General features: G+C 37.0%; 2 protein-coding genes and 2 non-coding genes across 4 annotated transcripts in view; all 4 read left to right on the top strand.

Moving 5' to 3' along the window:
- The window catches only part of LOC127132434 (kinesin-like protein KIN-14F), a 6,138-nt gene extending 2,626 nt beyond the window's left edge, over positions 1-3,512 (top strand). The window contains exons 9-18 of the mRNA XM_051061383.1: positions 1-169; positions 274-456; positions 544-650; positions 777-957; positions 1,042-1,201; positions 1,299-1,552; positions 1,649-1,812; positions 1,917-2,102; positions 2,452-2,909; positions 3,066-3,512. The exon at positions 1-169 is cut by the window's left edge and continues 9 nt beyond it. Of these exons, the coding sequence (XP_050917340.1) occupies positions 1-169; positions 274-456; positions 544-650; positions 777-957; positions 1,042-1,201; positions 1,299-1,552; positions 1,649-1,812; positions 1,917-2,102; positions 2,452-2,909; positions 3,066-3,183 (1,980 nt within the window). The 3' untranslated portion in view covers positions 3,184-3,512. The remainder of the gene's footprint in view (positions 170-273; positions 457-543; positions 651-776; positions 958-1,041; positions 1,202-1,298; positions 1,553-1,648; positions 1,813-1,916; positions 2,103-2,451; positions 2,910-3,065) is intronic.
- A 15,904-nt stretch (positions 3,513-19,416) lies between these two features.
- Positions 19,417-19,523, top strand: LOC127133003 (small nucleolar RNA R71). The gene has a single exon (XR_007807004.1). It is a non-coding gene; the product is annotated as a small nucleolar RNA R71 (small nucleolar RNA).
- Positions 19,524-36,880: 17,357 nt separating this feature from the next.
- On the top strand, positions 36,881-36,987 carry LOC127133501 (small nucleolar RNA R71). The gene has a single exon (XR_007807471.1). It is a non-coding gene; the product is annotated as a small nucleolar RNA R71 (small nucleolar RNA).
- A 15,844-nt stretch (positions 36,988-52,831) lies between these two features.
- LOC127132433 (probable protein phosphatase 2C 5) lies at positions 52,832-56,235 on the top strand. The gene is made up of 8 exons (XM_051061382.1): positions 52,832-53,024; positions 53,300-53,583; positions 54,127-54,298; positions 54,376-54,593; positions 54,677-54,784; positions 54,894-55,019; positions 55,123-55,355; positions 55,517-56,235. Exons 2-8 carry the CDS (start codon positions 53,374-53,376, stop codon positions 55,737-55,739), a joined length of 1,290 nt encoding a protein of 429 aa, XP_050917339.1. The 5' UTR covers positions 52,832-53,024; positions 53,300-53,373; the 3' UTR covers positions 55,740-56,235.
- Positions 56,236-72,089: the final 15,854 nt, after the last annotated feature.

Genomic DNA, 72,089 nt, shown 5'->3' with positions numbered 1-72,089 from the left:
AACATTGTCCTTCAAACGAAATCGGGAATGCAGTTTCTGCAAAGGGAATACCAGAAGGATATGATCAATCTAAGTAAGCACCTGCGGAGCCTAGCTGCTGCTGCTTCAGGATATCATAAAGTTCTCGAAGAAAACCGCAAGTTATACAATCAAGTGCAGGATCTGAAAGGTAAACTCTAATGGCGAAGACTCAATAGTCTATGTATAGTTATGCTCCTAGGCCGTCCATGTTTTAAACGAGTGTGAATGGACAATATTTTTGCATGTTGGTAGGAAATATTAGGGTGTACTGTCGAGTTCGACCGTTCTTGGGAGGGCAAGCGAGTCAAAATAGTGTTGTCTGCGGCGTGGAGGAAGGATGTATGTCACTCATGATACCTCCCAATTCCAAACTTGGTAAAGAGGGAAAAAAGATATTTAACTTCAATAAAGTGTTTGGTTCTTCTTCAACACAAGGTTGGTCTTAGTTTGTATATTCTCACTAAAACTGTTGCCGATAAGTATGTTTTTTCATCATCACTTATGTTTGTCGTTTTCTTGCAGGGGAAGTTTTCGCGGATACGCAGCCTCTGATTCGTTCTGTTCTCGATGGTTATAATGTTTGTATATTTGCATATGGCCAGACAGGATCAGGAAAAACATACACTATGGTAAGAGACTTTAACAGCCTCTGATATTTTCAAGTCTCGGCAATTTCATCTCATAAAAAAATCCCGACCCGAAGAAATACATATTTAGCCCTAGATTAACTGAGTATTCAAAACATCTTGATGCAGGCAGGACCAGACAATCTTGACGAGGACACCATAGGTGTGAACTACCGTGCATTGAGAGATCTTTTCTTTCTCTCGGACCAGAGGAAAGACACCATTATCTATGAAATATCGGTTCAGATGCTTGAGATTTACAACGAGCAAGTCAGAGACCTACTAGCTCCAGAGGGTTCCAACAAAAGATATCCTTTTCTAATCTATCTATACTATAATACTATGATTGTTGATTATTTTGTTCCTTGATGCAATCCTTAACAAATACACACATTAGACATCCGCAATAGTTCCAGTAATGGCATCAACGTGCCAGACGCGAACCTCGTTCCAGTTTCAACCACTTCCGAAGTCATAAATTTGATGAACTTAGGACATAAAAATCGCGCAGTTGGTTCTACTGCCATGAATGATCGTAGCAGTCGTTCTCACAGGTAATAGCAATGACATTGTTAGGTTTGTTGCTAATGAATGATAAGGAGAAAAAGTTATCGACAAACTAATTATCTGATGATCGGTATATAATCGCAGCTGCTTGACAGTTCACGTTCACGGAAAGAACTTGGTATCGGGAAGCATTATTCGAGGTTGTATGCATCTTGTCGATCTTGCAGGAAGTGAAAGGGCTGATAAAACCGAGGCCACAGGAGATAGACTTAAAGAGGCTCAACATATCAACAAGTCACTTTCCGCCTTAGGAGATGTGATTGCTTCCCTTGCTCAGAAGAATGCCCATGTTCCATACAGGAACAGCAAACTCACTCAGCTACTTCAGGACGCACTCGGTATGATTTTCCTACAACAATATATCGTCAACCGCATTATGATCTGTCTCCTTTCTTAGCTTTTAAGGAACTTCTTTCTTTACATGTATGTATCAGGAGGGCAGGCCAAGACCCTGATGTTTGTTCATATGAGTCCGGAACCTGATGCTCTTGGAGAAACACTTAGTACACTCAAGTTCGCCGAACGTGTCTCCTCCGTTGAACTTGGAGCTGCGCGAGTGAACAAAGATAACACAGAAGTGAAAGATCTTAAAGAACAGGTTCTTACTAAGTGAAATTACAATAGTGTTATTGGAACTCTTTGCATTTTCAAGTTACGCAATTTTTGTGCTGCGTTGTTTTAATGTCATCTTTGCGTTGTCAGATTGCTATGCTGAAGGCAGCATTGGCAAGGAAAGACGGAGAAGCGGAACACGTTCAGCAACCTACTAATAGTGGCCAGGCAGTACCAAGGTTGAAATCCTATGGATCGTCACCTCCCATGCAGCAGCGTAACGTGACATCTTCCGGAGGCCGTAAGCTGCCCAAAGATGATTCTAGTAGCATAATGGTAACATTTCATTCTTTATAGTCACATTTCAAAAGCATGATATTATGTTATCACTCTATTTGGTCCTGAAGTTTCAAACGCTATACACTTTGGTCTTTTTATGTCTGTTTTCTGTTAAAAGTCTGTCAAATTGCCTACTTGTCATTACGTCTGACTCGGCAACAAGATGAAGGAAACATTTGATGGACTCAAACGAGAAAACGGACAAAAAAGAACAAAGCATGTAACCTTTGTAACTTAATGAACCAAAATAGAACGAAAAAAATTTAAGGGACCAAAAGAGTAATTTAGCCTAAAATTCATACATGGTCACTGATTTATGCAAGTGTTGTAAATAATTTGCATGTAGGGCCAGAATAAGAGTGCATCAAAGCTGAAAAGAAGAAGCCTAGATCCTCAAGACGTGTATAGAAACTCGCTACCGTGGCCACATGTTAACAATCAAGCCGTAAATGGAAAAGAGGACGATAAAGATTCAGTTTCAGTTTCGGGTGAATGGGTTGATAAGATTAGGATGAACCGGACCGACAGCTTAACCAGCGATGATAGCTTAGTGGAACAATGGGAAACAGATAGTCCAAGTTCATTTTCAGAAAATTCCAAGTTATGTTTGGAACCCGCCTTCGACATTGCCACAATGACAACAGAAGAATCTGATGAACTTGAAATCGCAACCAGCGATTCTTCAGAATCAGACATGAATTGGCTAATACAAGCACCTAAACCAACCGCGGTTTCAAATGGATTAGCCTCTAATAAAGCAAAGAAATCCATTAATCCAAGACCATCAAAGATCCCCGAAGTCAGGTAATTATTTCATTTTAATCGCACAAGAGTTTAATAATTATACACCGATATATAATATTTTTTTGACACATCCATCAAATGATACCACACAATGACTGTCTGTCTTCTATTTCTGTATAATCTTTATTAACATTGTTTCTGTATGGATGAAAATAGGAGTATGATTCCATCGTTAATTCCTACTCCGTCGAAGAAACTACCAACTCCAACTATTCAAGCAAGAAAGAATCAAGGATCTATTGATGCAAAGAGGAGGAATGGGAATGCAAAGTAAGATAAGAGCATTGATCATTGTTCAAAGTGTTGAAAAGCTTTGTTACATTTTTCTATGGAGTTTTTAATACTTTTTTTTTCTTTAATGATTTTAATACTACAGTTACACAATACATTTGTTTGGTGGAAGATTATGACATTAAATTTTAACAATCAATTTGAAATGAGATTTAAATAATTCAAATTGATAAATAGGAGAAGTTATTTTAATGTCATGAAATTTTCAAAAGGACAAATGGATGTAAGTTGTAACGCCGGAAGGAGAAAAGCTAGAGTTGGATTGTAGTAGTTTTCTCTTTTTTTGTATCTATAATATGATTTTGTGGACAAGTGATTTTTGTGCAATTTGGCATCTAGATAGCTTACTACTATCAATCAAGTTATATTTAAAATAATTTTTTTTAAAGTGATTTATAATTTAAGAGAGAAATGATAAATAACTTTTTTTTAACCAAATGCATCAAACAATTTTAACAAAAAACACACACTTTAAAGTAGGTAAAACTTTAAAACATTGTTGTGAGAAGTGCCACATTTAATATTAACAATGGTTGGGAGGATGAACATGTTTAATTTAACGAGTTTAATTAATATGCATTTTTAATGTGTAGAAAATTAATTTTATATTTTTATCATATCATAATAATAAAAGTAATGGTTTAATAGTTGTCATGAAAAAACTCAAATATTTTATATATTTTTAAAAATATTTATGATAATAATTAAATATTTTTAATAATGTTATCATTGATTAAAAATGTGATTTAGAGAATTTTTTACTTAAATAATCCATTTCTAAAAAAAAATCTAAATAACTCACACATCATTTCTAAAATAACTCACTTTGAAGAACTGGTGTCAGATGTATTGATGTTTGCTCTCTAAGTTAAAGAGATGGTGTTAATTAGATTGACTTATGCACCTAGTGCTGCCAATCCAATTGGCGCCTATGTGTTAGGTTTAAGAGGAGGCGCCAATTAATCAGGTACCTATGTGTGTTGTGTATTTTTTTTTAAAATAATGTACATTTTATATAAAAGTCAAAATCGGATCAATTGATATTAATATTAATATGTGTTTACATATGAATACCAAAAAGACTAATGTCGTTGACCGGGATGACCTAACCGACCTCCGGTACCATATCCCCTAACTACCCGAACACGTGGCCCTAACCCACGTTGATGATTCACCCCAGATGTTTGAGGATTTGAGGGGCCAAGAACATCACCACCACCTGCAGGAGATTCCCTAAGATATTCAGACAAATTCGCGCAGTCTTGTGTATGCAATGAAGCGTTACCGCCATAGCTGACTTCATGACTCATGCCAGAGTAGTTGGGTTGTGTTTGAGTTATTGGAGGGCGACCAGGACGATTGAAGGACGACATTGGTATGAATGATGCGTCGAGAAATGATTGAAATGATTGTTGTGGTGTTTGGTAGCCATATGGTTGTTGCATGTTTTGGTTTTGTGATGTTTGAGCTTCTTGACTATAGTATGAGGAGGGACAGCTGGTGTTAAATGATCGTTGAGTGTTTTGGTGAAGGAGGTTATGGTAGGGTAATGTGTTGGGTGCATAGCGGTGTTGGGTATCCTGATGATGATCTACTTGTTATTGGTGGTACGAGGTATGCTCTTGGTATTATGGTTGGTGTTTGGCATGTTAAGATCGTAGGTTTGTCTATTTGTGGGCCGATAATTTTGATGGATGGGGGATTGTGAGTAATCAGTCTGACAATGTTGTTGGGGGTTATTTTTTGAACCTTCTTGTGTGTAAGTTATCTGGCATGGGTCGTATAGGTACATATCCTCGGCGAGGAACTCAAATCCAACCGATATGTACCAAGCCATATAATTACGAGTTTGTTTTTCTTCGGTTGACATCGCAACGTCGTTAAGACATGCATGATGATGACACTGAAGGAGAAGAGCGATCCAAAACGCAGCGGAATTTAAAATTTCTCCTTTAGTGATCCTTACGAATGGGCATGATCAGTGATAGAATCATTACCTCTTGTGGCGATTGTAACCTTTGATGCAGATCTACGGAGCGATCACAAACGTTGAACGATGACAACGCTTCTACTCAGTCCACACGAACGGATTTCTTCAATCTCAGTGCTAGCTGCTATGAATGAAGGCTTTGAGTGTGTGTGTGTGTGTGTGTGTGTGTGTGTGTGTGAGAGAGAGAGAGAGAGAGAGAGAGAAATGAAATTGCAACTGCACAAATGCTTCTACACAAGGGTTCTATTTATAGAACCACTTGTGTGGGGTGCAAGCTAAAAAGCTCACTCAAGTGTATGTGGCCCATATCTTATAATATGCCAAAATCACTTAAGCACGTGGTACCTTACCATATTTCGTATTCTACTTAAGTACACCGTACCTTACGATGTTCTACAATTCACTTAAGTGCACCGTACATTACGGTATTTCTTAGTTACTCTATCTCTCATCAATCCGTCCTTTTGTGTGTGACCTTGTAGGTTTTCACGGCATTGGCAATTTTATATAAATCACGTATTTAACATAATAAACAGTGAGTGGTATCTAGCAACATATCACTGCTACCCAAGACACGAAAATGTCATGTGATCTGACAAATCCTTTTGTGATAATACTTATGTGTACAATTACCCTTTTGCCCTTATGTCTATATTGAACACAAGGCATAGACTGTGTCATTCTTGTCCAGTTCAATATTAAGCCCATAGACATTTATCATGTTATGCAGGATGGGAAAATTCCATCTAGGTCACTCATGTCCCTTAGCATGCTTTGTGGAGTATCCATCAACTGTCTTTATGGTCATCCAGCTACGGACAATGCTTGATCAACAATAAGACATTCAACTCTACATCTAGGGTCCATAGTGGTTTCAGGTCGAAGGGTGGTATACACCATTATCACCATGAGAATAACTTATGACACTTTACATAACATTCTATATAGTATTCTCATAACGGGTCAATCCAGTATAAATGTTACTCTTAATATTCATACCTATGTTTAAGACTTGATAACTCCTTATCCATGATCCATGAGATGTGATCATCAGTCTATATACATAATAGTCTTAATACTTTAATGTTATCCCACTTCACAATAAAGCTCGACTACGGATACTTTAAGAATAGTGTCTTTATGTTTAATGTGATCTCATGATTAAGTCACACTTGATACATTAAACGGACTAGCTATTCTAGGGACTTTATTAAACAAACATAATAAAGAAAAATCCTTTTATTAATAATAAATAATTCGATACAAGTACCAAAAGTATTGGCCTCTAGGCCTTACACCAACAATCTCCCACTAGCACTAGAGCCAATCAGGCATACCTCTAATGCCCATAGATCTAGTATGGCCATCATGCTTCTGTTGCGCAAGAGGCTTTGTCAGTGGGTCAGCAATATTGTCAAGTGTAGGTACTCTGCATATTTTCACATCTCCTCTATCTATTATCTCTCGAATGAGGTGATAACGCCTAAGTATGTGTTTGGATCGTTGGTGAGATAGCACCATTGTTATCACAATAGAGACCAATGGGATCCACAATGCTAAGAACCATGCCAAGTTCACTAATGAACTTTTTGATCCAAACAGATTCCTTTGCTGCACTTGAGGCAGCAATATACTCGACCTCGGTTGTAGAATCAGCAACTGTATCTTGCTTTGAACTTTTCCAGCTCACAACGCCACCGTTTAAGAAAAACACATAACCAGATTGCGATCTAAAGTCATCCTTATCTGTCGTGAAGCTAGCATCGGTGTATCTAATTACAGCCAGCTTTTCCTGACCTCCATATATCAAGAATGAGTCCTTAGTCCTTCTCAAATACTTAAGGATATTCTTGACAGCTACCCAACGAGCATCACCAGGATGAGATTGGTACCTACTCGTTGCACTTAAAGCATACGAGACATCTGGTCGAGTACATAACATGGCATACATGATATATCCTACTGCAGATGCATATGGAATCTTATGCATGTGATCCCTTTCTTCCTTAGTTGAAGGGGATTATGTTTTTGATAGACACAGGCCATGTTGCATAGGTATGAATCCTTTCTTGGAATCATGCATATTAAAGCGTCTCAGCACTTTGTCTATGTACGTACTCTGACTTAGGCCAAGCAGTTTTTGTGATCTATCTCTATAGATTCTGATTCCTAATATATAGGCTGCTTCACCTAGGTCCTTCATAGAAAAGCATTTCCCCAACCAAGACTTTACTTGTTGCAGGGCAGGGACATCGTTTCAAATGAGTAATATGTCATCTACATATAATACTAGGAAAACGATCATGCTCCCACTAACCTTCTTGTAGACACAAGGCTCATCTTCGTTCTTGATGAATCCATATTATTTTACTGTTTCATCAAAATGAAGATTCCAGCTTCTGGAAGCTTGCTTCAATCCATAGATTGATCTTTGTAACTTACATATCTTTTGGGCTTCTTCTGGTATGTCAAATCCTTCAGGTTGTGTCATGTACACATCCTCAAGAAGATTCCCATTAAGGAAAGCAGTTTTGACATCCATCTGCCATATTTCATAATCATGATATGCAATGATAGCAAGTAAAATCCGAACAAATTTAAGCATTGCAACTGGTGAAAAGGTTTCATCATAGTCAACCCCATGAATTTGTTTATATCCTTTTGCAACCAGTCTTGCCTTATAGGTATGCACCTTACCATCCATGCCAGTCTTCTTTTTGAAGACCCACTTGCATCCTATAGGGTTAACTCCTACAGAAGGCTCTACCAAGGTCCAAACTTGGTTTGTGTACATGGAATCCATTTCAGATTTCATGGCTTCTAGCCACTTCTCAGACTGGGGACCAGTTATGGCCTCTTGGTAGGTCACAGGCTCATCTTGATCCATGAGTAATACATCACCTTGATCAGTTATGAGATATCCATATCTCTCAGGTAGGTGACATATCCTTCTTGACCTACGCTGGTCTTGTTCTACTTGAGCAAGTTGCTCTTCCACAACTACATGTGTTTCCTGCTCTAATTCCTCCATAGGTGTATCAATGCTTTGTGATTCTTGAATTTCTTCAAGCTCTACTTTCCTCCTGATGCGGTGTTTCGCAAGTATACGAACGCGTCAGAGTAATATAAAAGATTGTCGAATCCACAGAGACTAAGTGTCAATCTATCGTTATCTATTGTTATGGTGTTTATCAAAGGCAATCAAAACAAGTGTTTTTGGAGTGTGCAGTGAAAAGTAAAGTATTGAAATAAATTTAATTAATAAAGACAGGGTTGAATGTAATTCACGTAATCAATTAATAATCCAAGTACTTGCTGATAGAGCTACTTATGGGCAATGTTTCCTACTTTGAAAAGAACTAATTTAACAGGAACTGTCGCTTTCGCGTATTCAGAACCGAGTTGTACTCCCTAATCAAACCCTCTTATTGTCACTTATAAAAAGGCGCGCATTGCGTTAGAGTAGTAAACCTATTTTTAAGAAATATAGTATCTTGACTAAGTTGAAAAGTATTATAACCTGGATTTCTTAACCAAAAGAGGTTCTAACGAACCAGACTCTAAACTTATAAACGCGTCCGAAAATAGTTTTAAAATCTCTTTTCTTCTTAAGTTAAAAACTCCTAATGAACTAAACAAAGCGCTTTCGCTGTTTTTGAAATAGTTAAAAACAATTAAGTTTAGATAGACGTTGGACGACTTTCGATCTTACCCAACGGAATTGAAGTGCGGGAAAACTTAAGTTGAAAGTTAAAATAGCCCTTAAGTGTTTCTACGAAAAATTGTACGGATTATCGGTTCAATTACGATCCTTACATTCTAACCTTATAGATTTAGTTAGACATGGTAAAGTAAAAGTGCATTAATTTAAATAAAAGTAGTGCGAGTGCGAGAAGTAAATAAAGTAGTGCGAGTGCAAGGAAATAAATAATTTAAAGTGAGTGCGAGGAAATAAATAATTTAAAGCGAGTGCGAGGAAATAAATAAAGTAAAGCGAGTGCGAGAAATAAATAAAAGTAGTGCGAGTGCGAGAAATAAATAAAGTAAAGCGAGTGCGGGAAAATAAATAAGATAAAGACAAGTAATAAAAACCTGCTCCAATCGGAGGGTTGAGTAAATTGCAAAGCGGAAATGAAAATGGCGGCAGAATTAACTTTCTTCCAAAGTGCTCCAAACTCGATTACAGACTCTATCACAGACTCGATTACACAATTGTGGTAGCACTCCAATACGAAGCGATTACCACTTTAAAATACTGAATATATGCCTAAGTGAAACAAAGTTGCTCTGAGTTTGCCTCTGTTCTAAGTTTGGATGATTGTAAAAGTGATTTCGAGTTTCTATTTATAAGCAAGTAAAAAGATGGAAATGACAAGGATGCCCTTCAACTTGAAAATGGGAGGGAAAACTTTTCCTCTTGTGGCGCCCACCACAAGGCCATGGCGCCCGCCACAAGGCCAATTTGAGGCGCCTTAGTGGAAGTAGTGGGGAACGTGGAAGTTGAGGGAAGTTGAGCTTGGACACGTCATAACAGGGTCTATGGCGCCAGCCATGGGGTATGCCACAAGTACAAAATGCTGAATTTTAGGGTTTTTGGCTCTTTTTCGCTCCTTTTCTCGATCGGGGCTCCGATTAAAGTAAAAACCTGAAAACAAAGGAAAACATAGCAATAACACAACAAAATAACAATAAAACAACTAGAATGCATGTGAAATCGGAGTCGAAAATACGGTAAATTTCAGTGTTATCAAACTCTCCCACACTTAAACCTTTGCTTGTCCTCAAGCAAAACATTAAAAAGCTCATAAAAGAAAAACTGGTGCAAACGAGTGTTTCAGGTAAAAATTCTAAGTTCAAGTCGGGATGCAGTGATAGGTACTAACTGAGTGAACTAAGGGTATCATGATGACACTAATCCGCAAATACAGACATAAACTTCATTCCTATATTAACCAACCCATATTATCCCACAATACCTAGGCCTGCCTCTTCATCTCTTTTTGTGTCCTTTTCATTCAGGCGCAATCACATTAAGCCCGTTATCCGTACATGCTTCATAGTAGAGTGGTCTGTTAGTGATTATGATCTGAGCATGGGGTTTCTGGCACATAAATATGTGTAACCCCTTTTATTGGATCCAACTGTAGTTGTGGGGGATCGGATCGTAATCCGCCCTACCGAGTTCAGTGCCAGATACCTCTGAACCAACTAACAGTGGGTAAGTTTTTCTTTTTCTTTTTCTTTTTTTTCTTTTTGTAGCAAATTTTTACAATTCTTTGGTTTAAATGACTTTGTGAGGGTCACCTATACCGGAGTTGCCTTTTTGCTTTCTTTTATTTTTTTGTTTTTCTGGATCATTCACTTATTTGCATCGGTCCCCTACGTAGAGGATGCGTAGGCCGGAGCTGACTGCTGAGATAAACTACTGAGGACTTATACGGAAATGATGATTAAGACCATGGTATATGGGGTTTCGGGAGTGGTTCCTATATTTACGAAGTCTATGGTGCTAAAATAATACTGATGTTTCGCAAAGTTCTCCCAAGTCACCGTATCCTTACTCAAAACATGTCTTTAAAACCTGAAAACTTTCGGAATAACACTATTTTCTTTTGCAAAAAAATTTTGGTGGGGCTAAAGGTATGGGGAGGTAGGATTGTACTAAAGATATACTATATTTGGTGACTCGTCAGACTCATGCATTATACTAAAAGCAAAATAAACAACTAAAAGGAAATAAAAATAAATAAACTATCTAAAAACAGCAAAGAAAAAGCGATAAAGGAAAAAACGAGAAAGGTAATAAAGGAAAGACGATAGAGTCTCCTCCCACACTTAGATCGAACATTGTCCCTAATGTTTCGAAATAAGATAAGGGAAGAGTTACCTGACAACCTATTACTGACCACTAGTGCCCTCGCCATCCTGAGGTGGACGACGGGATCGGGTACGACGACGGTCTCTCTGATCCATCCTCGCCTGTAGGGCATCCTGAGCGGTCCTCACCTCTTGAAGGTTACCCATAATGGAACCTTGAGTGGCTTCAATGAGTGCCATGTGTCTTTGGTGGTAGTGTTGCTGACGGGCTTGTGTATCTGTGATCGTTTGCAGGGACTGTAGAACAGTGTCGTAGGACTTGTCTGTCCTCCGCTGCGACTCTTGCATGAAGCTCATGTTATTCGCCAGCTGTTGTTGGATGGTAGAGAGTAGGTCGTCATGCCTCTGCTCTCTAGCCATGTGGTCACGCCACATCTCCTCTGTAATATAGAAGTCATGAGTGGTACCTGCAGAAGAAGAAGATGGTGCGGTGTGTGGTAGTGAAGGATGATGGGGGGATACATGGGGTACGGGAGATCTCTCTCTCCGATCATATTCATCATCAGTGTCATGTCCCGCCTCATCAGGCATGTTAGGAGGAAGAGGGCCCAAAACAGGTGGAGCATCTAAAGCGTAGGTCCAATTCCTTTCATCTCGTACATTTGTACGTCTAGTGCACGGTAAAACAACAGATGGGATGGCTACACCATGAACCATAATCATATAGCCTCCTTCTCTCCTCGAACGACACAGTTTCATGTCTCTCAAAAATTTTAGGTTAATTGTGCGAGGAGGTAAGGGGTCTAGGGTAGCCATCTCATTGTTCAGGTTAAGCGTCTGAGCAATAGATGTAATCAATCCACCAAAAGAAATCGGTCCCGCTTTATTCAAAGTTAAAGTCATATGAGCAAGCATGAACGGGACCGAATTAATTCGTCTATTTGTGAGGCTTCCTTGTAAAACTAGAAGCTCTCTAGCATTAACCTTATTTGGATTCTCCCGGCCAAAAATAGTACATGCCAATAGATATCTAAAAACTCTGATGGTCGGGTTGTGGATAGTTGAGGCAAGAACTCCTTCAAAAGAGTTTATGGAAGTGTTTGATAATCGCTCCCAGAAGGAAAATACCTCAACTGACCACTCCGAATCCAAAGGGGCCTCACAAATAGCACCTTCCCCGTGAGGGATTCCTAACAAGCTGGCTAGTTCGTCGGTACTGAATTCGTATTCAACAGCAATCATTCTAAATCTGACAGTACCAACTGTGCTAGCAGTGTTAGGGTTGACAATATAGATTAAGGAACTCAAGAATTCAATTGTCAATCGCTCATAGGTGGGTTCTTTGTTGGAAAAGAAATTATGCAAACCTAAGTTATCTAATAAATGAAATATGCTATGATAGATACCTAAAATGTAGAGACAGTTTTCGTCAACATACCTTGTCGGGAGGATTTCCCGATTTTGCAACCGTTCGATAATTTTTCTTTGTCTATCCACCGGTTTCCCTCCTCGAAGAATGAATTCGTTAAACTCCATTTGAAAGCTCTTGAAAAGTGATGAATAAGATGAAGTGGTTTGTGAAAAGGTTGGATTTTTAAGAAATCCGACGAATGAAAATGGAAATGGAAATCGGAAAAATGATTTGTACGGTGTGGTGGTTAGAAAAGTATGAGCTTTTTGTGGGTTCAAGGATGTTTTTCCAAGGTGAAAAAATGGGTTTGGAAGGTTGTAAGGTGTAAAAATGGTGAAGAAAGGGGGTTCTGCCCCGACCTTTTACAGACGCTGAGGCGGGCGCCACAGGGTCTATGGCGGGCGCCACAAGGCAAAATCTGGCTGGGCCGGATTTTGGTCTTTTGGCTTGGGCTTCTCTTGTCTTTTGGCTTTGAGGGGTCCGGATAGCATTTGTTTTGTGATTTTCCTAGCATCATTGATTTGCATAATTTTATAAAGGTAAAAACAAAAATAAAAATGAAACTGAAACAAAAATTAAATATTAGACTAATAAATAAAATAAATAACTGAAAAATTAAAATGCAAATAAAACAAACATAAGACATATATAGATAAAAATAGAAATACCGATGTATAGATGTAGTTTATATAATATTCCGAATGCGATAATATAAGATGAGTTATGTAAATACGAGAAAAATAAAATAAAAGAAAGATAAAATAAGATGGAATGGTGAGATCATATAGTAGGGATGTCATCTTCCTGAGTGGATCCACGGAGCGTGGCTACTTCCTGCCTGAGCTCTGCGATCTCCTGATATAGACAGTCGGCTTCAGTAACATGGGTGAGATCAGACACTCCCATCTGTAAAGTGAGGTCAGCCACCTCCTGTCTAAGCTCTGCGATCTCTCTACGACACTCAGCAATCTGAGTGCGGATGTCGGGGGGCTGCAATGAAAGATTATTAGAGAAAACAGTGATCCTAGGAAATGGTGGTGTAGGTGTGTATTCAGCAATGGGTGGTGATCTTGGCTCCTCGGCGGTCTCTCCCTGGCCCTCCAGAGCATAACTCAAATTCGTTGGATCATGTACGCTGGTCATCATAGGGTCTGGCAGTGTGAAATAATGAATAGCCTCGCTGTCGACTAGCAATCGGAACTGGCATGGGTGGAAAGAGGCTCTCCTCATCAACCCTCTGGTTAAACAGAAGTCGATGTCCATGGTAGTGTACCCACAGTAGGTCCGAAGATGTAACAGCTTGCGAGACAGACCTAAAGCGACAGCAATCTGCGTGATGATTCCGCCAACATGGATGACTCCTTCGGTAGATCTGGAGATACCGCTGAGACTGTTATAATAAAATTTCCCACATGCTATTGGGCAAGACTGGGATGCACAAAATAATAGGAAGTCTCCTCTTCACTCAGTAGTGTCTCTGCATCCGATCTTCCCAGAAAGGAATGTGCTAATATCATCTGAAAGTATCTGAAGGCGGGGTTGTGTATAACATGAGACAACTGCGTAGATGGATCTTGGCTTCCGCCACCCGATATATCACTCCAAAACTTCTCCACCTCCTTACCCAGAAAATATCCCATAGGTGTCTCAGGGATAGCATCAGGAGTGGTCTGGAAACCCAATAAGTCGCCAAACTCTTTCTGGCTGAAAGAGTACTCAACTCCAAAGAGCCTGAAAGCAGCATACCCATCTGGTCCAGAGTATGGGTCATAGTCGAATGAACTCATGAACTCCAATGTCAGGTTCCTGTAGGTGTTACTCAAGTCATCAGCAAACTCGTCCCAGTGAAGCTGGTGGCTAAGGAATCGGATACTCGGCTCAATGCCTAGTGCCTCCATACAGTGCTGATCAGGATAACGTGTGGGTGTCATAGGGCGCTGATACATAGCGATGTAGCGCTCTCTCTGATCATTATCTCTATAGGCCACGTGCATGTCATCGAAATCCTGCATCCTGTAAAAGTTAAGAAAGTGATCCTGAAAATACAAACCATTCAAATTTTAGTCTCAATGCAAAATATGATAAAATAAAATAAAAATAAAAATAAATAAATGCGAAAAAGTAAAATGAAAGAAAAACCATGGGTTGCCTCCCACGCAGCGCTTATTTAACGTCATTAGCTTGACGATTAGAATTTATACACCTGTAGTAGTAGGGATTGGTGGATCAATCAGGGTGTGGCTTGAGTAGTATGTTGGACTGTCTCTTCCTTCGTAGAGCTTCAGGCTTTGTCCATTTACAACGAATGGACTACAGGTTTCGTTCTTGATTTCTACGGCTCTGGATCTCAGAATCTTGGATACTTCGAAAGGACCAGTCCATCTTGAACGTAGCTTTCCAGGGAAGAGTCGTAACCTAGAGTTGAAAAGGAGAACAAGATCGCCTATATTGAAGTTTTTCTTTACTATTCTTTTGTCGTGATAGGATTTTGTTCTCTCTTTATATATTTTTGCATTCTCGTAGGCGGATTGCCTAAGTTCTTCTAGTTTATGAATGTCTAGGGTACGCTTTTCTCCAGCGGCTAGGTAGTCTAAATTCAAAGTTTTAATGGCCCAATAGGCCTTATGCTCTAATTCGAAAGGTAAGTGACAGGATTTTCCATAGACTAATTGGTAAGGAGTAGTTCCTATAGGGGTTTTGAAAGCGGTTCTATAGGCACATAATGCTTCTTGAAGCTTCTGAGACCAGTCTCTCCTAGAAATAGAAACAATTTTCTCTAGGATTTGTTTTATCTCCCTATTAGATACTTCTACTTGGCCACTAGTTTGTGGATGGTATGGTGTTGCTACTCTATGCCTAAGTCCATATTTTCTTAAAATTTTGTCAAATATTCTTGATATAAAGTGTGATCCTCCATCGCTTATGACTAAACGTGGTGTTCCAAATCTAGGGAATATATGGTTTTTAAATAGTTTAATTACTACCCTAGTGTCGTTTGTGGGTGCAGCTATAGCTTCGATCCACTTAGACACGTAGTCTACAGCTACTAAGATATACCTGTTTCCTAAGGATGGTGGAAAAGGTCCCATGAAATCTATACCCCATACGTCAAAGAGTTCTACTTCCTGAATGTTTCTTAGAGGCATTTCATCACGCCTTGAAATGTTTCCAGTGCGTTGGCATCTATCATATTTGACAATGCAAGCATAGACATCACGCCACATGGTAGGCCAGAATAGGCTAGCTTGAAGAATCTTGGCGTGTGTCTTAGAGGTGCTCGCATGTCCACCATAGGGTGCAGAATGACAATGCTCGATAATATTATTTACCTCTTCTTCTGGAACGCAACGGCGAAAAATGCCATCTTTACCCCTTTTGAAAAGGAGTGGTTCGTCCCAATAGAAGTTTCTCACATCGTGGAAGAATTTCTTCTTGCGGTGGTAGTCAAGATCAGGGGGTACTATATCAGAAGCTAGGTAATTAACGAAGTCCGCATACCAGGGTACGTTACTTATTGCTAAGGAAATTTGGGGGTGCTCATTAGGATCTAGGTTATTATCTTCAATGGTTTCTACTCTAGCTATCAGTCTATCATAGGCGAAATCATCATTTATGGGTACTAGTTCTGGTTTTAGATGTTCTAGCCTAGAAAGGTGATCGGCTACTACATTTTCAGTGCCTTTTTTATCTCTTATGTCTAAATCGAACTCTTGTAGTAATAGAATCCATCGGAGTAACCTGGGCTTGGCATCTTTTTTACTTAATAGGTAACAAATGGCAGCATGATCGGTGTAAACTATAATTTTTGCTCCTACTAGATAAGATCTAAATTTGTCTATAGCGAAAACTACAGCGAGTAATTCTTTTTCAGTTGTTGCGTAGTTAAGTTGGGCAGCATCTAGGGTTCTACTGGCATAATAAATGGCATGTAATTTTTTATCTTTCCTTTGTCCTAGAAAGGCTCCAACTGCATAATCACTAGCATCGCACATTATCTCAAAAGGTTATGACCAATCAGGTGGTTTCATAATGGGTGCCGATACTAACGCTTGCTTTAAAAGATTAAATGCTTCATTACATTTTTCATCGAAAATGAATTCAGCATCTTTCATTAAAAGTCCAGTTAAAGGTTTGGTTATTTTGGAGAAGTCCTTAATAAAACGCCGGTAGAATCCAGCGTGTCCAAGAAAGCTTCGGACTTCTCTGATGGTTTTTGGGGGTTTTAGGTTTTCTATAACTTCTATTTTAGCTTTATCTACCTCTATACCTTTTTCAGAAACTATATGTCCTAAAACTATTCCTTCGGTCACCATGAAATGACATTTTTCCCAATTTAGCATGAGGTTCACCTCCACACATCTCTCCAGGATTTTCTCAAGGTTAGCGAGACAATTGTGTCAAATCCGCAAACCGAGAAATCGTCCATAAATACCTCCATGATACCATCTAGGTAATCTGCAAAGATCGACATCATGCAGCGTTGGAAAGTAGCTAGGGCATTACAGAGGCCGAATGGCATTCGTCTATAGGCAAAAGTTCCATAAGGGCATGTAAAGGTAGTTTTTTCTTGATCTTCGGGGTGGATAGGTATTTGGAAGAATCTAGAGTATCCATCTAGATAACAGAAGTAAGAGTGTCTAGCTAGACGCTCCAACATTTAGTCTATAAATGGTAAAGGGAAATGATCCTTCCTAGTTGCTTTATTTAATTTTCTATAATCTATACACATCCGCCATCCTCCTTCTAAACGTTTTGCTACATGTTTGCCTTTATCGTTTTGCACGACTGTGATGCCTCCCTTTTTAGGTACTACATGCACAAGGCTCACCCACTTACTATCCGAGATCTGATAGATGATACCTGCCTCAAGTAACTTAAGAACTTCCTTTTTAACGACATCACTCATTATAGGGTTTATTCTTCTCTGATGTTCCCTAGAGGGTTTTGAATCTTCTTCGAGCGAAATCCGATGCATGCATACGGATGGGCTTATACCTTTCAGGTCAGAGATATTATATCCTAAGGCTGAGGGATATCTTCGTAAAACATCTAAAAGTTGGTTCGTTTCCTCTTGGCTCAAGGTAGCACTGACTATAACTGGACGGTTCATCTTTTCATCGAGGAATTCATATCTCAGGTTCTTAGGCAGTTCCTTAAGTTCTAAGGTTGGTTTCTTAGGGCATGGCATAGGATCTGGGGTAAGGGATAAACATTCGTAAAGGTTATCATCGATGTAGGGTTTCTTAAAGTCATCATCTTCCCTTATGAGAGTTGATGGTAACTTAATTGTTTTTATAATTTCTTTTTGTTCTAATTCTCTAACACATTCATCAATGATATCTAAGGCATAACACGAGTCTCCCATCACAGGTGCCATAAGAAACTTCGAAAGTATAAATTCTATTTTCTCGTCACCCACCTCAAATGTCAACTTTCCTTTCTTGACATCTATTATGGCTCCTGCAGTCGATAAGAATGGTCTACCTAGAAGGATTGGTATATCATTGTCCTCTTTGATGTCCATGACAACAAAATCAGTAGGGATAAATAACTGACCTGTCCTAACAGGAACATCTTCTAAAATGCCTATCGAATATTTAACAGATCTATCGGCTAACTGAAGTGACATCTTAGTGGGTTGTAATTCTCCTAAGTCTAACCTCTCACAAACTGCTAAAGGCATTAGGCTCACACTAGCTCCTAAGTCTAGAAAAGCTTTTTCTATGACATGATTACCCAGAAGGCAAGGAATGGAGAAATTTCCAGGGTCTTTATCTTTCTTTGCTAATTTGTCTTCGGAAATAGCATTACATTCCAAAGGCTTCAGATCGTCAAGTCTACGTTTGTTGGTAAGGATGTCTTTGAGAAACTTTGCATAAGAAGGTATTTGGGTGATGGCTTCTGTGAAAGGGATTTCTACATGAAGTTTTTCTATAACTTTAATAAATTTTGATACTGTTTATTGATCTGGGTTTGTTTGAGTCTTTGCGAATATGGTATAGGTGGTTTATATGGCGGGGGGTGGTACGTAAGTTTTATCTTTAGGTTCTTCTCCTTTTTCTCGACCTTCTTGGTTTTCAGATTCCCCTGGTTCCTTTACTTCGTTCGGGGGCTTGGTACATTCCTTAGAAGTTTCGGGTTCACTCAATCTAGGGTTTGGTGGCTCATCATAAGCGTTCCCACTTCGTAGGGTAATGGCATTGGCTTGTCCTCTTGGATTTTGTTGAGGTTGTCCAGGGAATTGTCCTCCAGGTGTAGTCTGAGGGACTTGGTTTAAAGCTACCTGAGAGATCTGGGTTTCAAGTATCTTAGTATGAGTAACTATTTGGTCAACCTTGGTTCCTAACTGGGTAATCAATTCGTTAACATGAATGTTTTGATTCATGAACTCCTTGTTTTGTTGGGTTTGAGCGGTGATAAAATTTTCCATAATTTTCTCAAGGCTCGGCTTTGGTGGCACAGGTTGCATAGGTTGATTTGATATAGGGGCTTGATAACTAGGTCTCGGAGGTGCATTATTTTGGAAAGGGTTATTGTTTTTATAGGAGAAGTTCGGGTGATTCCTCCATCCAGGGTTATAGGTATTCGAATATGGGTTTCCTTGGGTGTAGTTCACTTGCTCATAGTGGGTTTCGTTTAATAGACTGCATTCTGCGGATTGGTGTCCTTTGGTTCCACATATCTCACAATCCGACGAAACTGCGGCTACAGTATTCGGGTTTATGCACATATGCTCGACCTTAAGGGCTAATGCGTCCATTTTAGCTTGCATCATGTCTATAGAGCTTAGTTCATGCACTCCTCCTTGGGCTTCCTTCTTCTCAACTGTCGCTCGTTCGACTCCCCATGATTGATGGTTTTGATCCATATCTTCAATGAGGGCACTAGCTTCAGGATAAGGTTTGTTCATCAGAGCACCGCCTACGGTAGCATCGATGGTCATCTTTGTGTTGTAATGAAGTCCATTATAGAAGGTTTGAATGATTAACCAATTTTCTAAACCATGATGTGGGCATGCTCGTAACAACCCCTTATATCTCTCCCAAGCTTCGAACAACGATTCTCCTTGGTTTTGGGTAAATCTAGTTATATGGTTTCGAAGAACGGCGGTCTTACTCGGGGGAAAGTATCTAGCAAGAAAAACTCTTCTAAGGTTATCCCAAGTCGTAAAGGAATTGGGTGGAAGAGAATCTAACCATGATAAGGCTTTACCTCTGAGGGAAAAAGGGAATAATCTTAAATGTATTGCCTCAGGAGAAGCTCCATTGGTTTTAAAAGTGTCTGCTAATTGAAGAAATATTTTTAAATGTTGGTTTGGGTTCTCAGTAGCGAGACCTACGAATTGTCTTTGTTGCACTAGTTGCAACAGGGATGGTTTAAGTTCAAAATTATTAGCTGGGATGGTTGGGTTTACTATACTAGAACTAGGTTCTTCATTAGATGGTTGAGCGAAATCTTTAAGAGGTCTTTGGTTTTGATCTTCGGCCATAGCTCTCTTAATTCTATGACAGAATAAACGTGCGCGAGCGTAACGTTCAGATTCCGCCAGAGGGTATACTAAGCTTAAACTTCCGGTGCTGCGAGTTCTTCGCATTGACCGGCGGGAAATAGCCTAACTCTAAACAACAAGAAAGTGAAATTTGACGAAATTGGTCCCCGGCAACGGCGCCAAAAACTTGATGCGGTGTTTCGCAAGTATACGAACGCGTCAGAGTAATATAAAAGATTGTCGAATCCACAGAGACCAAGTGTCAATCTATCGTTATCTATTGTTATGGTGTTTATCAAAGGCAATCAAAACAAGTGTTTTTGGAGTGTGCAGTGAAAAGTAAAGTATTGAAATAAATTTAATTAATAAAGACAAGGTCGAATGTAATTCACGTAATCAATTAATAATCCAAGTACTTGCTGATAGAGCTACTTATGGGCAATGATTCCTACTTTGAAAAGAACTAATTTAACAGGAATTGTCGCTTTCGCGTATTCAGAACCGAGTTGTACTCCCTAATCAAACCCTTTTATTGTCACTTATAAAAAGGTGCGCATTGCGTTAGAGTAGTAAACCTATTTTTAAGAAATATAGTATCTTGACTAAGTTGAAAAGTATTATAACCTGGATTTCTTAACCAAAAGAGGTTCTCACGAACCAGACTCTAAACTTATAAACGCGTCCGAAAATAGTTTTAAAATCTCTTTTCTTCTTAAGTTAAAAACTCCTAATGAACTAAACAAAGCGCTTTCGCTGTTTTTGAAATAGTTAAAAACAATTAAGTTTAGATAGACGTTAGACGGCTTTCGATCTTACCCAACGGAATTGAAGTGCAGGAAAACTTAAGTTGAAAGTTAAAATAGCCTTTAAGTGTTTCTACGAACAATTGTACGGATTATCGGTTCAATTACGATCCTTACATTCTAACCTTATAGATTTAGTTAGACATGGTAAAGTAAAAGTGCATTAATTTAAATAAAAGTAGTGCGAGTGCGAGAAGTAAATAAAGTAGTGCGAGTGCAAGGAAATAAATAATTTAAAGCGAGTGCGAGGAAATAAATAATTTAAAGCGAGTGCGAGGAAATAAATAAAGTAAAGCGAGTGCGAGAAATAAATAAAAGTAGTGCGAGTGCAAGAAATAAATAAAGTAAAGCGAGTGCGGGAAAATAAATAAGATAAAGACAAGTAATAAAAACCTGCTCCAATCGGAGGGTTGAGTAAATTGCAAAGCGGAAATGAAAATGGCGGCAGGATTAACTTCCTTCCAAAGTGCTCCAAACTCGATTACAGACTCTATCACAGACTCGATTACACAATTGTGGTAGCACTCCAATGTGAAGCGATTACCACTTTAAAATACTGAATATATGTCTAAGTGAAACAAAGTTGCTCTGAGTTTGCCTCTGTTCTAAGTTTGGATGATTGTAAAAGTGATTTCGAGTTTCTATTTATAAGCAAGTAAAAAGATGGAAATGACAAGGATGCCCTTCAACTTGAAAATGGGAGGGAAAACTTTTCCTCTTGTGGCGCCCGCCACAAGTCCATGGCGCCCGCCACAAGGCCAATTTGAGGCGCCTTAGTGGAAGTAGTGGGGAACGTGGAAGTTGAGGGAAGTTGAGCTTGGACACGTCATGGCAGGGTCTATGGCGCCAGCCATGGGGTAGGCCATAAGTACAAAATGCTAAATTTTAGGGTTTTTGGCTCTTTTTCGCTCCTTTTCTCGATCGGGGCTCCGATTAAAGTAAAAACCTAAAAACAAAGGAAAACATAGCAATAACACAACAAAATAACAATAAAACAACTAGAATGCATGTGAAATCGGAGTCGAAAATACGGTAAATTTCAGCGTTATCACCTCCCACTGATTCCTTTGGAAATAAAATCCTTTTCTAGGAAAACTCTAGTTCGAGCGACAAACACTTTGCGCTCAGAAGGATTGTAGAAGTAATACCCTCTTGTTTCTTTAGGATACCCCACAAATAAGCATTTGTCAGATTTGGGCTCAAGCTTAGTTGAAATTTGTCGTTTCACATAAACTTCGCAACCCCAAATCTTCATGTAAGACATATGTGGTTTCTTACCACTCCATATCTCATATGGTGTCTTCTCAACCTTTTTGGATGGAACACGGTTAAGTGTGTAAGCTGTTGTCAATAGTGCATGTCCCTAAAAGGAGTTTGGAAGATCGGCGTGACTCATCATGGATCGGACCATGTCTAACAAGGTTCGATTTCTTCTCTCAGATACATCATTCCATTGGGGGTGTTCCAGGAGGAGTAAGTTGGGATAAGATCCCACACTCTTTCAGATGGTCATCAAACTCTAGGCTTAAATACTCACCACCTCGATCTGATCGAAGAGTTTTAATATTCTTACCTAGTTGGTTTTGTACTTCATTCTTGAATTCCTTGAACTTTTCAAAGGACTCTGATTTGTGTTTCATTAAATACACATAACCATATCTACTGAAATCATCAGTAAATGTGATGAAGTACTGAAAACCTCCTCTGGCTGGTATGTTTAGTGGTCCACATACATCAGTATGTATGAGGGCCAAAAGATCATTAGCTCTTTCACCTTTTCCTGTGAATGGAGACTTTGTCATCTTTCCAATTAGACAAGACCTACATGTCTCATGTGATTCATAATCAAAAGAGTCCAAGAGTTCATCTTTATGGAGTTTGGAAATGCGTTTCTCATTTATGTGGCCTAATCGACAATGCCAAAGGTAAGTTGAATTTAACTCATTAGATTTCATCCTTTTAGTATTAATGTTATAAATAGGCATTTTAAGATCAAGGACATATAGTCCATTGTTCATTTGTGCAGTAGCATAGAATATATCATTCAAATAAATTGAGCAACAATTGTTCTTTATTATAAATGAAAAATCAAACTTGTCCAAACAAGAAACGGAAATAATATTCCTGCTAATTGCAGGTACATAATAACAGTTCTCTAACTGAATTATTAAACCACTAGGTAAAGTCAATACATAAGTTCCTACGGCTAAAGCAGCAACCTTTGCTCCATTGCCAACTCGTAGGTCAACTTCACCTTTTGCCAAATCTCTACTCCTTTTTAGCCCCTGCACATTGGTACAAATGTGAGAACCGCATCCAGTATCTAATACCCATGATACAGAAGTAGATAAATTAAATTCAATAACAAAAATACCTGAAGTTGAAGTCTCTACTCCATTCTTCTTATCTTCCAGGTACTTTGGGCAGTTTCTCTTCCAGTGTCCGGTCTTACCGCAATGGAAGCAGGTGCCTTCCTTTGCTATGCCTCCACCAGGCTTCAAAGCAGCAACAGTGGGTTTGGGTTTGGCAACTTCCTTGCCTTTCCCTTTATCACCCTGCTTGGTGGGTCTTTTATTCTGTCTCTTTCCATTTCCGATCATCAGAATGGACTTCCCTTTTGACTTCAGATTCTGCTCAGCAGTTCTTAACATGGCTAGCAGTTCAAGAAGAGATTTTTCCATATCATTCATATTGAAATTTAGGACAAATTGACTGGATCTATCTGGCAACGATTGCAAGATCAAATCAGTCGCAAGTTCCTTTTCGAGGGGAAAACCCAACCTCTCAAGGTTTTCCACATACCCAATCATCTTGAGCACATGGGGACCTACAGGGGATCCCTTAGCTAACTTGCCTTGAAAAAGGGATTTTGAAACTTCAAACCTTTCATGCCTTGCTTTCTCTTGATAGAGCATCTTCAGGTGTTCGATCATATCGAATGTTGCCATGTTCTCATGTTGCTTTTGCAACTCTGAGTTCATGGTAGCTAGCATGAGACAAGCAGTTTCATTGGCATCATCGACATGCTTCTTATAAGCATCTCTTTCTGCCTTAGGTGCATAACTAGGAGGTTCCTCTTCATGAACAGGTTTCTCCAAGACATACAGCTTTCTATCATGTTTGAGGACAATCCTCAGATTTCGGTGCCAATCCAGAAAATTTGTCCTAGACAATTTTTCCTTGTCAAGGATTGATCGCAAAATATTATTAGAGGTGTTTGTTGTCATGGTAATCTACATGAAAATAATGAAAATATAAGTATCAATAACATATTTAATTAGACCTTTAATTAAATATGCTCCCACTATTTTATTCAAAACAAATGACCCTCACCATTTGATTCGGAAAATCCCGTTGGAAGATTTTCTAGTGGGTCGAGATCCACATTTCACTTTGTTTAAAGTCCGCGTAGGCGGATTACACAAAACTAGGTTATTTAGGTAGGAACTCCTTCTAATTGTATCTAATACAACTCTCAAATATTTTAGTTGTGTGAATAACTCCTTATTCCAATCCATCACATAGATCATTTCCAACTCTTGCTTCTAAACATATATAATCTTATTATAAGTTGTTTAGTTAAGTTTGACCCATTGTTTTAGCAATTGGATATTACAATTATCTCATCGCACCTTAATAGTATAGAACATGCACCTCGCGTAGGCGAAACCTACATTATTCGATACTAGTCTTGATGAGTGCTAAAACTAGGAAAGCATAAACTTAATATTTAATTTGAGGGAATTTGCAATTATTCTGATCTCACCGGCTTATTTATCATATAAATCGTCTCTCACATGCATCAACATACATTCACATGCATCAACATACATAATGAAACAGTTATGGCCCCTAGCGCAATTGTTCTCCCAAGCCAATGAGAGAACCTAAGCTAACCTAATAACGATCTAAGCTTCTCCAAGCAAGATCTTCAAGGTTGTCCTCATTTGATATTGAATTCTTCTCTTTCTTCATAATATTACATTATATAAAAGAAACTCGTTTTACATACGAGGGAGTGAGATGAGAAAAGAAGTTACATTAAGAGATTAAAAGAGAGGCACGACACGCAGGTCGTATTTTAAAAACCCAAAATAAAATAAAGGAAAATTAAGACCATAACCGATCACCACAAGACAATAATAATAAACACATTATTATTATTAATTTTAATTATTTTAATTAATTAAAACCAAATTAAATTTCGGCGACCGATCACACTACGCAGAGTTTGCGGGGGGTCTGCTACCCGGTCAGCGGGACGGGGGTCAAGGGGGCAATGCCCCCTTGCGGGGTTGAAGGGGAAGCGCCCCTGGCCGAAATTTTTAATGAACAATTCATTTGAAATCGACATCGTTTTTCGCATCAACACTTGATACTTTAAAGCACAACTCTTGCGCAGTCACAACCCTAATCGCATAACTCTTTGACAACACAACCCTTGTGCCGTCATTAACCCTAATGCGCCAATTTCAGACCGTCAAACACACCTCGATTGTTTATTCAGTATGATTGATCAACACGTCATTGCTTCACCATACTAATGTAGGATCAAGAAGCAAACGACCATTGATCGCCCAAAGGAAAACAACCATTAAGTGTTTGAATGAACGTAACAGAAACAATATATCATATATACCGTATTTTGCATCAAGATTACTTATATCATATATATAACTTGATCGATCTCAATTGTATAACCTATGGACGATCGATGTATCGCAGCTTCACCATACTAATGTCGGATTCATAAGCATAGTCAACATCAATCATCCAAATGGTACACACATGATTCCAAATTTAATTACTCGTTTATTCTTTGATTCATTCTGTCTTTTAATCGTATTAATACAGAAAATACAGAAAATAAAAAGCTATCAGATGCATGGTTTCGTAAGTGGCTCTGATACCATTGAAGGAGAAAAGCGATCCAAAACGCAGCGGAATTTAAATTTTCTCCTTTAGTGATCCTTACAAATGGGCATGACCCGTGATAGAATCATTACCTCTTGTGGCTATTGTAACCTTTGATGTAGATCTACAGAGCGGTCATGAACGTTGAACGATGACAACGCCTCTACTCAGTCCACACGAAAGGATTTCTTCAATCTCAGTGCTAGTTGCTACGAATGAATGCTTTGAGTGTGAGAGAGTGATGCGTGCTTTTCGCAAGTATACGAACGCGTCAGAGTAATATAAAAGATTATCGAATCCACAGAGACCAAGTGTCAATCTATCGTTATCTGTCGTTATGGTGTTTATCAAAGGCAATCGAAATAAGTGTTTTTGTAGTGTGCAATGAAAAATAAAGTGTTGAAATAGATTTATAATTGATAAAGACAGGGTCGAATGTAATTCACGTAATCAATGGATAATCCAAGTACTTGCTAATAGAGCTACTTGTGGGCAATGTTTCCTACTTTGAAAAGAACTAATTTAACGGGAACTGTCGCTTTCGCGTATTCAGAACCGAGTTGTACTCCCTAATCAAACCCTCCTATTGTCACTTATAAAAAGGCGCGCATTGCGTTAGAGTAGTAAACCTTAATGTTAAAAACTCCTAATGAACTAGACAAAGCGCTTTCACTATTTTTGAAATAGTTAAAAACAATTAAGTTTAAAAAGACGTTAGACGGCTTTCGATCTTACCCAACGGAATTGAAGTGCGGGAAAACTTAAGTTGAAAGTTAAAATAGCCTTTAAGTGTTTCTACGAACAATTATACGGATTATCGGTTTAATTACGATCCTTACATTCTAACCTTATAAATTTAGTTAGACATGGTAAAGTAAAAATGCATTAAAGTAAATAAAAGTAGTGCGAGTGCGGAAAGTAAATAAAAGTAGTGCGAGTGCGGAAAGTAAATAAAGTAAAGCGAGTGCGGGAAATAAATAATTTAAAGCGAGTGCGAGAAATAAATAATTTAAAGCGAGTGCGAGAAATAAATAAAGTAAAAGCGAGTGCGGGAAATAAACAATTTAAAGCGAGTGCGGGAAACAAATTTAAAAAAAGCGAGTGCGGGAAATAAATAAAGTAAAGGCGAGTAATAAAAACCTGCTCCAATCGGAGGGCTGAGTAAATTGCAATGCGGAAAAGAAAATGGCGGCAGGATTAACTTCCTTTCAAAGTGCTCCAAACTCGATTACAGACTCTATCACAGACTTGATTACACAATTGTGGTAACACTCCAATGCGAAGTAATTACCACTATAAAATACTGAATATATGCCTAAGTGAAACAAAGTTGCTTCTGAGTTTACCTCTGCTATAAGTTTGGATGATTGTAAAAGTGAATTCGTGTTTCTATTTATAAGCAAGTAAAAAGATGGAAATGACTTGGATGCCCTTCAACTTGAAAATAGGAGGGAACCGTTTTTCCTCTTGTGGCGCCCGCCACAAGGCCATGGCGCCCGCCACAAGCACAATATGGGGCGCCTTAGTGGAAGTAGTGGGAAAACGTGGGAGTTGATGGAAGTTGAATTTGACAGGTCATGGCTTGGTCTGTGGCGCCTGCCATTGGGTAGGCCATAAGCACACAATGCTGAATTTTAGGGTTTTTAGCCCTTTTTCGCTCCTTTTCTCGATCGGGGCTCCGATTAAAGTAAAAACCTGAAAACAAAGGAAAACACAGTAATAACACAACAAAATGATAATAAAACAGCTAGAATGCATGTGAAATCGGAGTCGAAAATACGAAAATTTTAGTGTGATCAAACTCTCCCACACTTAAACCTTTGCTTGTCCTCAAGCAAAACATTATAAAGCTCATAAAAGAAAAAACTGGTGTAAACGAGTGCTTCTGGTAAAAATTCTAAGTTCAAGTCGGGATGCAGTGATAGGTACTAACTGAGTGAACTAAGGGTATCATGATGACACTAATCCGCAAATACGGACATAAACTTCATTCCTATATAAACCAACCCATATTATCCCACAATACCTACGTTTGCCTCTTCATCTCTTTTTGTGTCCTTTTCATTCAGGCGCAATCACATTAAGCCCGTTATCCGTATATGCTTCATAGTAGAGTGACCTGTTAGTGATTATGATCTGAGCATGGGTTTTCTGGCACATAAATATGTGTAAACCCTTTTATTGGACCCAACTGTAGTTGTGGGGGATCGGATCGTAATCCGCCCTACCGAGTTCAGTGCCAGATACCTCTGAACCAACCAACAGTGGGTACTGCTTTTCTTTTTCTTTTTCTTTTTCTTTTTGTAGCAATTTTTTACAATTCTTTGGTTTAAATGACTTTGTGAGGGTCACCTATACCGGAGTTGCCTTTTTGCTTTCTTTTATTTTTTTGTTTTTCTGGATCATTCACTTATTTGCATCGGTCCCCTACGTAGAGGATGCGTAGGCCGGAGCTGACTACTGAGATAAACTACTAAGGAATTATACGGAAATGATGATTAAGGCCATGGTATATGGGGTTTCGGGAATGATTCCTATATTTATGAAGCTTATGGTGCTAAAACAGATACTGATGTTTCGCAAAGTTCTCCCAAGTCACCGCATCCTTACTCAAAACATGTCTTTAGAACCTGAAAACTTTCGGAATAACACTGTTTTCTTTTGCAAAATTTTTTTGGTGGGGCTAAAGGTATGGGGAGGTAGGATTGTACTAAAGATTTACTATATTCGGTGACTCGTCAGACTCATGCATTATACTAAAAAGAAAAATAAACAACTAAAAGGAAATAAACTATCTAAAAACAACAAAGAAAAAGCGATAAACGAAAAAAAACAAAATATAGAAAAGACGATAGAGTCTCCTCCCACACTTAAATCGAACATTGTCCTCAATGTTTCGAAATAAGATAAGGAAGAGTTACCTGACAATTTATTACTGACCACTATTGCCCTCGCCATCCTGAGGTGGACGACGTGATCGGGTACGACGACGGTCTCTCTGATCCATCCTCGCCTGCAGGGCATCCTGAGCAGTCCTCACGTCTCGAAGGTGACCTAAAATGGTACCCTGAGTGTTTTCTACGAGAGCAATGTGTTGCTGGTGGTAGTGTTGTTGACGGGCTTGTGTATCTGTGATCACTTGCAGGGACTGTAGAACAGTGTCGTAGGACCTGTCTGTCCTCCGCTGCGATTCTTGCATGAAGTTCATATTATCCGTCATTTGTTGCTGGAGGGTAGAGAGTAGGTCGTCACGCCTATGCTCTCTATCCAGGTGGTCACGCCACATCTCCTCTGTAATATAGAAAGCCAGGAGTGGTACCTGCAGAAGAAGAAGATGGTGCGGTGTGTGGTGGTGAAGGATGATGGTGGGACACATGTGGTACGAGAGATCTCTCTCTCCAATCATATTCATCATTAGTGTCTGGTCCCGCCTCATCAGGAATGTTAGGGGGAAGAGGACCCAAAACAGGTGGAGCATCTAAATCGTAGGTCCAATTCCTCTCATCACGTATATCTGTACGTCTAGTGCAAGGTAGAATAACAGATGGGATGGCTACACCATGAATCATAAGTGTATAACCTCCTTCTCTCCTTGAACGGCACAATTTCATGTCTCTCAGAAATTTTAAGTTAATTGTGCGAGGAGGTAAGGGGTCGAGGGTAGTCATCTCATTGTTCAGGTTTAGTGCCCGAGCAATAGACGTAATCAATCCACCAAAAGAAATCGGTCCCGCCTTATTCAGAGTTAAAATCATATGGGCGAGCATGAACGAAACCGAATTAATTCTTCTATTTGTGAGGCTTCCTTGCAAATATAGAAGCTCTCTAGCGTTAACCTTATTTGGATTCTCCCAGCCAAAAATAGTGCATGCCAACAGATATCTAAAAACTCTGATGGTCGGGTTATGGATAGTTGAGGCAAGAACTCCTTCAAAAGAGTTTATGGAAGTGTTTGATAAACGCTCCCAGAAGGAAAATACCTCAACAGACCATTCGGAATCCAAAGGGGCCTCACAAATAGCACCTTCCCCATGAGGGATCCCTAACAGGCTGGCTAGTTCATCGGTACTGAATTGGTATTCAACAGCAAACATTCTAAATTTGACAGTACCGACTGTGCTAGCAGTGTTAGGGTTGACAATATAAATTAAGGAACTTAAAAATTCGATTGTCAACCGCTCATAGGTGGGTTCTTTGTTGATAAAGAAATTATGCAAACCTAAGTTGTCTAATAAATGGAAAATGGTATGGTAGATACCTAAAGTGTAGAGACAGTTTTCGTCAACATACCTTGTCGGGAGGATTTCCCGATTTTGCAACCGTTCAATGATTTTTCTTTGTCTCTCCCCCGGTTTTCCTCCTCGAAGAATGAATCCGTTGAACTCCATTTGAATGCTCTTGAAAAGTGGATGAAGAAGATGGAGTGGTTGGTGAAAAGGTTGGATTTTTACAAAATCCGACGGATGAAATTGAAAATGGAAAGTGGAATAATGATTTGTGTGGTATGGTGGTTAGGAAAGTATGAGCTTTTTGTGGGTTCAAGGATGTTTTTCCAAGGTGAAAAAATGGGTTTGGGAGGTTGTAAGTTGCAAAAATGGTGAAGAAAAGGGGTCTGCCCCGACCATTTATAGACGGTGTGGCGGGCGCCACAAGTCCTATGGCGGGCGCCACAAGGCAAAATCTGGTTGGGCCAGATTTTGGTCCTTTGGTTTGGGTTTCTCTTGTCTTTTGGCTTTGAGGGGTCTGGATAGCATTTGTCTTGTGATTCTCCTAGTTTCTTTGACTTGCATAATTTTATAAAAGTAAAAACGAAAATAAAAAGTGAAACTGAAACAAAAACAAAAACAAAAATTAAATATAAATAAATAAATAACTGAAAAATTAAAATGCAAATAAAATAAATATAAATAGATAAAAAGGAAATACTAATGTATAGTAGTAGTTTATATAATATTCCAAATGCGATAATATAAAATGAGTAATGCAAATACGATAAATAGATAAAAGAGAAATAAAATGAAATGGTGAGATCAGGTATTAGGGGTGTCGTCTGCCTGAGTGGATCCATGGAGCACGGCTATCTCCTGCCTGAGCTCTGCGATCTCCTGATATAGACAATCGGCTTCAGTAACATGGGTGAGATCAGACACTCCCATCTGTAAAGTTAGGTCCGCCACTTCCTGTCTAAGCTCTGCAATCTCTCTACGGCACTCAGCAATCTGGGTGCGTATGTCGGGTGTCTGCAATGAATGATTATTAGAGAAAACAGTGATTCTAGGAGATGGTGGTGTAGGCGTGTATTCAGCAGCGGGTGGTGATCTCGGTGCCTCGACGGTCTCTCCCTGGCCCTCTAGAGCATAACTCCAATTCACTGGATCATGCACACTAGTCATCATAGGGTCTGGCAGCGTGAAATAATGGATAGCCTCACTGTCGACTAGCAATCGGAACTGACATGGATGGAAAGAAGCTCTCCTCATCAATCCTCTGGTCAAACAGAAATCGATGTCCATGGTAGTGTATCCACAGTAGATCCGAAGATGTGACAGCTTGCGAGACAGACCTAAAGCGACAACAATCTGTGTGATGATTCCACCAACGTGGATGACTCCTTCGGTGGATCTAGAGATACCGCTGAGATTATTCAATAAAAAGTTCCCACATGCTACTGGGCGAGACCGGGATGCGCAAAATAATAGGAAGATCTCCTCTTCACTCAGTAGTGTCTCTGCATCCGATATTCCCAGGAAGGAATGTGCTAATATCATCTGAAAATATCTGAAGGTTGGGTTATGTATGACATAAGATAACTGCGTAGATAGATCCTGGCTTCCGCCACCCGATATATCACTCCAAAACTTCTCCACTTCCTTACCCAGGAAATATCCCATAGGTGTCTCCGGGATAGCATCAGGAGTGGTCTGGAAACCCAACAGGTCGCCGAACTCTTTCTGGCTGAAGGAGTACTCAACTCCGAAAAGTCTGAAAGCGGCATACCCATCTGGTCCAGAATATGGGTCATAGTCGAATGAACTCAGGAATTCCAAAGTCAGGTTCCTATATGTGTTACTCAAGTCATCAGCGAATTCGTCCCAATGAAGCTGGTGGCTAAGGAATCGGATACTCGGCTCGATACCCAGTGCCTCCATACAGTGCTGATCAAGGTAACGTATGGGTGCCATAGGGCGCTGATACAAAGCAATGTAGCGCTCCCTCTGAGCATTGTCTCTATAGGCAACATGCATGTCATCAAAACCCTGCATCCTGTAAAAGTTAGGAAAGTGATCTTGAAAATGCAAACCATTCAAATCTTAGTCTCATGCAAAATAAGATAAAATAAAATAAAATAAAAATAAAAATAAATGTAAATAAATGCGAAAAAAGTAAAATGAAAAGAAAAACCACGGGTTGCCTCCCACGCAGCGCTTGTTTAACGTCATTAGCTTGACGATTAGAATTTATACACCTAAAGTTGTAGGAATTGGTGGATCAATCAGGGTGTAGCTTGAGTAGTATGTTGGAGTGTCTCTTCCTTCGTAGAGCTTCAGTCTTTGTCCATTTACAATGAATGGGATACAGGTTTGGTTCTTGATTTCTACGGCTCCGGATCTCAGAATCTTGGACACTTCGAAAGGACCAGTCCATCTTGAACGTAGCTTTCCAGGGAAGAGTCGTAACCTAGTGTTAAAAAGGAGAACAGAATCGCCTACATCGAAGTTTTTCTTTACTATTCTTTTGTCATGATAGGCTTTTGTCCTCTCTTTATATATTTTTGCATTCTCGTAGGCAGATTGGCTAAGTTATTCTAATTTATGAATGTCTAGGGTACACTTTTCTCCAGCGGCTAGGTAGTCTAAATTCAAAGTTTTAATGGCCCAATAGGCTTTATGCTCTAACTCAAAAGGTAAGTGACATGATTTTCCATAAACTAGTTGATAAGGAGTAGTTCCTATAGGGGTTTTGAAAGCGGTTCTATAGGCCCATAATGCTTCTTGAAGCTTCTGAGACCAGTCTCTCCTAGAAATAGAAACAATTTTCTCTAGGATTTGTTTTATCTCCCTATTAGATACTTCTACTTGGCCACTAGTTTGTGGGTGGTATGGTGTTGCTACTCTATGCCTAACTCCATATTTTCTTAAAAGTTTGTCAAATATTCTCGATATAAAGTGTGATCCTCCATCGCTTATGACTAAACATGGTGTTCCAAATCTAGGGAATATATAGTTTTTAAATAGTTTGATTACTACCCTAGTGTCGTTTGTGGGTGCGGCTATAGCTTCAATCCACTTAGACACATAGTCTACAGCTACTAAGATATACCTGTTTCCTAAGGATGGTGGAAAGGGTCCCATGAAATCTATACCCCATACGTCAAAGAGTTCTACTTCCTGAATGTTTCTTAGAGGCATTTCATCACGCCTTGAAATGTTTCCAGTGCGTTGGCATCTATCACATTTGACAATGTAAGCATAGACATCACGCCACATGGTAGGCCAGAATAGGCCAGCTTGAAGAATCTTGGCGTATGTCTTAGAGGTGCTCGCATGTCCACCATAGGGTGCAGAATGACAATGCTTGATAATACTATTTACCTCTTCTTCTGGAACGCAACGGCGAAAGATGCCATCTTTACCCCTTTTGAAAAGGAGCGGTTCGTCCCAATAGAAGTTTCTCACATCGTGGAAGAATTTCTTCTTGCGGTGGTAGTCAAGATCAGGAGGTACTATATCAGCAGTTAGGTAATTAACGAAATTTGCATACCAGGGTACGTTATTTATTGCTAAGGAATTTTGGGGGTGCTCATAAGGATCTAGGTTATTATCTTCAATGGTTTCTACTTTAGCGATCAGTCTATCATAGGCGAAATCATCGTTTATGGGTACTAGTTCTGATTTTAGATGTTCTAGCCTAGAAAGGTGATCGACTACTACATTTTCAGTGCCTTTTTTATCTCTTATATCTAAATCAAACTCTTGTAGTAATAGAATCCATCGGAGTAACCTGGGCTTGGCATCTTTTTTACTTAATAGGTAACGAATGGCAGCATGATCGGTGTAAACAATAATTTTTGCTCCTACTAGATAAGATCTAAATTTGTCTATAGCGAAAATTGCAGCGAGTAATTCTTTTTCGGTTGTTGCGTACTTAAGTTGGGCAGCATCTAGGGTTCTACTGGCATAATAAATGGCATGTAATTTTTTATCTTTCCTTTGTCCTAGAACGGCTCCAACTGCATAATCACTAGCATCGCACATTATCTCAAAAGGTTCCGACCAATCGGGCGGTTTCATAATAGGTGCTGAGATTAATGCTTGCTTTAAAAGATTAAATGCGTCATTACATTTTTCATCAAAAATGAATTCAACATCTTTCATTAAAAGTTCGGTTAACGGTTTAGTTATTTTGGAGAAGTCCTTAATAAAACGCCGGTAGAATCCAGCGTGTCCAAGAAAGCTTCAAACTTCTCTGATTGTTTTTGGTGGTTTTAGGTTTTCTATAACTTTTATTTTAGCTTTATCTACCTCTATACCTTTTTCGGAAACTATATGTCCTAAAACTATTCCTTCGGTTACCATGAAATGACATTTTTCCCAGTTTAGCACGAGGTTCACCTCCACGCATCTCTCTAGGATTTTCTCAAGGTTAGTAAGACAATTGTGGAAATCGAATCCGCAAACCGAGAAATCATCCATAAACACTTCCATGATACCATCCAGGTAATCTGCGAATATTGACATCGTGCAGCGTTGGAAAGTAGCTGGGGAGTTACAGAGGCCGAATGGCATTCGTCTGTAGGCAAAAGTTCCATAAGGGCATGTAAAGGTAGTTTTTTCTTGATCTTCGGGGTGAATAGGTATTTGGAAGAATCCAGAGTATCCATCTAGATAGCAGAAGTAAGAGTGTCTGGCTAGACGCTCCAACATTTGGTCTATAAATGGTAAAGGGAAATGATCCTTCCTAGTTGCTTTATTTAATTTTCTATAATCTATACACATCCGTCATCCTCCTTCTAAACGTTTTGCTACATGTTCGCCTTTATCATTTTTCACGACTGTGATGCCTCCCTTTTTAGGTACTACATGCACAGGGCTCACCCACTTACTATCCGAGATCTGATAGATTATACCTGCCTCAAGTAACTTAAGAACTTCCTTCTTAACAACATCACTCATTATAGGGTTTATTCTTCTCTGATGCTCCCTAGAGGGTTTTGAATCTTCTTCGAGCGTAATCCGATGCATGCATACGGATGGGCTTATACCTTTCAGGTCAGAGATATTATATCCTAAGGCTGAGGGATATCTTTGTAAAACGTCTAAAAGTTGGTTCGTTTCCTCTTGGCTCAAGGTAGCACTGACTATAATTGGACGGTTCATCTTTTCATCGAGGAACTCATATCTCAGGTTCTTAGGCAGTTCCTTAAGTTCTAAGGTTGGTTTCTTAGGGCATGGCATAGGATCTGGAGTAAGGGATAAACATTCGTAAAGGTTATCATCGATGTAAGGTTCTTTAAAGTCATCATCTTCCTTTATGAGGGTTGATGGTAACTTAATAATTTCTTTTTGTTCTAATTCTCTAACACATTCATCAATGATATCTAAGGCATAACACGAGTCTCCCATCATAGGTGCCATAAGAAATTTCGAAAGTATAAATTCTATTTTCTCGTCGCCTACCTCAAATGTCAACTTTCCTTTCTTGACATCTATTATGGCTCCTGCAATCGATAAGAATGGTCTACCTAGAAGGATTGGTATATCATTGTCCTCTTTGATGTCCATGACGATAAAATCAGTAGGGATAAATAGGTGACCTATCCTAACAGGAACATCTTCTAAAATGCCTATCGGATATTTGACAGATCTATCGGCTAACTGAAGTGACATCTTAGTGGGTTGTAGTTCTCCTAAGTTTAATCTCTCACAAACTGCTAGAGGCATTAAGCTCACACTAGCTCCTAAGTCTAGAAAAGCTTTTTCGATGACATGATTACCCAAAAGACAAGGAATGGAGAAATTTCTAGGATATTTATCTTTCTTTGCTAATTTGTCCTCGGAAATAGCATTACATTCCAAAGGCTTCGGATCGTCAAGTCTACGTTTGTTGGTAAGGATGTCTTTGAGAAACTTTGCATAAGAAGGTATTTGGGTGATGACTTATGTGAAAGGGATTTCTACATGAAGTTTTTCTATAAATTTAATAAATTTTTGATACTGTTTATTGATCTGGGTTTGTTTGAGTCTTTGTGGATATGGTATAGGTGGTTTATATGGCGGGGGCGGTACGTAAATTTTATCTTTAGGTTCTTCTCCTTTCTCTCGACCATCCTGGTTTTCAGATTCCTCTGGTTCCTTTACTTCGTCCGGGGGTTTGGTACATTCCTTAGAAGTTTCAGGTTCACTTAACCTTGGGTTTGGTGGCTCATCATAAGCGTTCCCACTTCGTAGGGTAATGGCATTGGCTTGTCCTCTCGGATTTTGTTGAGGTTGTCCAGGGAATTGTCCTCCAGGTGTAGTCTGAGGGGCTTGGTTTAAAGCTACCTGAGAGATCTGGGTTTCAAGCATCTTGGTATGAGTAACTATTTGTTCAACCTTGGTTCCTAACTGAGTAATCAATTCGTTAACATGAATGTTTTGGTTCATGAACTCCTTGTTTTGTTGGGTTTGAGCGGTGATAAAATTTTCCATAATTTTCTCAAGGCTCGGCTTTGGTGGCACAGGTTGCATAGGTTGATTTGATCTAGGGGCTTGATAACTAGGTCTCGGAGGTGCATTATTTTGAATAGGGTTATTATTTTTATAGGAGAAGTTCGGGCGATTCCTCCATCCAGGGTTATAGGTATTCGAGTATGGGTTCCCTTGGGTGTAGTTCACTTGCTCGGAGTGGGTTTCGTTCAATAGACTGCATTCTGCGGATTGGTGTCCTTGGGTTCCACATATCTCATAATCTGACGAAACTGCGGCTACAGTATTCAGGTTTATGCACATATGCTCGACTTTGAGGGCTAATGCGTCCATTTTAGCTTGCATCATGTCTATAGAGCTTAGTTCATGCACTCCTCCTTGGGCTTCCTTCTTCTCCACTGTCGCTCGTTCGACTCCCCATGATTGGTGGTTTTGAGCCATGTCTTCGATGAGGGCACTAGCTTCGGGGTAAGGTTTGTTCATCAGAGCACCGCCTGCGGCAGCGTCGATGGTCATCTTTGTGTTGTAATGAAGTCCATTATAGAAGGTTTGAATGATTAACCAGATTTCTAAGCCATGATGTGGGCATGCTCGTAACAACTCTTTATATCTCTCCCAAGCTTCGAACAACGATTCTCCTTGGTTTTGGGTAAATCTAGTTATATGGTTTTGAAGAACGGCGGTCTTACTCGGGGGAAAATATCTAGCAAGAAAAACTCTCCTAAGATTATCCCAAGTCGTAATGGAATTGGGTGGAAGGGAATCTAACCATGATAGGGCTTTATCTCTGAGGGAAAAAGGAAATAATCTTAAACGTATTGCCTCAGGAGAATCTCCATTGGTTTTAAAAGTATCTGCTAATTGAAGAAATATTTTTAAATGTTGGTTAGGGTTCTCGGTAGCGAGACCCGCAAATTGTCTCTGTTGCACTAGTTGCAACAGGGATGGTTTAAGTTCAAAATTATTGGCTGGGATAGTTGGGTTTACTATACTAGAACTAGGTTCTTCATTAGATGGTTGAGCGAAGTCCTTAAGAGGTCTTTGGTTTTGATCTTCGGCCATAGCTCTCTTAATTCTATGAAAAGAATAAACGTGCGCGAGCGTAACGTTCAGGTTCCGCCAGAGGGTTTACTAAGCTTAAACTTACGGTGCTGCGAGTTGTTCGCATTGACCGGCGGGAAATAACCTAAGTCTAAATGATATAACAACAGGAAAATGAAATTTGACGAAATTGGTCCCCGGCAACGGCGCCAAAAACTTGATGCGTGCTTTTCGCAAGTATACGAACGCATTAGAGTAATATAAAAGATTATCGAATCCACAGAGACCAAGTGTCAATCTATCGTTATCTGTCGTTATGGTGTTTATCAAAGGCAATCGAAATAAGTGTTTTTGTAGTGTGCAATGAAAAATAAAGTGTTGAAATAGATTTATAATTGATAAAGATAGGGTCGAATGTAATTCACGTAATCAATGGATAATCCAAGTACTTGCTAATAGAGCTACTTATGGGCAATGTTTCCTACTTTGAAAAGAACTAATTTAACGGGAACTGTCGCTTTCGCGTATTCAGAACCGAGTTGTACTCCCTAATCAAACCCTCATATTGTCACTTATAAAAAGGCGCGCATTGCGTTAGAGTAGTAAACCTATTTTTAAGAAATATAGTATCTTGACTAAGTTGAAAAGTATTATAACCTGGATTTCTTAACCAAAAGAGGTTCTTACGAACCAGACTCTAAACTTATAAACGCGTCCGAAAATAGTTTTAAAATCTCTTTTCTTCTTAATGTTAAAAACTCCTAATGAACTAGACAAAGCGTTTTCGCTATTTTTGAAATAGTTAAAAACAATTAAGTTTAAAAAGACGTTGGACGACTTTCGATCTTACCCAATGGAATTGAAGTGCGGGAAAACTTAAGTTGAAAGTTAAAATAGCCCTTGAGTGTTTCTACGAACAATTATATGGATTATCGGTTTAATTACGATCCTTACATTCTAACCTTATAAATTTGGTTAGACATGGTAAAGTAAAAATGCATTAAAGTAAATAAAAGTAGTGCGAGTGCGGAAAGTAAATAAAAGTAGTGCGAGTGCGGAAAGTAAATAAAGTAAAGCGAGTGCGGGAAATAAATAATTTAAAGCGAGTGCGAGAAATAAATAATTTAAAGCGAGTGCGAGAAATAAATAAAGTAAAAGCGAGTGCGGGAAATAAACAATTTAAAGCGAGTGCGGGAAACAAATTAAATAAAAGCGAGTGCGGGAAATAAATAAAGTAAAGGCGAGTAATAAAAACCTGCTCCAATCGGAGGGCTGAGTAAATTGCAATGCGGAAAAGAAAATGGCGGCAGGATTAACTTCCTTCCAAAGTGCTCCAAACTCGATTACAGACTCTATCACAGACTTGATTACACAATTGTGGTAACACTCCAATGCGAAGCGATTACCACTATAAAATACTGAATATATGCCTAAGTGAAACAAAGTTGCTTCTGAGTTTACCTCTGCTCTAAGTTTGGATGATTGTAAAAGTGAATTCGCGTTTCTATTTATAAGCAAGTAAAAAGATGGAAATGACTTGGATGCCCTTCAACTTGAAAATAGGAGGGAACCGTTTTTCCTCTTGTGGCGCCCGCCACAAGCACAATATGGGGCACCTTAGTGGAAGTAGTGGGAAAACGTGGGAGTTGATGGAAGTTGAATTTGACACGTCATGGCTTGGTCTGTGGCGCCCGCCATTGGGTAGGCCATAAGCACAAAATGCTGAATTTTAGGGTTTTTAGCCCTTTTTCGCTCCTTTTCTCGATCGGGGCTCCGATTAAAGTAAAAACCTGAAAACAAAGGAAAACACAGTAATAACACAACAAAATGATAATAAAACAGCTAGAATGCATGTGAAATCGGAGTCGATAATACGTAAATTTTAGTGTGATCAAACTCTCTCACACTTAAACCTTTGCTTGTCCTCAAGCAAAACATTATAAAGCTCATAAAAGAAAAAACTGGTGTAAACGAGTGCTTCTGGTAAAAATTCTAAGTTCAAGTCGGGATGCAGTGATAGGTACTAACTAAGTGAACTAAGGGTATCATGATGACACTAATCCGCAAATACAGACATAAACTTCATTCCTATATAAACCAACCCATATTATCCCACAATACCTAGGCCTGCCTCTTCATCTCTTTTTGTGTCCTTTTCATTCAGGCGCAATCACATTAAGCCCGTTATCCGTACATGCTTCATAGTAGAGTGGCCTGTTAGTGATTATGATCTGAGCATGGGTTTTTTGGCACATAAATATGTGTAAACCCTTTTATTGGACCCAACTGTAGTTGTGGGGGATCGGATCGTAATCCGCCCTACCGAGTTCAGTGCCAGATACCTCTGAACCAACCAACAGTGGGTACTACTTTTCTTTTTCTTTTTGTAGCAATTTTTTACAATTCTTTGGTTTAAATGACTTTGTGAGGGTCACCTATACCGGAGTTGCCTTTTTGCTTTCTTTTATTTTTTTGTTTTTCTGGATCATTCACTTATTTGCATCGGTCCCCTACGTAGAGGATGCGTAGGCCGGAGCTGACTGTTGAGATAAACTACTAATGACTTATACGAAAATGATGATTAAGGCCATGGTATATGGGGTTTCGGGAATGATTCCTATATTTACGAAGCTTATGGTGCTAAAACAGATACTGATGTTTCGCAAAGTTCTCCCAAGTCACCGCATCCTTACTCAAAACATGTCTTTAGAACCTGAAAACTTTCGTAATAACACTGTTTTCTTTTGCAAAAATTTTTTGGTGGGGCTAAAGGTATGGGGAGGTAGGATTGTACTAAAGATTTACTATATTCGGTGACTCGTCAGACTCATGCATTATACTAAAAAGCAAAATAAACAACTAAAAGGAAATAAACTATCTAAAAACAACAAAGAAAAAGCGATAAACGAAAAAAAAACAAAATAAAGAAAAGACGATAGAGTCTCCTCCCACACTTAAATCGAACATTGTCCTCAATATTTTGAAATAAGATAAGGAAGAGTTACCTGGCAATCTATTGCTGACCACTAGTGCCCTCGCCATCCTGAGGTGGACGACGTGATCGGGTACGACAACGGTCTCTCAGATCCATCCTCGCTTGCAGGGCATCCTGAGCGGTCCTCACGTCTCGAAGGTGACCTAAAATGATACCCTGAGTGTTTTCTACGAGAGCAATATGTTGCTGGTGGTAGTGTTGTTGACGGGCTTGTGTATCTGTGATCACTTGCAGGGACTGTAGAACAGTGTCATAGGACCTGTTTGTCCTCCGCTGCGATTCTTGCATGAAGTTCATATTATCCGTCATTTGTTGCTGGAGGGTAGAGAGTAGGTCGTCACGCCTATGCTCTCTATCCAGGTGGTCACGCCACATCTCCTCTGTAATATAGAAGCCATGAGTGGTACCTGCAGAAGAAGAAGATGGTGCGGTGTGTGGTGGTGAAGGATGATGGGGGGATACATGTGGTACGGGAGATCTCTCTCTCCGATCATATTCATCATTAGTGTCTGGTCCCGCCTCATCAGGAATGTTAGGGGGAAGAGGACCCAAAACAGGTGGAGCATTTAAATCGTAGGTCCAATTCCTCTCATCACGTATATCTGTACGTTTAGTGCAAGGTAGAATAACAGATGGGATGGCTACACCATGAATCATAAGTGTATAACCTCCTTCTCTCCTTGAACGGCACAATTTCATGTCTCTCAGAAATTTTAAGTTAATTGTGCGAGGAGGTAAGGGGTCGAGGGTAGCCATCTCATTGTTCAGGTTTAGTGCCCGAGCAATAGACGTAATCAATCCACCAAAAGAAATCGGTCCCGCCTTATTCAGAGTTAAAATCATATGAGCGAGCATGAACGGAACCGAATTAATTCTCCTATTTGTGAACCACTTGTGTGGGCTGCAAGCTAAAAAGCCCACTCAAGTGTATGTGGCCCATATCTTATAATATGCCAAAATCACTTAAGCGCGTTGTACCTTACCATATTTCGTATTCTACTTAAGTACACCGTACCTTACGATGTTCTACAATTCACTTAAGTGCACCGTACATTACGGTATTCCTTAGTTACTCTATCTCTCATCAATCCGTCCTTTTGTGTGTGACCCTGTAGGTCTTCGCGCCATTGACAATTATATTAAATCACGTATTTAACATAATAAACAGTGAACGGTATCTAGCAACACATCACTGCTATCCAAGACACGAAAATGTCATGTGATCTGACAAATCCTTTTGTGATAATACTTATGTGTACAATTACCCTTTTGCCCTTATGTCTATATTGAACACAAGGCATAGACCGTGTCATCCTTGTCCAGTTCAATATTAGGCCCATAGACATTTATCCTGTTACGCAGGATGGGCAAATTCCATCTAGGTCACTCATGTCCCTTAGCATGCTTCGTGGAGTACCCATCAACTATCTTTATGGTCATCCAGTTACAGACAATGTTTGATTAGCAATAAGGCACCCGACTCTACATCTAGGGTCCATAGTGGTTTCAGGTCGATGGGTGGTATACAACATTATCACCATGAGAATAACTTATGACACTTTGCATAACATTTTATATAGTATTCTCATAGCGGGTCAATCCAGTATAAATATTACTCTTAATATTCATACCTATGTTTAAGACTTGATAACTCCTTATCCATGATTCATGAGATGTGATCATCAGTCTATATACATAATAGTCTTAATGCTTTAATGTTATCCCACTTCACAATAAATCTCGACTACGGATACTTTAAGAATAGTGTCCTTATGTTTAATGTGATCTCATGATTAAGTCATACTTGATATATTAAACGAACTAGCTATTCTAGGGACTTTATTAAACAAACATAATAAAGAAAAAGCCTTTTATTATTAATAAATAATTCGATACAAGTACCAAAAGTATTGGCCTCTAGGGCTTACCCCAACAGACACATCTGACCACGTTTTTTACAACCTGTATACACGGTCAGAGGGTGAGTTAAAAGTGAGAGATGGGTTCCGCACTAAAGAAGAATGTGTGCGAGTTATCAAGAAATTTCACATGGATAACTCTGTTGATTTCACCTTGAAACGCACTAATTCGCGAAGGTATATCATAAAATGTTGTAACATTCTTTGCAAGTTTGGGTTGGCTGCGTCTCACAAGAAGATAAATGATTCTTGGGAGATAGCTTCTATAGATCCACCTCACAGTTGCATCATTGAAAATTAAATGCTGAATTGATATGTCAAGACATTTTGTTGCTTGTTAACAAAGACCCATCAGTGAAGGTGGGTATAATAATATATCATATCGTCACACGATATAATTATACTCCCTCTTATAAGAAAGCATGGATTGCAAGGACAAAGACTGTTGAACAAGTATTCGACAACTGGGAGGATTCAGACAAAGAATTTCCACGGTTTTTATGGGCACTTAAAACATACGCATCGGGGACTATTGCAATTATGGAGACATTGCCATCATTTACGCCAGACGGAACTTGTGTTGGTGGAAATATAATTTTTCACCGTCTCTTTTGGGTGTTTTAACCATGCATCAAAGGTTTTGCATTCTACAAACCTATTATTCAAATTGATGAAACATGGTTATACGAAAAATACAAGGGCACTTTGCTTATGGTTGTTGCACAAGACAACAACAATAATGTCTTTCCCATTGCCTTTGCTCTGGTTAAAGGTGAAAATGCTGGTGGTTGGGGTTTCTTCCTTAGTCATCTCAGAACACATGTCGCTCCATAAGCCAATCTCTATTTGATTTCAGATAGACATGCTTCTACTAAGAGTTCTTACAATAGCCATGGAAACAGATGCTCTAACTCAGTCGTCATTTCAACATTACCGTGACAAAATTAGATTGTCAAATGCATATGCAGGAAGGTGGGTGGATAACATACCATTAGAGCAGTGGACAAGGGCATTTGATAGAGGATGTTGATGGGGTCATATGACAACAAACCTTGTAGAATGCATGAACGACGTCTTCAAAGGCATTAGAAATCTACTAATAATCGCATTGGTTAAAACAACCTATTTTAGATTGGCATCGACCTTCACAACTAGAGGCGAAAGATGGAGTGCAGTGTTAATATCAGGTCAATTATTCAGTGAATGTTGTATAAAAGTGATGAAAGAGGAAACCATTAAAGCTAGAACACACGCGATTACAATCTTTGACCGTCATAGGCAAAATTTCAGTGTACAGGAAACAATGAACCACAATGAGGGGAGGCCAAATTTATCCTATGATGTCAGACTAAACAGAAGTTGGTGCGACTGTGGCAAGTTCCAGGCCTTCCGTATACCTTTCTCCCATGTCATTTCGGCATGCACACATACTCTCCAGGATGTTTATAGCCATCTATATGATGTTTACAAGGCTATTTCTATCATGAATGTCTATAATGAAAGTTTCTTAGTGCTAGCAATGGAGGAATATTGGCCTCCATATCAAGGGGACATAAATTGGCACAATGATGAGATACGAAGAAAGAAAAAGGGACGGCCAAACAACATGCGTATTAGAACAGAAATGGATACAGTTGATAAAATGATAAGATTATGTAGTATATACCGTCAACCTGGACACAATAAGAAAAAATGTCCCAATCTCGAAGCAACCTTTGCATCATAGTTTATGACCTCCTTTCAATTTTTGTAACCTTTGATTTTGATATATTAATAACTTTTTGTTACAACAAGATTAACAACAAACGTCACTCCAACTTAAACACAATTAAAACCGAACAAGTCTGAATAAACAACACGTATAATAAATATCAAAATAGATAAAATTACTTAACCACGATATTTAAAAACAACATTCCTAACTGATTACAACAATCAAACTGATATCATTTGGTCCAAACATCACTTCCCTAGCATCCTTATCAATTTTAAATTGCACCCATCCATGTACTACATCGTGTCTCTCAATACTTCTAATTTTTTTGCCTTCAGGTATGTTTCCGTCTAACCAACCAACTAACTCCCTCTGTAGTTGCTCGAAATGACAGATGTTCCAGAAGAGCATCTCCATCGGAGGATTGTGTCTCGAATACATCACTTTTTTATAACGACGACGAAGACGATCCGTGTTTGCAATATAATGAAAAGAGATGTGGAAAAATGAATCATACAACACCTCTATTTATACAAAATAAATTACACAATACAAACACAGGAGCCAGACCAATTGGCGCCTCCTCTCAATTTTTACACACAGGTGTAAGACCCCAATTTGTCCCTAAGATCCCTCATGATATCTCATCATTTGCATTGGCTTTGGAATCACACATTGGCATCCTCCTCACCCCTCATTCATTTGGTATGATACAATCAAAAGTGCTTGGTGATCAATAAAGTAAAGGTTCACAATGGTTCTAAGTATCATATATGGACCCCCATGCTCATTAATTATCATTTTGATCAAGAATTCATCAAGAATTTGAAGTTTGTTTGCCTTGGAAGCCCTAAATCATCTAGGTATCTTGTGTGACTTCCTCAACAAGTTTCCTCATCAATTGGTCAAAGATATAAATGGATACTCCATCATACATCATCTCAAGCATATATGATCCTCCATGAGCCCCAAAAATTAAAGGAACTTCAAGTTTACAAGTTGGTTCAAGAAGGTTAACCAGAAAGGTCAACTGGTCAAATCTGGGATTCCCTAGACCCTATCTCCTACAATATTTGTCATATAAAAATGATTCCAAGCGAGATGTTACTCTTTATGACATTCCAAACAACTTCCACGTTGGCATCAAGAGCTAATTTTGCTCGGAAAGTCATTTTTAAGGTGAAAGATTATAGGTCATTTTGTATGTGCCCTAGATGGAAGGTCAACTTCCAAGAACCATAACTTGCTCAATTTTTATGATATTAAGGTAATACAAGTTTCATGATCAATTTAAATATGTCTTCTCTAACTTTTTTTCTTTGATAAATGTCAAAATCTACTTGCAAGGGCATGCGCCAAGAGGAAACATTATAGGTCATTTTGGGCCATTACCATTGAACAAGCTTTTTTCCTCAACTTCTAAAATCCATAACCCCATCATGCAAGATTCAAATGGTGTCAAATTTGTGACCAAATTGAAGCGGAATGAAAGATATTCAACTTTGAAGAAGGAACCATTTTTATTTGAAGCTCATAGAAAAAGTTATTCAAGTTAGCAAAGGTGATCATTTGACTTTTAACTTGGAAAATTTTCAACTATGTTTGATTTCTACAACTCCCACCTCAAAATTCATCATGATCCATGCTCCAAATGGAAAAAGTTTCAACATAAAAGTTTCTCCCCTTCATTTCACCTTTCCAAAGAGTCTAAGATCATAACATTTGGCTCATTTTTGAGTGACTTACGTATGGGTGCAATGCATGGCCCCATTTGGAAGATTTTCATGACCAATTTCCGTTCCACATTGCATGGCTTCATGAATTTCTTTCAGCATCACATGTGTACAATTTTGGACCAATTTTAGTCATTCTTTGGGCCTAGCACACGCCCATGCAAGCATGCAACCTCACATTTCTATTTTTGGCAAAAAATCAAAAGGTGTGGAAAGCAATTGAGTGGCTATATATACATGTCCCTTGAGATCACAAATGGATCCCTCTTGCCCAAGCTTTGACCCGCTTCTTCCCTAACCTCCATTAAAGGATAATCTTGAGAATTTATTCTTGAAATCAAGTTTCAATTCTCATTTTTTTTGGAATTGAAACTCCAAGAATCCAAACCTTTTAATCATTAATATCACCTCCTGCAAGTTGGTAGAAGCAAGCCCAAGCAAATTGAGATCAAGATCGAGCCTCCTCACTGGAAACATTAGGTGAATTTTGTGAAACTTTTCTTCTTCGATTCTCTTTCAATTTTCCATCATTTCACTTGGTTTTTGGTTGGCTGAAGTCCTACCAATGTAGGCAACAAGATTGAGTTGCATTGAGGTCAAATCAAAACAACTCAGTTCATACTCCTCAATTTTCAATTCCATGTATCTTTCAATATACTTAGAATTAGAGAGTTTTGAGGTCAGATTTGGTTCCTTGGTAATTTTCTCTTTAAAGTAGTGTACTCATTTTTATTTTCATGGAAGTTGGTGGTGGACCAGTCTGGTGAGGTCCATCGGAGAAGATGACCGGAGCCCTAGCTCCGGTGATGTGGTGGCAAGGTCCTATCCATCAGATCATCTCTCTATGTTTTAATCTCATCCGTTGCTTCTGATTACCATCCCTACGCGTGCGTTGACTAAGGCGTTTGGTAGATAACGCGTGTTGGGCATTAGATCTGCCACCTCAATTAACGAGGGAGATCTGATGGCCCTTGTTTTTTCTTATTTTATTTTAATTTCTGATTTTATGTTTAATCCATTTATTTTGATTAATTCATAATAAATTCATTTTTAATCCAAAAAATATGGGGCTTTCACCAAAAATCTTTAAATATTTTCCTCTTCTATATTTTGAATTAAAAACATTTTTTTGGATTAATTTTGATATTCTTTGTGAATTAATTGATTTTTGACTTGTTTTTAAATATTTTAAAATACTTGTGACTTTTCAAAAATTATGAATTTTTTTGTCTAAGGTCCTTTGATCTTGTTTGACCTAGGATAAATCACTTGGCCGTTTATTTGGTGATTTAAAGGGATTTGAGGTTTTGTCCATTTAAAATGCATTTTTATTCATTTTTAATTTGATTTTTAATTGTGTATTTGTTTAAAAATATTGTTGAGCCATTCGAAAAGAACTATAAGGTGTCGATCGAAGAAAAGATGATGAGAGTTCTTAAATCAAATGGAAGGTTGATCTTAAAGGCTCCAATGTCTCATAATAGAACCTTCAAGATTGAGCTTAATGTGATGAAGCATAAGTACTTGCAACAACAACCAACAAAGATGAATGGATATGGAATTATAGACTTGGCCATCTCAATTTCAAAGACATCAGAGATTTGAAGAGAAGAAATATGGTTTCAGGATTATCAGAAATCGACATTCCAAATGAAGTGTGTGAATAATGTGTGCAGGTGAAGCAACATAACAACAACTTCAGTAAGGATGCAGAAAGCAGGTCGAAGACAATTCTTGAAGTCATATACTCTGATGTATGTGGTCCTATCCAGGTGGATTTGATTGGAGGTAACAAATACTTTTTTACATTCATAGATGATTTCATTCGAAAACTGTGAGCTTACCTGATTAAGAAGAAAAGTGAAATGATTGAGATATTTGTCAAGTTTAAATCTATGGTTGAAAGATCAAGATTCTGAGGTCCGATGATGGTGGAGAATATGTGTCGAAAGACTTAGACGCATTATGTGTGAAAGAAGGGATTATGCATGAGGTGGTTCCACCCTACACTCTACAATAGAATGGAGTTGCAAAAAGGAAGAATATAACCATCATGAATATGGTGAGAAGTATGTTGAAAGGAAATCATCTATCCAAAGAGTTATAGGGAGAAAACTAGCTCGACTAAAAAGCTATAGGGAATCATGCCAGAAGAATGTTGGTCCAGTATCAATCCTAGCTTGAGTCATCTGAAGGTGTTTGGATCTATAACACATAGACATGTGCCAAACCAGTTGAGAAGAAAACTAGATGACAAGTCGAGTCAGATGATCCTTATAGGATATCATTTGACTAGAGGATACAAGTTGTTCGACACAGTTAATAAGTAAGTGGTGATCAACAGGGACGTGATCATAGATGAGCTTAAGGAATGGGATTGAACTAAGAATGTTAAGAAGGATTCAGTGAGAATCTTATGTGATGAACCAGCTAGTGAAGTTGAAAGAGAAGTTCGACAAGAAGTCAGAGGTGAAGCAGGCCCAAGAAGACCTCAAAGAACAAGACACATGCCTATAAGGTTGCAAGAATGTGTGATTACATCAGATGATGTGGTTAATGAAGAAGGTGAACTGGTACACCGTACACTGTACTTTCTACGCAGATTTCGAACTAGTCAATACAGCTGAGGCATTGCAAGATTCAAAGTGGGTGAAAGCAATGAACGAAGAACTAAAGTCAATCTAAGTCAACAACACTTTGTCACTTATCGAATTGCCCCAAGACAAGAAGGAAATCGATGTGAAGTGGGTATACAAGGTGAAGTTGAATCCCAAAGGAGATGCGACTCGACACAAGGCGAGACTTGTGGCAAAAGGATTTCTTCAAAAAGAAGGAATCAACATCTACAAATGTTTTGCACCTGTTGCTATGATCAAAACGATCAGGTTGGTTCTTGGTCTAACAAACATGAACAACTGGCATATGTGTTAGATGGATGTGAAATGTGAATTCCTGAGTGGCCCCTTACAAGAAGAAGTTTATGTTGTACAACCAGTTGGGTTTGTGAAACAAGGCGAAGAAAGAAAGGTGTATAGGCTGCATAAAGCCCTATACGAACTTAAACAAGCTCCAAGAGCTTGGAACAAGAAGATAAATGGCTTTCTAAGGGAGAAGGAATTTGTGAAGTGCACAACTGAATATGGAGTATATGTAAAAAGAAGCAAGAGTTAATTTCTTCTACTATGTCTCTATTTCGATGACTTGTTGATAACAAGTAGCTGCAAGAAAGAGATCGAAGACTTCAAAGGTGATCTTAACAAGGAATTTGAAATGTCAGATTTGGGTGACATTTTATATTTCCTTGACATCGAATTCTACAAGAGTGGTAGAGGTTTGATGATGCATCAAAGAAGGTATGCATGCGAAATACTCAAGAGATTTGAGATGCAAGATTGTAACCCAACTACGACTCCAGCTGAGCCCAAATTACAATTGTCAAAAGATTCAGATTCAGATGATGTCGATCCAATCCAATATAGAAGACTTATTGGGTCACTTAGATACCTTTGTCACACAAGGTCTGGCTTAGCATACAGTGTAGGTATGGTGAGTAGATTCATGCAGAAGCCAAAGGTATCACATCTACTAGTGATGAAGAGGATACTAAGGTATCTAAAAGGAACTCTCGACTATGAAATTTTGTTTCCTGTAGCCGATGGAGGAAAATAATGCAAATTAGTGGGAAACACAGACTCAAGTTGGTGTAGTGATGTTGAGGATCAAAAATCCACAACTGGCCATGTATTTATGCTAGGTGGTGCACTAGTTGCTTGGAGTTCGAGAAAGGAGCCAGTAGTGGCATTATCGTCGTGCGAACCAGAATACATAGTTGCTTCCCTTTATGCATGTCAAGCAACATGGATGGTGAATTTGGTCGAAGAGATAACAACGAAGAGTCATGGAGCAATTACCATGAAGATCGATAGTATGTCAACTATCAATCTAGCGAAGAATCCGATAGCACATGGTCGAAGCAAGCACATCGAAATGAGGTTCCATTATCTTCAACAATAGGTAGCATATGGGGAGATGAATTTGGAACATTGCAGAACTGAGAATTAGATTGCAGACATCATGACGAAGGGAGTGTATATCGAAGTATGCAGAAGATTAAGAGCTATGATGACTGTAGATAACATAGACACAATAAATTAGGTGGTGTGTTGAATTGTAATTCCTTGTGTCGAAGTAGGTTGCTCGACATGACAAAGATGTGTCGAGTTGTATTAGTGTGTCGAACTGTCGAAGCATGTTGCTTCACACAGGATTTCGACTTAGGTCTATTTTTAATAGTGATAATTATTTTGGGCTTTTATAGAGGGAGTAACCTAAATCTATAAATACAGGGAGTAACCCTTATTCTTGTATGAAGATAAAAAAGAACTCATAACATTGTATTAACTGAATTTTGCAGTTGCAAAATGAACAATTTTTTTTCACAAGTTATGTACAGAGAGAAAACTCTACAGAAAATATTCTTCTTCTCAAACGTTTCTTTTCTTTCTTTCTCAATTGTTCTTTTCATTGTCATTGCGTGGTTGATAACAATCTTGTTCATCAAGATTAATAGAAATTCTCTATAGGTTGTGGTGAATTTCCAACATATATTATAGTTATTTTTGTATGAAATTTTCAAAAAATTGATTTATTTTAAACAAAAATGGGATAAAAGTGACATTATGGAGATTCCCATACCGAAAAACAAAAAAACATCTTTTCTCATCATTTGTTCTCTCTCAAAGAGCGTCGGTTCACACCAATCAAATTAGAGTCACACACATAAATACTTTCTTCTCCGTAACATCACATAATTCATATTATATCACAATTTCAATACTATTTAATTCATACATTACTTATATATTTAAAATAACATGAACATAAATTGAATATAATATCACCTATTTTAAATTTCATTTAATATTCTAAAATTCATTTAATACCATTGATATTTTTAATGTCATACAAAAGTACAATCATTGTTATATGTTTTCTTATGATAAATTTAGTATAATTAATCATATATTAAAATGTTTTATTATTTGTAATATTTTATAAAATATTATATTTTAATATAGAAAAATGTAATATATCATAGATATTATAAACAAATATTTTTTTTTGTTAATATTGAAATATGTAAATAGGATAATTTATGAAAATGTTATTTGAGAATGATAATTTAAATACGTGTCATGCATTTGATTTAAATAAGTTTATCTATTTTAGAATTGTTATTTTTTATATTTATAAATCTTAGAGTTAGTGTGAAAAAAATGCCAGTTATTGAAAATAATGGTATTATTGTCTCATATGACATATTTTTTATTTTAAAAAATTAGGATTATTGTGTTATATATTTTTAAAAATAATTAAAACATAAAAAATCAATAATAATAAATAAATTTGATAATTGTTAGATTACTATTTCAAACTAAAACTTTATATAATATTATCCTAAACAATCCCATAACTCTTCTAATTACACCATTTATGAAAATCTCATAAAAGTTTATGTATTAAAACATATATGTATCCCTTTAGGTTCATTGAATAATCTTTTTTAGGTTCATTGAATAATTTTTCTCATAGTTATTATTTTCAAGTGTATATATGTAACCATGTCATTATTTTCAAGTGTATATATGTAACCATGTTAAGTGTATATATGTACCCCTTTATACATGATTTTTTATAAGTCGTTTTAAAAAAATATTTTATATCATAATATAAGTCGTTTTATAATACCAATGAATCATTAATGTTATGTTTTCTATTATACCCTTAAATATTTATTATTCTCTTTTTTTTCAATTATATCAATTTGTCTTTCCAATACCATTAATGAAGGACAATTTTGTAAATTTTTTCATAATTTCTCATTTTTATACCATAATTATTACATTTCTTAATACATATGAAAAATAAAAAATGATTTATAATAAAAAATGGAGGGAGTATCTCTTCATCTTATATCATTTAACCTTCATCCCCTTCAATAGGGCTGTCTTTCTTTCCACCATAAAATTTAACCTTAATCCCTTTCAATTATTCATAATTTGACATTAGAGGGGTTCGCAGGCCGGTTTGATTCAGATTTGAGAGAATTTGATGCCCAAACCGATCAAAAATATATAAATTGATTTGAAGTGGATTTTCATATTTTTTGATAAAATTAAAATTGAAGCAAAACAAGAAATAACAAGTTGGTTTGGGCTCTATTGATTGGATTGATTGGATAACGTATAAATAAATGTGCAAAAAAATTTAAATAATTTATAATTTACATCAACAAATTTTCTATAGTAATATAATTTTTTTAAATTTTTTTTTATATAGATCATTTTCTATTTTCTGAATCAATTAACATCAGATTTCATTGGTTTGGTTCGTTTTTGTCCGAAAAAAAAATACCCGACCCAAATACTATTTGATTTGGATTCCGATTTGATGCGGATTTGTTTAAACCATTGAACACTCTTATCAAATATATTTTGAAAAAATTAACTTAAAGACAATCCATTAAAACAGAAAAAATAAAATAAAAATAAAACAAATAAAATATAAACTTTAGCTATTAAGAGATCTTTCCTCTATTTTTAAAAAATAATATGTAATAAACTGAAATAGAAATCTAGTAATATTACCAAACAATTATTTTAAGAAAGATAGCAATAGAGGAAACAAAAAGTATAAACAAATAACAAGTTACCAAATAATGTCATTACCTGAATGATCTAAAGAACACTTGAAATAGTTGATGGTAAGCAATGAAGTATGAGATAAAGAGAGTGGTGACTGTTTGAAGATAAATTTTGATTCTACACATTATGGAAGATTGGATATAAACATACAAGTGATTTGACACATATATACTTTGATTGGAACCAATAAATGAAGAAATAAAATCAAATTTGTTAAAATAGTGCCTAATGATACTTAACAACAAAATTAGTAATTTGGTGGACCAATTTTAACCAAAAAAATCAAGATGTGGCCTAATTAAAAAGAAAAAAAAACAATTAACTTTTTCATATTACAGATATTTTTGTATGAAATTTTAAAAAAAAATTATTTATTTTAAACAAAAATGGAATAAAAGTGACATTAAGAAGATTCCCTTACGGAAAAACAAAAGCAATCCTTTTTTCCCATATTTTGTTCTCTCTTTGCACCAATCAAATTACAGTCACACAAGAACACTTTCTTCTCCGTAACATCACCTCCGTTTCTAGGGTTTATCGCCATTCCATCTAACCCTCTCTTCCTCCTCAATCGAATCTCTTCTGCCTATGCTCTTCGCCATCTACAATGTACTTGAATCTAGCTTCTCGATCTACCGCATTTTTTTTTATATCTTTTCGCATAATTAGTTCAATCTTAGTTCCTAATTATATTTTCTAGCAGTGATTATGTTATTCGATTTTGTAATTTTACTTCTCTAGATTCAAACGCACATTGTTAATTATGCTTCCACGATCCGTTCTAGAGTTTTTGATTCATGAATAGATCTAGATTTTGATATTACATTCATTATCATGTAAAAAGATTGGTCAACTGTAGCTGAAGATATCTGTTTTTTTTTTAGGTTGGAATTCATTTGGATGATTAGATATGGTTTCTCACTACTGAGAATCTAGAAATGTTGAATTGTGAAGTAAGATGAGTAAGCGTGAGATGTCGAAGGTGAAGCAGTCGCCGGTTCCTTTGGCTACCTTGATTGGCCGTGAGCTTCGGAATGGGAAAGTTGAAAATCCTTTTGTGAAGTATGGACAAGCTGGATTGGCTAAGAAAGGAGAGGATTACTTTCTGATTAAAACAGATTGCCACAGGGTTCCCGGGGATCCATCGACTGCGTTTTCTGTCTTTGCGGTATTGTTTATTATCCGGTTTAGTTCTTTGTGTGTTTATTTGAGTTGAGTGAGTTCGTTTTAGTGTTTAGGTTAATGTTTGAAGTGAAGTATTTGTATGTTAAAAAATGGAATTTAGTCTTTTAGTTGAGAAGATAACTTTGTCTTATGAGGTTTTGGGATTTGTTTGAATTGGTTTATTTGAGTTTCTAACAACTGCTAGATTGTTTGAGAGGGCTGATCGAAAAAATTTATGACATAATGTCCTTAAGTTGTTTTCAACTTATTTTTGTAAGCTCTCCAGGATAGCTCAGCTTATAATTTATAAGAAAGTAGTTTGACTTTATTTTATCTTCTGTTAAAGAAACATTTTATACAGACACTTATGATACATGAACTTATGTTATAAGCATTTATTTAAGTTGTTTATCGAAATAGAGACTTAGTAGATGTCATACAACGATTGGAGCAAACTGTTTCTCTTTTCTTCGCATTTATAAGCAGTAAATGGGGCATAAATTCATTCTTGCAATGGTTATGATATCAATGAGTTCTTGATTGACAGGTTTTTGATGGGCATAACGGTATATCAGCTGCTATTTATGCAAAAGAGAACTTGCTTAATAATGTTGTGAGTGCAATACCGCAAGATATCAGCAGGGATGCATGGCTACAGGCCCTGCCTCGCGCTCTAGTTGTTGGTTTTGTGAAGACTGACACAGAGTTTCAGAAGAAGGGTACATACGAAACTTTGTTTGCTTGCTTTTTGGATCTTCTGTGCACTCTGTCGCTGACATCTTAATTTCATCTGCAGGGGAAACCTCTGGAACAACAGTTACATTTGTTCTTGTTGATGGGTGGACTGTCACTGTTGCATCTGTTGGTGATTCCCGTTGCATATTAGATACTCAGGGAGGTGTAGTTTCTCTCCTGACAGTTGATCACAGACTTGAAGAGAATGTAGAAGAGAGGGAACGTGTTACTGCCAGTGGTGGCGAAGTAGGAAGACTCAATGTATTTGGGGGAAATGCGGTATGATGTAATGTAATCACTTTTGCCTATCTAGTAACAGTTACTTAAAGTCAACTGATTTTTGCTTGCAAATATTTTTGTAGGTAGGACCTCTTCGCTGCTGGCCTGGTGGACTTTGCCTATCTAGATCAATAGGTGACACAGATGTGGGAGAGTATATTGTGCCAATACCACATGTTAAACAAGTGAAAGTGAGTTGGTTTCATTATTACGTTCTTTGTTTGTTGACTCATATGACTATATGAGAGCATTCAGTTCCAAGATGTAATTCTCACAAACGTTTGTCTCTTGTTTCCTCAGCTTTCAAATGCTGGTGGAAGACTTATTATAGCCTCTGATGGTATTTGGGATACTATATCGAATGATACAGCCGCCATGTCATGCCGGGGTCTACCTGCAGAACTTGCTGCTAAGCTAGTAGTTAAGGTGAGATTGTGATTAATAATGACATTCTTCTCAAATTTTCAGAAATGGATGTCTGGTTGTCGTATTTAGTAAATGTTTTGTTCTTTTCTTTTCTCCCACCCAGGAAGCTCTAAGATCTAGAGGCTTGAAGGATGATACAACCTGCCTTGTAGTAGATATTATTCCTTCTGACCACCCTGTATTACCACCAACTCCAAGAAAGAAACATAATATGCTAACATCGCTTTTCTTTGGAAAGAAATCTGAGAACTCTACAAACAAAGCTACGAGCAAGCTTTCTGCAGTTGGTGTTGTGGAGGAGTTATTTGAAGAGGGTTCTGCAATGCTTATAGAAAGGTAAGTAATGAAGCACAGCAAAATTCATGTTTGCATGTTACATCTTGAAATGCAATAGAAACTTATCTTAAATTAGTGATTGGAATGAAATGATTTATTTTTCCATTTCGGTGTTTATGCATCTGCAGTTCTTAAGTCTTCTATTTTTCTTAAAACTGCAGGCTTGGTAAGGACTTTCCATTTAATAAGAATTCGGAGATTTTCCGATGTGCAATTTGTCAAGTGGATCAACCCCCTGGGAATGGTCTATCAGTGAACTCTGGACCTTTCTTTTCTCCAGCATCTAAGCCATGGGAAGGCCCATTTCTCTGCACAAACTGTCGAAAGAAAAAAGATGCCATGGAAGGAAAGAGGCCCAGCACACATGCTGTTACAGCACAGTAATCATCTAATATTATGGTTTCATAGTAAATATTTGTAAAATTTTCTCTGGCGGTGTGAGTATGCTTGATTTTACATATTCGGTGGTGATTGTCATAGATGTGCAAGAAATGAGTTTAAGATAGGTGTAGTAAGTGTTTTTTGAAGTTGTAACAAACTTGATTCGCTCAGCTGCTGGACTGACTGATAGAACAAACGCGGTGTCTAGTAGTAGATAGGTGATTTGTGCTAACGGCTTGTATTTGTAAGTAAACTGAAGTTATGGTTACTTCTCCCATTTTGAGACTAGAGGAAGTCTCAAATGTTTCTGAAGATCAAGATTATGTGATCTTATTGACCCTCTCTTCTACCACAAAATAGTCTATGAATGTGAAAATTGTTGATCAAGTTAGTTCTTTTGTTACTCATTGTTGTCAAGAAGGTTTGTGAACGCATTGCTGCCAGGGCATGGACATTACAATGATAAATAAAAAGTAGAGGGTTCCCTCATCTTTTGCTTTGTGCTCATTCTTCAACCATTGTTCTCAACAATATTGTTAAATAGACTGTATAGCGGCGCAATAATGTTATTGCATATTGAAATCTTGATAAACGAGTAATGTTCTGCTAGAGGCTATTTATTACATAATAATATAAGCAAAGCAACTACTTGTATAATAGATTTAAATCCATGATCTTTTGGCATGTGACACAACTTTTGACCAACTTAGGTAATCTATTTTAGCAATAGATTTTTTTTTATAGTATGTAGGATTGATGAAATTCAAATTGGTTCAAATAAAAAAATGATTTATAGATTAATTTTAAAATTCAGTTAATCTAAATCAAATTGCATACATATATTTTAGGACTTATTTATTTTTTATTAACATGATATATAATATTAATATGTTATATAGTGATATTTAATTTATTAAATATTATACATTAGTCTAATGATACTTAATAATTAATTTAATCTATTTATTTTTATTATTTAATTTGTTTCAAACATTATTCTTAGTTATTTTTATTATTTGATTTGTTTCAAACATTATTCCTTAGTTAGATAATATTTAATAGTTTAATTTAATCTATTTATTTTTACTATTTGATTTGTTCAAACATAATTGATCGTTATTATTATGTAGTAATAAATTTTATTTATTTTTTATGTTATGTATTACTCAAACTATTATTTAATATTTTTTTGTAAAATTAATATTAACACAATTGTTTACAATTTGCAATTAAAATATTTAAAAATTAATTCAAATTAAATTGTAAAAAATTAGATTGAATTGAATTTTTTATTTAATCATCTGAAAATCAGATCGAATTACAAATAATTTTATCTTTAGATAAGATGATATTTTCTTCAAAATTGAATCAAATTTTACTGCAAACAATCTAAGTAATGATAATACAATTAGAGCTTCCTAAAATTATTAGATAGTTCCACATTTATGTCATAATTGATTACAAATCTAATTACAACAAAAGAGAACTTAGTTTAGTTACTTATAGAGATGATAACAACAAAAGGAGTAGCAGCGAAACGACCCTCTCAATTCTCTTCCATTGGTTTAACTCTAAAACTAAACAAAAAACTCTATTAAGACAAAAAAAAAAAACTATATACAATATGATGTTTCAAATTACAACATGAATTCCTTTAAATTGAATTATAACTTGACTTCAATTCGTTGGACAAGTCATCATTAACTCAACGAATTGAGCTTGCTGTGCCAAATAAACCTTCTAACCACTTTCTATTTATTAGACGAGTTGTGATCTGTCCAACAAATTTAACCTATTTTGTAAAGGAAACATTCTGGGGATGCTCTTTCAATTTAATAGGGTGCGCTCCGCATAAATTCGAAAATGCCCTTCCTTTTTAGATGAATCTAAAATCACACGAGTCCTCGAAATTCAGTCACACATTCTATTTTTGTCGAAGATCCGTAAATTTGTAGGATATCCGAAGATGCATCTCGAAAATACTCCCTGAATGCATGTCTCTAAGTCCGGTCGCGCCATATCCACAATACACCGACAAATGCTGCTTACGTCCTAGATGTGGTCATCCCTAACCTTAAGTATCTCCTAATTAGATGGCCTAGGTGGTCTTCCAAGAGCGTATGGTGTCATGATAGGGTGTGACACCCTATAAAATTATGTCATGAAGCCATTTGCATTAGCTCAATGTACATGAGATATGACACTCTGTGATGCTCCTCTAGTACCAAATGACTCTAAAAATTCTCAAGTATCACATCAAGATCTCCGCGGTAGACGGTGGAGGAGCAAACTCTGAGGGGTGTCTCAGAATAATATACAATATCCAAATTGGCGCATCACTCACTTTGGCCAATACAAGTACATCATACCTGACCCACATACCAACCATCCACAATAGAACGAAATGAGGTTCAGCCGACGCATCTGACGGTGATCGTCATATGGTCAGTTTTGGCTTTATAAGCAGAGGCTGCGTGACCTCGTGAAGTAGATGCTTGAGATAGGTGATTACGGGAAGTAGAAACAGATGGTTGTGAACCTCAACCTTATGAACCATCAAACGAGGTATCATCGACTTGTGGCCTTGTCCCTAGCCCTTTCACATTGCACATGCGTGTGTTGGGATACACGACCATGCCTAATTCTGTCTGGGTTGTTTTTCATCCATTACACCGGTAATAAAACCAGAAAGTCACATGAAAAATTCAACCAAAATGAAGTCAGTCACAAATTTGGAGATACATATTTGAAAATAGTCCAGACATAACCCGAACCCGAAGATGTATCTCTGGATGAACTCACAATTTTCATCGATGACAGAAACCCCATTGTTTCCCTAACCTATGGAAATGCATGTCTATATCAACTACCTATTTCAATTGTAATACTATCTAATGCAGCTTAAACAACCTATGTTACCTAGAACATCATTCAAAACACAAAAAAAGAATGAAATGATAAACTTACCAAAATAAAGTTGTGATTGAGAACCTTGAATGAGGTGAGTAACTTTGTAGCAAATGAAGTAGAATGAAGTGAGAGAACATGATGAAACTTGCTCAAATAAAATTTGGAAATGGTTTGCAGTAAAAAAGTTAAAATGGAGTTTTTTGAGTGAGTATTCACAAAATGAATGACGAAGATGGAATAGTCTGACGCGAGTTAATTTATAAAACGCGTTCGGAGATGCATCCTCGTAACATCCACTGAATTTTGAATTAATGTTGTTTACAGAGATGTATCTCCGGGCTCACCCTCATGATATACGAAGATACATCTCCAGATTAAATTTTGACAAAATAAGGATGTCTCATCCATTTCCACTGAAGGGTGTGTAAAAAAAGACATCTAGAGATACATCTCTGAACAGTAGAGTCCGTTTTGGATTTTCAACACGGTGAGGGAGAAGTACATAGGATGAAAAAAGTAACTCCTACATTCTACCTGGATTTGGCAAATTGAGCCCAATCTATGCAACAATTTAGGACCAAATCCTAAATGCATGACAATATTCTTTTAGTGCATAAATAAGGAATTTAAAGTTTTACTAAGTAAACGAATAAATGTGAAATTAATAGTAATATTCATGTAAATTGCACACTTATCACATATAGAAACTAAAGGATATGGTCTCTAGTTAAACGCAAATTATACAACATGATATGAATACATATGATATATATTGTACAATCAAGTAGACACCAAATGTTAAACTCTTACTATGAGGAGTAAGCAAAAAAAACTAGAAGTACTTACACAAAGAAAATGAATCTTCAAATGTGAAATTTATTTACACAATGCCAAGATGATCCAATTGATCATGCATTATTTCTTCCAACTTTACATATGCAAATTTGTTCTCTTTGGTAATATTTTTTTGTCCATGACTTTCAATACATACACAACTCAATGCAACCAATTCAAGCAACCGTCCAACTTTATAAAAGAAAAATAATATTCTGAAATGATACAAATAATGCTTTAGATCTAATTTTATGGGCATAATGAGAGTGCTCGTCTGTTCTTTTAAACCAAACAGTTGGTAGTTGTGTAAAGTAGGATTGAACAAAATTTTACCATCCAACTATGAATCAAAGATTAATATGTATTCAGACAGATTGGGTCGTTATTTTTTAACTTGAAATGGTTTTTGAGGGTCATGCCTGATTGAAATAATTTCATCTAAAAAAGTTCAATCTGACCGGAAATGAATACAATTTCAAAATTTTTACTTAACGAATAAAACAATATTCTATTGATTCATGCAGTACTCTAAAAAGTTAACCTACCTCATCTCTTTGAATTGTCTAATTCCATCTCGAGGATGTTCGTGAATGCGGGTTGATCCACGAACACACTGACCTAATCCAATCTATAAATTATCTGAACTCATTTATTTACGGGCATACCCAATTCAATCTATACCAATCCATATAGTTTTGATTCGGTTATCGAGTTTGAGTTTTGCATTCCGCAAACCCGTTGACCCAACTTATTGATGTGATTTTAGTAATTTATTATTATTTTTATTATTATTTTAAATAAATATATAAAATTAATATTTCACTAATAATCGTAACGTTTCCAAAAAAAAATTATTCTCCACCAATAATACTACTAGACCAATGGGTTTACGTAATTTTAAGATTAAATATTATTTTTCATTTTCTTTTGTATCATTTCCAACTTATGTATTTTATGGAAATAACATGTCTTGTTTAATTTTATACTATTATAAAATGTTATGTAATATAGATGAATTTTATTAGATATTATATGATGTGTTTCATTGAATTTGAGTGTTATAAATGAATATGATTGTATTGTGTTGTGTTACATTTTTTAAAAACCGACAAAAAGAAACATAACAAATATATTTTTATTTGAAACACAACCTGCGAACCCAACCCAATCCAACCCATTAATAGACGGGTCGGATCGAGTCGGTTTTGACAATAAAATTGCGGGTTAAACGACGGACCCAACCCATTAAAATTTGAACGGATTGGATAACAGATTAGGACAAATCCGATCCAACCCAACCCGCGTACATCCCTAATCCCATCTATTATTGAAACTCACACAAATAATAATTAAAACTAAAACAAATAGTAATATTTTTAAGACACACGATAAAATAATTAGAATTTTTTTCTTTTCTGTGATACATGTTTTACTTTATATCTTTCTTTTCTCTTTTCATTTCTTATCTTTTCTCATCTCCATTGATAATACAAAACATCTTCATAATGAACTCATTTTTCTTTCACAAGTTTAATTTTCTAAAAGAAATGTTAATAAAAAGAAACTGAAACTAAGACATTACAAAAAGATAAAACTATGAGAATACTACCATTGTGTAAATAACTTCTTACTGGAACTTTAAGCTTGTTAGATCTGTCACCGACTCACCATCATAATCTTCTCCTCACTTCTCTTGTCTTTTTATTTATTTTTTGTGTTTTCTGTTGATATCTCTAAGTGACCCGAAACAAACAACGCAATGCAAATCGATATACGCAAAAACCGACACCGAAAAAAGTGATAGCTTAAGTGGTCAAAAATGGGTTTAAGTTCAGAGGTCACAGTCCAATCAGATTGATATTTTCGGTCTGGATCTGACCAAATCCGACCGATGGTCACCCCTAATGCAAAGATTCAAATAGGGATGTAGGTTAAAAATCCACGACATCCCATTTATTTATTTTAAAAAGTGAATTTCAACCACTAAATTATTTCAAAAAAAGGAGTACTTATACAATAGCAATAACAAAACATAAACCGAGCAGAGAATCAAATCTACAAAAAGTTCACAATAATGTCCTAAACAATAAAATTTTAGAAACACAATATTTTATGTAGATAACAATATAGCCATGCTACTTTGTTTCCACATTCTCCTGCATAAAAAAACAAATCACCATTTTTCATCAATTTTATGTTAGACAAAACCTCTAGATTTAATGGATCCAGACTGGAATCGTGAACAAATCATTTTTTTTGTAGTATTTCAAACACTCTCGAATGTCTTAGAGTTTCTATGCAGGAATATCCATGATAATTTAGCCTATACTCGAGTTTGCATAAGACGGATAGAAACTTGATTGTAGGGAAGATAATCTGGAATTTTTCCTAAAGAGGATATGTGTTTTTATGATGTGATATCTGAATTCGGAATGATTTATTTATAGGACATGTTTGTGTTGTTTCACAAGGTTGCGACCCTTGACGAAACAACATCCTTTCAACAACACATTTATCAAAAGTTGTGTTGTTTCGCCTACAACAACGTTTTTCAAGAGTTACACATATTCATTCAGCAACACTTCACGAAGTGTTTCTTATTTACGAATTCAAAATTCAAACTCAAGCAACGATAAAAAATAAGAGTAACAACCATTTACCACATGTCGGCCGCCATATTTTCATCGACGTCGCCGTATAGCGCCGTGACTAGCCCGATTACTCTGATGCATCGTGCCTAAATGCTCAAGTTCCGCCTACAAGCCGTCACTAGCGGCTCTACGCCCACGCCTCAGACCTGGTCCTAGAGCCGAAACTGGTGTCACCGGTGGGGACACCGACGATGAGGTGTATGTAGGAGACAAGTGGCATAATGCATGAGACCACCACACTTACCCATGTGACACTTTATCCTCTTTTGTCCTTTTTTTGAGTTAATGAACATAACTCTTTGAAAAGGCTTTTAATATGAGTGTCACTATCTATGTGAGACTATTTCCCAAGCATTTATTGACATTTACTCACTTCCACTTTTCTTTTCATTTTTGAACATACCCATGGACATTTATTATTCATAAATGACAACAATCCCCTACCTGTTCTAATAATGACAAAACCAATTCCAGAAAAGAGAAACAAAGAAGATTAATACAGTTAAGTATCTTTCGATTTGAATTTAACCTTAGTAAGGATAACGCAAAGTCTAATCGGAATTGTAGATACCAATGCTTTTAACCGTTATCCCTTGTGATTATACCGACATTACCTTACACACACTCTTTAATGGTTCTTCACCTACATCTCTCGCCTAACACTATTTATAACCACATGCTTTTCTTGTTTTCGTGAATTTTTCATGAGAGAAAGTCCAACTCTCACTTTAAGACGACACCATCTCGAAATTCACATAGATGAAGTTCATATTGTATCTATTTTCTTGAGATACTTATCCTCGATATAAAACTTCATTAAGAGTTTGAAAAACTCAACATGTAATAGTCAACATTGTCACATAATGTTGCACGAACATCCAAATCAATGACTTGTTGTTACCCATTGAATCTTAGATTAAGGTTTGTTAACTTCAGATTTGGTTGTTACCGTTGTCGGAACCCTTATTCACGGAGTTTCAATCCCATACCTCTCTAGGTAGTCTTTACTAAGTCCCTGGCCAGTGGCTTGGTAAACGGATAAGCTAAATTATAGCTTGTTTATATATATGTCAGTGAAATGATCCCATCCTTAATTAATTTTCTCATGAAAGAATGTCTAAGACCTATGTGCCTAGATTTTCCATTATATACTTCACTAAATGCTCTTGCTAGGGTGACTTGACTATCAAAATGTATCAACACTTTTGAAACATCATTGTCTTTAGCCAATGGAACTTCTAGGAGAAGGTCCCTTAACCATTCTTCTTATTGACCAATATAAGCAAGAGTCACAAACTCTAATTCCATGGTCGAAAGAGTAATGCATGTTTGTTTCTTTCTCTTCCAAGAAATATCACCTTCAACTAATGTAAATATCCACCAAATTGTATATTTATAATCTTCAACACTCGATATCCAACTCGCATCGGTATATCCTTCTAGTATGACATGAAACCTACCATAATGAAGGCAAATATTTTTAGTCTTTAAAAGGTAACCGAAAATCCTAGTTATGGCCTTCCAATATTCACCATTTGGATTTCTAGCAAATATACTCATCTTGCTAACTGCAAATGCTATGTCAGGTATGGGGCATTGCATTAAATACATTAGATATCCAATTGCACTTGCATATTCCAATTGGGCCACAATTCTTCTATTGTTCTTTTGAAGTTTGACACTAGGATCAAGCGGAGTGTTAACTTCCTTAAAGTGCAGGTGTTTGAACTTATCCAAAATTTTCTCAATATAATGTGTTTGACTAAGTTCATAATCCCCACTATTTTATTTTACTTTGATCCCTAAAATAGTGTCAACTAGTCCAAGATCTTTCATCTTGAATGTGGAAGTTAGAAATCTATTTGTTTCTACAATTCCATTCATCTCATTGCTAATGATTCACATATCATCAACATAGAGACACACACATATTACAATGTTTTCATGCACCTTTGTGTACAAACATTTGTCACAAGAATTTAGAGTTAATCCATCTAAAATTATGACATAGTCAAACTTTTGATGCCATTGTTTTGGTGCTTGTTTTAAACCATATAAGAATTTGACAAGTTTGCATACCTTTTGTTCATTTTAAGGAAACACATAACCTTCTGGTTATTCCATGTAGATTTCCTCATTGAGACTCCATTTAAGAATGCTATTTTAACATCCATTTGATGAACTATAAGGTCATTCAGAGAAGCTAATACAAATAATACTCATATTGTCGTTGTCCTTGCTACTGGTGCATATATGTCAAAATAATCAATGCCTTCTTTTTGTCTGAACACTTTTCTACTAATCTAGACTTGTAGATTTTTAATGTACCATCACTATGATACTTCTTTCTAAACGCCAATTTACATCCAATGGGCCTTGAACCCTTTGGAAGATGGATAAGTTCCTAAATATGGTTTGAAATAATTGAATCCATTTCGTCTTGGATATCATATTTTCAAAAAGAAGAGTCCCTTGAAGCCACTCCTTCGTTATAGGTTTTAGGATCATTCTCTAATTTAAGAATAATAAAGATCTTATGAACATCATTTTTGCATTTTGCTTCAACTAGATAAAAGGAAATGTGTTGAGAATTGATTTCATTTGGTCCTAGAACTTTAGCTTTTCAGAATCTTTTGCTTATCCTAGACTCGAGCTGTGTTTCAACAATCCGTGAAATACTTTCGGGTTGCATATCAATAACTCATGGAGAATCTTCCTCATGATATTCTTCATTCGTGGGAATCTCAAATTCCTTATCCTTCGTGATAAGGTTTTTAAAGAACACCACATCTCGGGATTCAACGATTACATTAGATTCCTGATTTTAAAGTCTATATGCTTTGCTGTTGGATGCATATCCTATGAAAGCACATTTGATCCCTCGAGGATCCAATTTAGTTCTTTTAAGATCCATATTCTAGTAACATGCTACACAAACTCACACTTAAAATAAATGATATTTGGTGATCTACCTTTCCATATCTCATATGGAGAAATATCTGTTAGCTTTAGAGGAATCCTACAAGCTGCCACTAGCACCTCTACACCCACGCTCTCGAACCTGGATCCGGTGTCAATGGTGGCGACACTGACGATGAGGTGTATGGAGGATACAAATGGCATAATGCTTGGGAGCACCACACTTGTCCATGTGTCACTTTATCCTCTTCTGTCTTTTTGTTGAGTAAATGAATATAACTCTTTTATAAAGACTTTTAATGTGAGTGTCACTTTCTATGTATGACTATTTCCTAAGCATTTATTGACATTTAATCACTTCCACTTTTTTTGTCATTTTTGAACATACCCATGGACATTTATTGTTCATAAATTATAATATTTTACACATATAAATTTCATCCAAATGTATACTTATAAAAAAAAATACTTAAATCATTAAACTATTAATAATCTCAAAAAAGATACTTTATAAAAACAAAAACAAAATTATAAAAAATATTTCAAATTATTATTTGGTGTTGCTGTATCAATGTCAGAATCGTGTTTGAGATGTTCGTGCCTCATAACATGTGTCAATGAATCTATAATTAATTTAATTAAAATTATTTTTTTGTGGGTGGGGTTGTGTAAGACCGTAATTTTGACCCTAAGATCCCTCATGGCATCATATCATTACTCATTGCATTTGCCTCAAGGATCATAGCATGATTGGCTCCTTTACCCTAGGGTGGGACTTGTGTGAGTGGTTTGAGACCACCAAGCATGCTTGAATTTTATATTATTGCTTTTCTTGTTTTGTTTACTAACCAAAAGCACAAAAAATATGTCACTAACTTGTTTTGTTTTGAAGCTCAAGCAATCATGAGATCCCTTGCTCCTAGGAGGCTCCTATGCACAAAGAAAAATGGCCAGATGAAGATGAAAGCAAGCATGAAAATGGTTCACAAAGCTTTTAATCATCATATATGTTTCCCAAGTATCTCAATTTTCTAATTTGTTCAAGATAAACCAAAGGGTTTGAGGCTTGTGTCCCAAGGAAACCCTAATTCATCTATGCATTGACTGTGCCTTGCTCATGAAGCAACCTCAACCTATGATAAAATTCAATCAAGGGAAGTTCTTTAATTCATAATTTTATGCATATATGAGCCTATGTGAGTATCCTCAATCATTCATTCATCAAGATTTGAAGTTTGGACTTGAGAAGTTGACCAGTCAATTCATCTGACCAAATTGAAATCCACTAAGACCTAACTTTTTATGTGTTTGTCAAATGAAGATGACCCCAAGAGCCAAAATGTTATTAAGAACCATATGAACAATTTTCATGTTCATCCAAAATCCACTTGAAACTTACAAGATCATCATTCATTTCAAAACATTATAGGTCATTTTGACTGAAACCCTAATTTTGGGTCAACTTCCCAAGGACCTAACTTCTTCATTTTTTATGATTTTGAGGTGAGACCAATTGAATTATAAATATTAATATGTCTACTTCAAATTTTATGTTGGAAAAAATTTCATAATCCTAAAAGAAACACATGTGATAATACAAAACATTATAGGTCACTTTGGACCAAAGCCATTGAATCTTGAAAAAGTCCAACTTCAAGTACCCATAACCTTTTCATCAAGAATCCAAATGATGCAAAATTTAAGTCCAAATTGATCATCTTGAAAATATATACAACTTTGATGTTGGAGATTTTTCCATTTGAGGCTTGCATCATTTAAACAGAAGGGCTTGAAGTTGGTGAATTTTGAAACTTTTTTCAAAGACATGTTTTGTACATCAAACTTCATGACCAGTTTTCATAATTTTCCAAACTCCAAATGGATTTTCGTCCAACATAACTTTTGTTCCTTATGTCAAGACCTTTCAAACCATTACTCACATGCTTATGTTTGGATTTTTTATGAGTGACTTTCGAAGAGGGGAACATTTATGCCCAATTATGGAATTCACATTGAATCTTCATGTACAAGCAATTGCCATTCAAACTACACGTCCATTTCACTTCAGAATGAGTTCAGCTTTCATTTCCATCAGCTTTTGGGCCTCACATGCGCATGTACAGGCCCATGCATGGAGGATCCAAAGCTTCATGCACACGATTTTGGCATTCCATTTGCTTGCATTCTAGCTATAAATACATGCCTTGCCTCATTCAAATTTCACCCTTGAATCAACCTGAAGCTCTGCAGAATTGGAAACCCAACCATACCAAAGGAATTCTCATTTTTAATTTCTCATTTCAAGTTTGAATTTCAACAAAATCAGTTGATCTTCAATACTAATTCCTTAGCCTTGCATTCACATCATACCTCAAGATCAAACTGCAAGCAAGAATTGGAGCAGATCGTGCTATTTAAAGCTGCACTTCAAAGGTTCATTACTCAACTGTTTTGATCCATATCTCATCATATATTGTGATTTGCTTGTGTTTATTTGGTTCTCTGAAGTCCTCGTGTGAGAGGCAAGCCAATAGTGGCTTTGATTTTGGGAATTGATGCATTTCAGATTGAACACCTGGATTTTCCATCTCAAATTTCTCATTCCATAGGGATCTTGAGGATAATCCAAGGTTACAGGGGTGATGTACATCACCCTAGCTTCATTTTGGTATAAGGCACATGTATTTTAGTTGAGGTTTGAAAACCTGCAACTAGTGGCCGGATTCTGTTGGCTCACCGGAGAAGACGGTGGTTTCCACCACCGTCCCCACGTGGAACATCCTTAGCCTTCAGATCTGGCTCCTAGGTTCTAATCCTGGCCTTTTGTTTGTTTGACTTTTTCAAATCCACTTTGCAACGCGCTTGACTGATGATCACCATGGAAGCGCGCCTCTGAGCCATTGGATTGTCCATGTCAATTAATGAAGTGGATCCAAGCGCTGTGGATTTTCCTTATTTTCTAATTTCTGTTTTATTTTCCTTTTATTCCATTTATTTTCAAAAATTCATAACTCTTTTATTTGGAATCACAAAAATATGGGACAAATTGCAAAATTTTTCTTTAAAAGTCTAGTTTCATAATTTGATTTTTAATTATTTTTGTGATTCCATTTAATATTTTTTGTGAATTATTTTATTTTTAATAGTTTTTAATTCATTTTAAATACTTTTTGATATTCAAAAATTCCAAAAATATTTTCTTAACACATATGGATGATGTTAAGTCTATGAAAAATATTCTCATCAATTTCTTAATTGATTTAAGATTTATTTGAGATTTTAATTCATTTGTGCTATTTTTCTTGATTTTTAATTGCTTTAAAATAGTTTCTGTTTTCAAAAGATGTTGAGAAAATTTGTCAAACCTTGTTTGACCATGTTAGACTTATGATGATTCAATTGGACGTATTCAAGTTGATTTGAATTGAATTTGAAGTTTGACCATATTTTGTTCATTTTATTTTATGTATTATTTTAATTCCAAAAAAATACCAAAAATATGTTTGACCTTTATTGACTTCTAATCTTCATTTCACTTCTGTTTACCATTAATTGATGTTGATTCCATTCACATTTGATTATTGTGTTTTGTTTATGTCATTTGGATTCTCATTTTTGTCCATTTCATTTCATCTCTTTTCTTGTTCTTTTTCTTTTGGCCAATGAGTTAATGATTTGTGGTTAGTCTTGACATATGAGAGGCTTAACCTTCTTTGATCCAAATCAAATTCAACTTGATCAAAGATCAAGTGAATTGCTTTGTGTCCAAGATAGGTTGCTTCTTGGTCAAGCAAAAAACTTGAAATCCATACAAGGCCTTTCCTCTTTTCTTTTGGCATGGCAAGTTATAGGAGCTTGGCTTACTAGTCATGATCTCTAACTTGTGTTTATTTGCCTATAGTTTTATTGACCGGCCTCAAATAGGTGTGACTACTATATTAGTCCACTTACGATTGCTTAATATAGTGCTAAATTGCCTTAGGGACACTAACACTAACTACTAACACTAACTTTAATTCAAGCATTTAATTCTTGCAATTTACTTTAATGCAATTTAATTTCTTGTTCATTTATTCATATTGCCTTTTCCCTTTGCTCACTTGAGCTCATATTTTATGTTTATGCTATTTTTCTTTTTGCTCACTTAAGCTCATTATTGTGAATAAATATATATTGTTGCTTTGTGCTTGTTTTGTGATTGTTTGTGTGAACCCAATGCAAAAAGGAGAAAGGAATTAGAATTAGGACCTTACCTATGCTTAATGGAGTTCAAGAGCAACTAGGCCTCATGCCTTTAGAATGCTAAACTTGTTGAAGAGCAACTAGACCTCATGCCTTTAAAATGCTAAATCTTGAAAGTTGACTTGAAAGGACCCCTAATCTGAACTCATTCTTTGTCCATTCCTCTTATTGCATTGTGAACTTTTTGATTGTTTGCTCTTGTGTGATAGGGATTCCAAACTTGAGATAGTAAGAAGGACCATTGTCATGAATAGCCAAGCTAAGAGGGACAAGCCAAATGGAGATCCTAGGAGCTTGAATGTTTAATTATTTTGATTGCTTGTTGCTTGCTAAGTCCAAAGGAAAAGAGCATCTTGAATCATCTTTATGATCTCAAGAAAGGAACTCCAAGGGTTTTATTTCTTCTCTCATCTTTGCATGTTTAGGACTAGCCCTTCTCTTCTTCTCTCCACTCTAACCCAAGCCAAATTCATTTTGTGCAAACATTGACATTGTTTTCAAACTAGAAACCTAGGCCATATGCCTTTGATTTTTCAAACTCTTTTCACTAATATTCATTGTAAATGAACCTTAAGTCAACTTTGACTTCATTTTGTGAATACTCTTAACTTGTAAATACAACTCACTTCAAGTTGTTTTTGTGGTTCCAATGGCCACCTTTGTTAAAACTTTTCATAAACATTAGCCATAGGTTTGAGTTATCATAGTGGTTGATGTAAACCTCACCTTATCCTTAGTGATTGGACTATAAGTCTTTCATACTTATTATAGGGTGGATCCCTCACTAGTATGTTGAAGCTCTCCTCACATGGTGGATTGTTGGTTTAGGTTGAGTTTTCTCCCTTTGATAACAAAAGACCTTAAGGCTTTTGACAAATCAATTCACCAATCTTTTGAGATTTTTACCCCGAACTACGAGGTTTTGATCCTACCTTTGTGATGGTACGTAGGCAATGGGTTTATCCATTCAAACAACAAAATTGTAAATAATTTGTATATTCTTTTCTCATCTCCCCAATCATATTGGCACAAATCTTTTCACAAATACCAACCTACAATACATCTTTGCAAAAAGGGCTCCCTTAGAGTACTAAGGATGTTTTGGGTGCTTAAAACCTTCCCATTGCATAACCAACCCCCTTACCCAGATCTCTGACATTTTTATTAGTTTTTGATTTGATAAAACTTCTTACTTGGTTTTTGTTCGCTTTCTAACCTTTCCTTTGGATAAATAGAAGTACGGTGGCGACTCAAATTGTATGCTTACTCTTGATTTAGTCAATAAATCTAAAGGTAACGAATACCCCGCTACAGAAAAGTGGCGACTCTGCTGGGGACTTGACATTTTCCCTAGTGGGTTTAGCCTACTCTTTGCCTTTGTTGTATTGTATGTGATATATTTTTGTGCAAATTTGGGATGACTGTATTGTTTGTAATGTATGAATTGCTTGATATATATATCAATTGCTTGTGTGCTTGGTGGTCTCTTGTGAGATGAGTTCTATACCCGAGCTCGAGTGCACTTATGATAGGAGAATGGCATAGTCTGGTTGACTTGTGTGGAGTTATTCCTTAGCAAGTTAACTTGCAAGCCCATTCACTTGGTGGAGGTTTTGTTGGGATCAATAATGTCACACGAGTAGTCGTGGTTAGGCATTACTCTTTCCAATATATACCTTAGAAGCCAATGACCTTAGATTACCTAGCCCAGCTTAGCCTATTTTAGGACGTAGTGCGAAGATTGTTCAAGTGTAAGATTTGATGCGATTGTTACGCGATACTACACTCATAAGAGTCTCTCTTGAGAATATTTTTGGAATACGAGTAGTCATTTATCCGATAATATCCGAAAGATGAGATGATGACTATGTGGACCTCTTGTAGAACATGATTGTTAGGTTTAACCATAGTACACTCCCTTTGGGTGGTTCTTAACCCAGACTCCATGCTCGTGACTTGCAACAAACCCTTGATTCGCGGTTGATCCGTTCTCGTATATCCTTAATATCAATGGAACTTGGGTGTTGATAAGGTGTAAACCATAATCCACCAAAATGGATGATTTTGAGGATGACTTGATCCATCCCGTGACCTTTGTGTTGCGTGAATTGCTTGATCCTTGAGTGTGATTGTTGAATTCATGCATTCATGCATCCATTTGCATCCATATCATCAACAATGAGAAAATTTTCAAGGAACTTAAGAGGTCTATTTGCAAATTTTCAGACATGGATAAACAAAGAAGGAATACGAAGAAGTACAGTTTCAGACAACCCAACTTGAAAGAGTTAAGGAGTTTGACATCCTATGTATTAGATCCCTTGGAGTTCAAAGCTCGCCATGGGAAGCTTCTGTCTATTCTTTCTACCAAGGTGGATGAAGGTCTGATGAGTGTGTTGGTGCAGTTCTATGATCCCTTGTATCGGTGCTTCACTTTTCCGGATTTCCAGCTTCTGCCTACACTTGAGGAGTATGCCTATCATGTGGGTATACTTATTCTGGATTAGTTGCCGTTCAGTGGTTTGGAGAGGGTCCCTTCTTCACAAGAGATTGCTGACATGCTTCACATAGATGTATATGATATTGGTGCTCATATGACTACCAAAGGTGGAATTCAAGGTCTCCCATATGATTTTCTCATTGCCCAAGCTACTTTGTTTGGGAAGGCCATGAGTGAGGACGCCTTTGAAGCCATATTTGTGCTACTCATCTATGGACTAGTTTTATTTCCCAACATCGACAATTTTGTGGATGTGAACGCTATTAGGATTTTCTCTACTCTTAATCCCGTTCCTAC

The sequence above is a fragment of the Lathyrus oleraceus genome, chromosome 3 (genome assembly GCF_024323335.1).
Source record: "Lathyrus oleraceus cultivar Zhongwan6 chromosome 3, CAAS_Psat_ZW6_1.0, whole genome shotgun sequence".
Classification (NCBI taxonomy): domain Eukaryota; kingdom Viridiplantae; phylum Streptophyta; class Magnoliopsida; order Fabales; family Fabaceae; genus Lathyrus; species Lathyrus oleraceus.
The sequence above is the reverse complement of the archived record's forward strand: the minus strand, read 5'-3'. Positions and strand labels throughout refer to the sequence as shown.

Excerpts from the sequence above, each read along its gene's own strand:
- LOC127132433 (XM_051061382.1), top strand. The coding sequence starts at position 53,374 with ATGAGTAAGCGTGAGATGTCGAAGGTGAAGCAGTCGCCGGTTCCTTTG. Across the intron at positions 54,594-54,676 it reads ATGTATTTGGGGGAAATGCG|GTAGGACCTCTTCGCTGCTG; the intron begins GTATGATGTAAT and ends ATATTTTTGTAG. Across the intron at positions 54,785-54,893 it reads CACATGTTAAACAAGTGAAA|CTTTCAAATGCTGGTGGAAG; the intron begins GTGAGTTGGTTT and ends TTGTTTCCTCAG.